Source organism: Bombina bombina, chromosome 2 (genome assembly GCF_027579735.1).
Source record: "Bombina bombina isolate aBomBom1 chromosome 2, aBomBom1.pri, whole genome shotgun sequence".
Classification (NCBI taxonomy): Eukaryota; Metazoa; Chordata; class Amphibia; order Anura; family Bombinatoridae; genus Bombina; species Bombina bombina.
This window is the reverse complement of record NC_069500.1, coordinates 197885277-197957365: the sequence shown is the minus strand read 5'-3', so window position 1 is coordinate 197957365 and position 72089 is coordinate 197885277.

The following is a 72089-nucleotide window of genomic DNA, read 5'->3' as shown; positions in this document are numbered from 1 at the left end:
TCTCTCTCCCTCTCTCCCCTCTCTCTTTCTCTCTCCCTCTCTCTTTCTCTCTCCCCTCCCTCTCTCTTTCTCTCTCCCCTCTCTCTCTCACTCATAATCTAGCCTTAAATTGGAATGAACAGGATATTGAGTAAAACAGATTGGCAATTAATCATATGTTAATTGTTGGTTTTATGATAGGCAAAGAGAAAATTGAAATAAAAATGGTTACCTGTTCTAAAATCTTCTGATTATACATAAAACTCAATCTTGTGTATAATTAGATATTACTAGAGTAACATTGGGTATCTACAATTTTTCTATGTTCCTCATCTCATAAATATTGCTTGAACTGTAAATATTACTCTTATCCTTCCAACCCTTTTAACACCTGTATTATGGTAACTATATTTTAAAAAAGTGCATGTATAGGTTTAAATTCAACATAAAATATGAGTTTGGTACAAAATCTTTAGTCACATGTAGTTCAATTATATTTTTATACATTCTTTGAGAATTTTTTCTATTTTCTATACTTTTTAACGCTATTTACAAATATATTTACCATTAAGATAACCCTAGGGTAGAATATAATAAGCTTAGTATTCTTTTTGTCTTATTTACTGTGTCAGTTTTGTTCTATTCCAGAAAATATACATTTCAGGGAACAGCTGGTAGCGTTCTATATTTGCTTGATGGCATGGTAGATTTCTATGTCTGTTTTAAGTTTTTTTTTCCATTAGCTGTTCCCATAATAGTAGTGTCCCACATGGTAAATGAGTACCAGTTTACTAAACATTGCAATCCTGGATTTTGATAAATTGATTCTTCAGATGCTTGATCATATGGTCCCATTAAGGTTAACAAGCTCATTAAGTAATCAAAAAACAACTGCTTGTAGCAAAACTCTCTGTATATGTGTTTTATCAACATATATGAATTGGTTTCCAAATAGTTTTGATAAACTTAAGATCTCAATTTCCCTTTTGAAATTAATGTTAATGACTATGTAAATTTCTTCTGACATCCTTAATGAAGAGTTGCTTGCAGTACAAAGTCATATACTAGTTCAATGAAATTGCTTGGTGTCATATCAAAATCCCTCCATAAGTAATACCTAGTTTCTCAACAGGGTGATAAACACAAGCCTTGTTTAAAAAGGTAGATTGAAAAAAAAACCCAGATGGGTGTACTGCAAGAAAATTTAAATTGCAAGAAGCTTATAAATTATTTAACCCATACTAAAATATTTCACATCTTAAAAAATCTATTTAATATTGTGGGTTAACTAACTTATAAAACAAATCTTAGGAAAGTATCTGTCCCCATTATTGTATTCAATAATTTCAGACTGACTGACACAATTCCATATGAAATTATAGTATTTATTATTACTTTATTTGTTTAAAAATATGTTATTTTGTTTTAATGTTTTCAAATGTTGGGAGATATAGTTTGGATTTTAATTGCACAAATTATACATTTCTGCACAATATATTATTAAAGTGAATATATATTAAATTTTCATTTAAAGCCATGCTTTTACTAATTACTATTATTATTATTATTATTATTATTATTATTATTATTATTATTATGTGTTAACATTTTTATATTTATTTTATTTGTTTCTACCTAGTACTATCTTCCATTCATTTTCTGCTGTATGTCTACCAAGATGAGCGAATCTTATCATAAACAGAAACATTTAAAATTCAGTTCCCCTCCACTCCTTCTTTATTCACCATTAAAGTATATGGGGATTTTTGCAGATACATAATTATTAACAAAATGTGATTAAACCCTATGGGTTTTTTACCTCCGCAATCTGGTTTTCCAGTGGGTCAGTAACTTTATAACTCTGCTCTTGAGACAATTCAATAGTGGTATTCCAATGCACTAAAAAAATTGCACTTTTCCATTAACGGACCGCAAGTGATTTAAAGACCGCCAGGCATGGAAAAGTACTGAAAAAACTTTTCCAGGAAGATTTTCATAGGATTTTGTTTTTATCTATTTCAACAGCTTTCACCTCTTGAAACTTATTTTCACCTGTTTTGAAGAGCATGGGGGTATATTTATCAAAGTGTCAACTGGAAATACGCTTGAATCCCGAGTTGTATTTGTCACGAGATTGATCCGCTGTAGTTATCAAAGCATCAAGATCGGCAAATGTTGAAATTTGTGACGTAATATACGTAATACACGATCCCGCAATCTCAATCCAACGCAGATTGATGCTTGCGTCATTACAGATGTTTCGAATTCAGATTCGACTAAATTTCCCAATTTATCAAACATTTAACAGATACGCTCGTGTGTATTCCGATGCAGCGTACCTATTTTTCAATCCACCACCCTTGAGGGAGTCTGAAAAGCAGAAAGCTTATGTTCGATGCTGCAAGAGAATTAAGTATATTACATAATAGAAGTTAATTAGAAATTCTATTAAAATTATATACCCTTTCTAAATTAAACAATATTATTGCTCCACATTTGGTGCACTAGTAGATATAGGGATAAAATTGAAAAAACATTACTACTTATGGATTATGCTACAAATGTGTCTCTCATTACAAAGCAAGGGGACAATATTATTATTTCTACAAATTTGTTAAAATGTTTTGCCCCAAACTTGTCACACTAATAGATATAGAGATAAAAATGAAATAAATACACAACATAATATAGCTAACTTCCTTTTTATTTTTTGTGAAAAATCTATGTGCACCATGTTTAAGCCAAGAGTCACACTGTCTCCACTTAGCACCAATTTTGACTCAAAACTTTTCACACCAATTATGAAGCAAACTCCAAAACAACGCACACACTAGTGAATTTTTCAACCACTTTTGATTGGAATATACATAATCACATGATTTATGACATCAGCCAATCTGATTCAAATATACATTTTAAATTATCACTAACGAATCAAATTGCTCGATACTTGTGTCATTGATCACTCATCAGAACTTGTAAGTGCCATTTGTTACATTGTGTATTATACTTTGAAAGTATGTATATGTGAAATTAGTATTAAAGATACACATTGATGCTGAAATTAGGACACACAGTGTAATATTTTTTACATAGATTTTAAAATTCAAATTGATGTTTGCATCAATATAACCTTAAGCTGATAGCTCAAAGGGATAGCCCACCTAACATTAAACTGTCATGATTCAGATACACCAGAAATTAAAATCACCTCTTTACTGTCATGCTATTTTCAGTGTACTTCTTGTGTCTCTTGAATTTCTTTTTCAGTAAGAAATGTCATCTTATATTCCAGCCTATTTTAAAACACCTGTCAAGGGGTGGTTTTTAAAACTAGATTGCAATCAGGAGGGGTTACACAGGTACAGAGAGAAAACTGGCCCAGCTCTTAAAATATCCATTGATTGCAAATAAATACATATGATACTCTGATTACATGTTATATTCGCAATTATTCCTGCTCAAAATAATAATAAATTTACACTATATACATATAGTGGTATAACTAAACACAGAGATATGAAAGACAACATTGTTTAGAATAAAAAAAGGAATTCAGGAACATGTAAATATGTTTGCAAAAGATTTCTGACAACACACACATATATACTGTATATATACTGTATATATATATATACATATATATATATATATATATACAGTATATATATATATATATATATATATATATATATATATATATATATATACAAGTATGTGCAACGATATATGTAAAATTCTAGCATTAATAAACATTTATATAAAAAAAACATGAGATAAACGCATATCATGACTTCTAGAAATACAAATACACATTAATTTATGTGAAAATATCATATAACAGATTTTTTGGTATAACAAATAAATATAAAAATAACTTTCTATGAGATATTGTTTGAGGTATAATTGTAGCTATTTCTTGGACATTAACAGATGAAAAATAAAAGATTAGTTTTAGAGAAATGTGCCTGTTCATGAACAGTAATGAAATGGTATAAATAAAGTTGGGATAAACCAGAATAACCGCGACATTGATGACTGTTTGTTAACAACAGTCTGATGCTCATCGCACCGTACTTGACGCAAGTGTTTTTGAAGTTTTTTTTATAAATAAGGGTATCGCATGCAGATCCGCGGCAGTGATGTCTGGCGAGTGTATTGACGCTGGCAAATGCACTGAGATTGACGCTTTGATAAATATACCCCCATATCTTAGCTGTCTTCTCAACTTGCTATAAGTTTTTTTGTACGTTTATTCAAATGTTAGTAAACATAATTATTTCCTGATTTAACGAAAAGTTAAAAAAACAAGTGAGAAATATGTACACAAAAATGTTAATTATGTAATTTATATATTACTACAGTTTTTTTATTGCTTATAGCATGGTTTTAAGATTAATATTTTCAGTTTTCTTTTGTATTATAAATTCAGCTTTTCATACATTAATTTGTCTTGTAACCACTATAAGTTTTCTAACCTGGTCAAATAAAACCAGTTAAGTTCTACCCCATAAAGACTGGTGTATATAGGGTTGCCACCCATCCCTTAAAATACGGAATCGTCCCGTATTTGAGAAAAAAATATTGAGTCCCGTTTTGAATCAATATGGGACGGGGTTTGTCCCATATTTTAGTAGTGATAGGTAGGAGTCATGGAACTTAAAAGTGCTCTGGGGATCTGCGTTATTTCAGGCACAATAGAGATAACTCCCACTTCTAAATTCAGGATCTGATGTAACTTCAGCCCTACTGAAGCACACTTTGATAATTTTCTGGCGGCGCTCTGCACATTGCCGCACTCATTGGTTCCCAGGGGAAACAGATGATCTGCACTTCGCTATCTCTGTGCTTGTGGCAACTCTATGGTGGTGTTCCTATAACTGTGCCCGTGCCCTGCTCTATCCCTATGTGCACTATCAGTCAAGTGGTTGCTGCCTCTTTAAAGACACGCTTACTGCAGGTTGGGCGTTCACGTGAGTCTAGTCTAGTCTCACACGGTTACTCTCACTCAGCGCAAGCTCTGGGGCATTAAGGAGTGAGTGGGTAAGTGAGGTGAGTATTAGTACTAAGCAGTATGTCAGGTATAACTTGTCACAAATAACCATTTCCATGCTTCCAAGCACCTCTCTTCTCTGAAGTATCAGTACTGGAGTATTACATGACAGGTGGGAGTAGTATTTGGGGTAGTATAATAAATAGTTCCCGACAATCCATGTTACTATAAGTATTAATCTGTATTTCAGGGGCTTTTAGCACCGCCCCTAATTCTGGAGTATGGGTGTTGTGTTACTATAGAAGTATTATTGTGTCAGGACTTCATGTTACTTGTGTCGGTACATCATGATACTATAGGAATACTATTTGTGTTATGCTACTTTAGGGGTATTATTTGTATTATTGTGTCAGGACATCATGTTACTATAGGGGTATTATTTGTATATTTGTGTCAGGACATCATGTTACTATAGAAGTATTGTTTGGGTTATGTGTCAGAAGTTTGTGTTACTATATGAGTATTGTTTGGGTTATGTGTCAGGCAGCCAATGGCTGTGTGGAATATGAGAAGGGTTGCCAGTCTTTAAGGGGTTTTCATTGGGTAAGCTTGGCACGTCATCGGGCCTGTGGTCATCGAGGCCCCCGCTGCGGCAGGCGTCCCTTATTTTTCTGTATTGAAGGTGGCAACCCTAGGTGTATAGTTTTATCTTTATGGTCATGTGTAAAACATAATTTTTCATGTCTAAATATTACTACAGAACAGAATGGACTGACTTCAAATTCACAGGGATTGTACTGACTGACAGTCCAAGGCAAAACTGCCAAAGTTCAAGTAAATTTATTAGGCCAATTTTTCTTTACAGAGTTATAAGTATTTGAAAAGTTGACTTTAACATAGAATGGTCATTTAAACAAACCATGGTTGCCTCTTGGTTATTTAATGTAATGGGTGCTTTCAATAAATGGTCAGTGTAACGGAACATGAAAAGCTGAATTAATCTTTCATTGTTCAGATATTGCACAATTAAAAAAAATAAGTCATATGTAGTTATTCTATCAAATTTACCTTTTTATCTTGGCCTTCTTTGATACCTATGACACTATTTATGTTGCCTCAGGAGTGTCTTAAGAACTATATGGCCCCTGTGTTTGTAGCAAAGTATTGGTGGAACCCCCTGGAAAAACATTTGGTAACCAGGATTTCTGAAAGGTTGGATAGCACTGAATTTGAAAACCCTTCAAAAAGCTATGAAAAGTTCATACGCTCGTTATAAATTATTGGAGTACACCTTTATGTCATATGCAACACATTTTCAAAATCTCTAGCAAGCACACATTAAAGGGCCATAATACCTAAATGTTTAAACACTTGAAAGTGATGCAGTATAGCTGTAAAAAGCTGACTAGAAAATATCACCTGAACATCTCTATGTAAAAAAGAGAGATATTTTACCTCAAAAGTTTCTCAGTAGCCACATCCCATTGTAAAGGATTTATTAGCAGAATATGAGTATGTCTGTCCTGGGACAGCCAAAGGGATGAGCCTCGTGCACTCTCATGTTATTTCCCTATTCAGTGTAAGGAAGTTTAAATGAAATCTCATGAGAGTTAAGTCATGAGATCACAGTAAAAGAGTTCATGACCTCTGCACTGCTGATGCTGATTAGTTGCTGTTCCATTTCTTCATTTTTTTTTATTTTTTTTACCTGCAGCTGGGAGCAGCTGAGTATAACTTTTTACACAGAACTTACTCTGCTGAGCTAAGGAAATTGTGAGGTAAAATATCTTCCTTTTTTACATAGAGATGTTCAGGTGATATTTTCCTGTCAGCTTTTGAGAGTTATACTGCACCAGTTTCAAGTGATTTAGCATATGAGTATTATGTCCCTTTAATATTTAAAAGCAAAACTGAGAGAATTAGTAGCATTTGGCACCAAGTGGTTTAAGCCCAGGATCACGTCAAGTTCTCTCCCATCCTGAGACCCTAACCTGTAGCAGTGACACAATGCATTCTTTCAAACAAACAAACTAAGAATCAGCCAGGGTGACACATACCTTTGTAATTTTCCTAGGCACTTACAAAAAAACAGAAATGGACTGCACTTTCAGACCGGACTGGGCACAGATCCTAAGTCCCTGTAAAACCCACAGCCCTGAATACTTACAGATAGCTGTACATTTTCCAGCAACTCAGGCAGTTAACCCTCGACCGGCCTGGGTGACTAGCCCATCGGGAAATTTACAAAAAATTATCAACACAACACCCAGAAAACCTGGCACTCTCTAGCAAGCACACAGTGATACTTAAAAGCAAAACTGGGAGAGTTAGTTGAATTTGGCGCCAAACGGTTTAAGCCCAGGACCACACACACACATATACTTATATTAATCGGCATAAAACTTATGTTAATGCCTAGAAGTTCTTAATCAAATGTTAAAAAGCAAGGAAATTCCCAACTTAAACTGCCTCCCACCCTTGGTGCTTTGCATGACATCATTAATGACATCACTGATTATATTACATATGACATTGTTGATGAAATCATCAATGACATCACCTTTGACACCATCAATGGCATCAGTAATGGAATAACCTATGACATCATCCTACAGATCAGAGAAATTATATTTTTTTTAATTCATCAATGACATCACTAGTGACATCTCCTATGACATCATCAATGGCATCATTAGTGACATAATCTTTAAAATCAAATGGCATCACTAGTAACATTATCTATATCATCATCAATGCAATCACTAGTTATATAACCCATAATATCATCCTACACAAAGAAATTATAATTTCTAAATCATCAGTTATTACTAGTGACATCAATGATGTCAGTAAAGACATAACCCATCACATCATTCTTCAAATCAGAAAGATTCTATTTTCTAAAAGTATAATTTACTAACAGCCACCACAACACACAACAATATCTTTCTGCTTTTTTAACCCTATTTTCCTCACCCTAGCCCATGTCCTCATTTGTACACACAGCATCTCCTCATTTCTCCATCTCATTTCTTTTCCCCCACACACAGCCTTACCTTTTGTATTGTTCCATCTATCAACCACGTCTACATCACACCAGCACTTCATGACTCTAACCCCTACTTCCTTTTCTCATATAGAGTCCTTCTCATTCTTTCCATTAATCCTGCTGTCTTTCTCATCCTCTTATCTTTCTCTCCTATGCAAATCAGTCTTCTAATCCTTTACCTTTTATTACCCTAATTTCTCAGGACATGCAGCCTCTTCTGTCCCTTGATTTTTCTTGTACAACATTCCTTGCTTAGCTTTCTCAGACGCACCTTACCTCCTACAGCATTTTTCTCCTTTTCCCTAACACAGAGCATCTTCCTAACCCTTTTTCACCTATCATACATAATCCATCCTTACCCTCTTAGGTCACAGTTAACAAAATGCATACAATAAATTAAGTCAATACAAACAACATACTAAATATCTCACTACATAGTTTTTTTGTCTAATGAAAACATTCATACATTTGTACACATTGCTGTATATGGTGGTACCATTAACTACATCAAACGTGATGTCATAAACAATATTGCACAATATAATCTTAGATACATCGTAATACATTTTTCCACTTTTCTCTGATGTGTAGAAAATTTTCATGGGTTATGTCTCTACTGATGCCCTTGATGATGTCATAAGGGATGTCACTAGTGATGTCATTGATGATGTCATAGGTGATGTCACTAGTTATGTCGTTGATGATGTCATAGGCGATGTCACTAGTGATGTCATTGAAGATTACCATACAACAATAAGTCTGAGATGCTGAGCTGTGCACAACATACAGTGATTGATTACTATACAAAACTATACAATAAGTCTGACACACTAAGCTGTGCACCACACACAGTGATTGATTACTTTACAACAATATACAATAAGTCTGACATGCTGGCTGAGCTGTGCACCACACACAGTGATTGATTATTATACAATACTATGCAATAAGTCTGACCCGCTGAGCTGTGCACATACACACAGTGATTGTTTACCATACAACATTATACAATAAGTCTGACATGCTGAGATGTGCACCACGCACAGTAAATGATTACTATACAACACTATACAATAAGTCTGACAGGCTGAGCTGTGCACCACACATAGTCATTGATTATTATACATTAAATGATACTTTGGAACAAAATAGAATATGACAGTCCATACCATTAACTGGGTTATGTTTAGAGGATATCAGGAAAAAAACTGGATAATATTAAGGTAAATAAAACTCCAGGCTCAGATGGAATACACCCAAGGGTGTTAAGGGAACTTAGCACTGTTATAGACAAACCACTACTCTTAATTTTTCAAGACTCATTATCCTCAGGCATGGTACCACAGGATTGGCGTAAAGCTGATGTGGTGTCACTCTTCAAAAAGGGAAGCAGGGATGATCCAGGAAGCTATAGACTAGTTAGTCTGACATCAATAGTGGGGAAAATATTTGAAGGGATTATAAGTAAATATATTGATGATCATATTTGTGTAAACAAGATTATTAGTTCTTATCAGCATGGTTTTGATACAGTGCCACATGAGAGATTAATGCACAAAATTAAGGGTCTGGGAATAGCTGAAAATGTTAGCTCATGGATAAATAACTGGATAAAAGATAGGGAGCAACGAGTAGTAGTAAATGGATCAAACTCAGATTGGACAAAGGTAATCAGTGGAGTTCCCCAAGGATCAGTATTGGACCCTGTCCTTCTTAATATTTTTATAAATGACTTGGAGCAAGGATTAAATAGCGACATCTATATTTTGGCAGATGATATTAAGTTAAGAAGGGTCATTAGGTCAGAGCAGGATGAACTTTCATTACAAAGGGATCTGCAAAAATTAGAAGTATTGGCAAGTAAATGGAAAATGCAAGGTTCTACATTTTGGAAGTAAAAATAAGCAGGCAACTTATATTTTAAATGGGACAAGACTTAGCCAAACAGAGGAGGAAAGGGATTTGGGATTAGTAATTGATAACAAGCTAAAGATGGGTGCACAATGCAGGGCAGCGGCTTCAAAGGCTAATAAGATACTAGCATGTATTAAAAGAGGCATTGATTCAAGGGAGGAAAGCATAATACTGTCACTATATAAAGGCCTGGTAAGACCTCACCTTGAGTATGGAGTGCAGTTCTGGGGACCGATCACAAAAAATGATATTGCAGAACTAGAAAAAGTTCAGAGAAGGGCCACAAAGCCAATAAGGGGATTGGATAATTTAACCTATGAGGAGAGGCTAGCCAAACTGGGTCTGTTTTCTTTAGAAAAAAGGCGCTTGAGAGGTGACGTGATTAATTTATATAAATATATTCAAGGGCCATATACAGAGATGGCAGAAGCTCTGTTTATTCCAAGAAAACTGTTTCTGACAAGAGGTCACAATTTAAGGTTGGAGGACAGGAGATTTAATCTCCTGCAACGGAAACATTTTTTCTCTGTAAGAGCAATAAAATTGTGAAACTCATTACCAAAGGAGGTAGTGAATGCCAATACCATAGATACATTTAAAAATAGTCTGGATACATTTCTGTATATAAACAAAATTCATGGATATGATTGCTAATATTAAATGGATCACATTTTAGAGGGGTTATTTAAGCTTAACTGGAGCTTTTTGTAAGTATTTTAGATTTGTATAGGTTGAACTCAATGGACTTCAGTCTTTTTTCAACCTTATCTACTATGTTACTATGTTACTATGTTATTATACAATATGTTTGACATGATGAGCTGTGCACCACACACAGTGATTGATTACTATAAAACACTATAGAATAAGTCTGGCACACTGAGCTGTGCACACACACACACACAGTGATTGGTTACCATACAAGACATCTGACACGCTGAACTGTGCACCACACACAGTGATTGATTACTATACAACACTTTTCAATAAGTCTGACACTCTGAGCTGTGCACATGCACACAGTAATTGATTACTATACAACACTATACAATTCGTCTGACAATCTGAGCTCTGCACCACACACAGTCATTGATTACTATACAACACCATACAATATGTCTGATATGCTGAGCTGTGCACACACATACACACAGTGATTGATTACTATACAACACTATACAATAAGTCTGACAATCTGAGCTGTGCACCACACACAGTCATTGATTACTATACAACACCATACAATATGTCTGATATGCTGAGCTGTGCACACACATACACACAGTGATTGATTACTATACAACACTATACAATAAGTCTGACAAGCTGAGCTGTGCACATACACATGAGAGGGGGAAGGGTGGATCAGCCATCATGACTATGTAAGTAATTTATGATAAATAATTTAAAATACTTGTCAGCAATTTTTAAACATTTTTCAATGCAAACTACTTTTACTATTAATTTTTAAGAGCTTCAGACTGAGATTTCTAAATGTTTTATACAACTTTAAGTCTATTGGATTTTCAACTCATAACCAATCTCAAATATCTCAAAAGCTACTTAACCAAATCACTTGAGCAAAAATATGCTTATTGAACCATCTTCGAAAATATCTAAAAAAAAAATACAAATCAGACAAATTTTCACCCACAATAATGGCAGATCCTCACAACACAATTTAATCAAATACCAACCTTAGGACACATCTATGCAGCCGATTCTTAGTTAAACTTTTCAGATTCTCCACTGTTAAGACTATGGCATTTTCCACTCATATCCATCAATATCAAATACCTCAAAAACTACTAAACCTAATCCCAGTCTTGATCTAACCGCCAAATTTCAGCAAAATATGTAATTCCACTCCAAAGATATAAGCATTTGAAAAATGTTCTCAACTTAAACTACGGTAACACGATCACGTTCCTATAATATACATACACACACACACACATATATATATATATATATATATATATATATATATATATATTATTTAGTGCTTTATTTATTTGATCTGTTTAATTATACAGTTATAAAGAGGAAAAACATAATCAAAATTAAACACAAAAGAAGCAATATAAGTTATTCTATACATTTAAAGCATAAAACTGCTAGCAGTACTTTACTTAAAATATGCAAAATAAGCATTCTTCTATTTGTACTATTGCCAAAACATTTAACAAAATATTCCAGTATGTGAATAAGAGTACTCTGCACAGAAAGTGTTAACTCAGAGCACATTGCTATTAATTAATTAAAGAGATAACTTATTCTTTCATGGCTCATAGCACCCACGTAGGAGGGGTTGTGACCTCATGCAAAAACTTTCTGCCTTCCAGGAAGCTCACTCCCCACCACTTTACAATGCATGCTGGGAATTAAAGTCCAGAACTGCAGTGGAACTATATTGAGAGGGAAACAGTGAACTATAAATTCCAGAATGCTATGTAACTCCTAGAATAATGTGCTTCTTCCTTTTAAATAAAGCTACATTCGGAGGAATTAAAAAAGGGCATTCAAATGTCTTTTTTTCTGCAGTTGGTACTCCAGGTGGGGGAAAAATTCGGGGAGGGTAGATGCCCCCCCATGTGGACACCCATGGGTGAAACAATAACATGATAATAGAACAAAGCAACATAAGCAAGATTTATTATAACTTGCTTTTTTGAGAATAAAAATCAGTAGTGGTGAAAGATTTTCTCTAAGTACATAGATAATAGAGAGATAGCTAAATAAAGACAAGTCAGGAAGATTGTTTTTATATAGTAGTAATCAGCACTTTTATGGACACAATTCCAATTTATAATTAAATTTAAGTACAAAGAGTCAGTAGTTATATTTGTTAATGCTGTGTATAATAGAAATCCAGAAGCATATGTATCACTTTCCCTTCATGACTACAACCTAGGATGTTTTTCCTTTTTCACCAAACCAAGCATCTTCTAAAGGGACACAAGCTACATCTTTTTGTCAGTTCACTATACAGGTATTTCTTATGTTTTACTAGACCGCCTAGTAATACATTTATAAATAAATATTCATAGCAATCTATTTTGTATCTTTCTTTGTTTCTTTCCCTTGGGAGATCTTCCTTTCTTTATATGTTTAGTAAGACAACTAAGTACCAAACATTGGGGGCTTCATCTAGCAGTGTATAGTAAGTGCTTGGGTACAAGGGATATAGAAAGAAACAGCAGGGTGCTCTTTGCTTATTCAGCAATGGACAAAGAGAGCTGAGTACTAGTATAGCAACAAGGTGAATCAGAATAGTGTCTACTGAACAGTTTGTTTGTTTTTTAATCGTTATCTGCCATATTACATACACCAAGATACCATGGGGCCCAGTTATCAAGCTCCGTATGGACTCTGTATCAGACTCGCCAGAAACACCAGTTTTGAAGCAGCGGTCTAAAGACCGCTACTCCATAACCTGTTTGACTGCTCTGCTCGAATACGATCGGGTTGATTGATACCCCCTGCTAGCGGCCGCAAATTGGCCGCAAATCTGCAGGGGCGGTGTTGCACCAGCAGTTCACAAGAGTTGCTGGTGCAATGCTGAATGTGAAGAGCGTATTGCATGTTCATGTTGGACAGACATTTGTTAAATAGGCCCCCATATGTATTGTTTCTATACATTTCAACATTTAAAGGGACATGAAACTAAATGTTCTATTTCATGATTCAAATAGAGAATAAAATTTTCCAAATTACTTCAAGTATCAAATTTGCTTCGTTCTCATGTTATTCTTCGTTGAAGAGAAATCTAAATGGGTACCGTGCACATGTCTGGAGCACTACATGACTGGAAATAGCGCTCCTATCTAGTGCTTTTGCTTAAGTATAACATTGTTGCAAAACTGCTGCCATAGAGTGCTGCAGTCATGTGCACGGTACCTATTTAGATTTCTCTTCAACAAAGAATAACATGAGAACGAAGCAAATTTGATACTTGAAGTCATTTGGAAAATTGTATTCTCTATCTATCTGAACTTATCTCCTGCTTTTCAACAAATGATAACAAGAAAATGAAGAACATTTGATAATAGAAGTACATGTTCTAACTCTATCATGAAAGAAAAGTTTTGGGTTTCATATCCCTTTAAAGATAAATTGTATGCTTTTGTTATCAACACTGAAATATATTTTGTATATTTTTATACAGACACATGTTTTGATCTTGAATATAATTTGGGCTACTATAAAAAAGATATGTGTGATGTTATAAAATGTTGGGAACGATATTGCTAGGCCATTTTTATTGGATATTATTAAACCAACATTGCTTGATTGTTACATTAACTGAATGCCTGAACCATATTAAAACTACATATAATAGGTCTGGGAAGGAATCCAGATCATTTTTCTGATCAGCTTCTCTGGCAATAGTGGTGCTAGTCTGTATCACTAATGGGCTCGATCCCATCAGAGGTTTAACTATGTTTAAGTTGCCCTCTGACCTGACCTTGCCCTAAACAATAGCTTTCTGGGTGCGCTAAATGGCCACAACTTGCCAGTTGCTGCCAAATTAATGAGCCCATGTCATTTTTAGTTTACAGTTCACTCATAGAGCGATCAAGTGGAAAATTAGTCTGAGTTTGTTAAAGAAACTTGAACACATTTTTAAAGATTATGTTCCTTGTCCTTTACAACCCTCTAATCATCTACCAATGTCTTCTTTAAAGTCTATGGGGATCATTCACAAACATTTAAAAGTCAAGCGCATGTTGTTTGAGTTTGTCAAACATAATTCACTAATGCCTTACCAGCCATATTTCACATAAAAATAGGGCTATAGGTTATTAAATGTATATAAGCATATCATGAATAACCTTCATAATAACAACTGTGCTAAAGAAGTAACACAAGTTACAATAAAACATTTATTGGTTTAACTAGATATACATGCGGTGTAAGTTTTCAATACTTCCCTCTTCCAGGCTTTTAGTAATTTACAAAATTGATATTGCATGGTTTTCATACAGTTTTGGTACAAATATTTGTTACTGTCTAGTAGCATCTGCATATTGAAGTATAAGACTTTTTGTGTAGTAAAATGTCTAGATTTCAATATGTGACAACTGCTAACTATGGCCCAAATACCACATCTGGCCCTCAACGTATTTTTGTGTCACTGATCAGAAAACAGACATCCGTAATTTGCTATTGTAAAAAATGTCCCAAACATCTGATTAGGGCCCTGATGATAGAGGGATCATCAGACCTATTAGAAATGGCCGTTTTTGTCCCGCCATCTCACAATCCTTTTGCCTGGCGATATTTTATGAAAAAACAGGCTGACTCTCTCTTTCCTGTGGCGATGTACCTTCTATAGGAAATAATAGAGATCGCTGACTGTTCAGCAATATGATAATTTGATATCTACTTTTTGAAACGTATACCAGATTATAAAAAAGGATCAACATAGTATGCCTTCACAGATCATTCAAAACAACAGAATAAAAATATGGTAATAATTATAATAGTTATGAATCGCTAAGGGGGAGGTATGCCATTTTAAAGCACAGTTATTTTTGTTTATTTCATTGCAAGCAACACACAAAAAGGAGCTAAAATTCTTTATATAAAAACCATGCACTAGATTACAAATGGCCTGCTATTTAGGACTCCTGCTCGAGCGTAAACTTTGCTAGAAGAAATCTTTTTGTGCGCACGGGTTAGCACACGTATTACAAGTTGAAAGTAAAAGTTTTGCATGAGAACGAAACCCAATGTGCGCTAACTTCAGGACTTCAGATATCGTGACCACGCTAAAACATTTACCCCATAGCCTTCAATGGAGAGCATAGAATAAGAAAAATAACACTTATTGCTCGCACACTAACACAAGAGGTTAATATTTAACATTCCAATGTTCTTCACATACGGGAATATGTTATTTTTATTGTAAACACATATTTCTATATATATCTTTATAAACCTATACCTGTGTATATATTTATATATATATTCTTTTACATATAGGTATAGATATATATTATACATTAACATTATCAGATAAATATATCTGATAATTAAAGGGACACTGAACCCAAATTTTTTCTTTCATGATTCAGAAAGAGCATGACATTATAAACAACTTTCTAATTTACTCCTATTATCAATTTTTCTTCGTTCTCTTGCTATCTTTATTTTAAAAGCAGGAATGTAAATCTTAGCAGCCAGCCTATTTTAGGTTCAGCACCATGGATAGCGCTTGCTTATTGAAGGCTTACATTTATCCACCAATAAGCAAGCATAACCCAGGTTCTCAACCAAAAATGGGCCGACTCCTATACATCACATTCCTGCTTTTTAAATAAAGATAGCAAGAGAACGAAGAAAAATTGATAATAGGAGTAAATTAGAAAGTTGCTTAAAATTGCATGCTCTATCTGAATCATGAAAGAAAAAAAAATTGGGTTTAGTGTCCGTTTAAAGAAGATCACAAGTGTCTCCACTACTACAGTGTGTAAACACTGAAACAGACTCATATAGTAAAACAATCTCCTTTATCTAATCTTTTATAAAATCATATACACAACTCTAGCGCAGGTACTAAAAGCAAAAGTCCATGCATGCAATGGGGCAAGAGCTACAAAACTACTTAATCACTGCTTGATCACTGCTACTCATAGCCATCACCTGTGCCAATATATAAACAATTTAAAGACACAGTTTATAAAACATTTTGCAACAGAATATAATAATGCATTCTTACTATAAACGCATATTATCATAACACACAAAATGCTATAATTTTCCTGAACTGTTGCACAACTGTATTCATCATTATTTTTTTAATTTCTTCAATCAATATCAATAGATACATTGGGGCCGAATTATCCGGCTCGCTGGAAACATAACTTATGAAGCAACGGTCTAAAGACCTCTGCTTCATAACTGGTCCACCTACTCTAAGGCCGCGGACATCAATCCGCCCGATCCTATACGATCGGGCTGATTGACACCCCCTGCTAGCGGCCCCATCGTGTTAGTCACTCACTTAAACATGAATATATCAAGAAGCAATAAAACATTTTTCATCCTTATATTCATTGCAGATCTTTATGTAATCATATTATACAAATAAATTTACATCAGATTCCACATTTAATCCTTTAGGGAGATTAGTGCATATATAGAAGAAAAAAAGAAGATCCAATAAATTTCCTGCTGGCTTAAAGGGACACTGAACCCAAATTTTTTTCTTTTGTGAATCAGATAGAGCATGCAATTTTAAGCAATTTTCTAATTTACTCCTATTAGCAATTTTTCTTTGTTCTCTTGCTATCTTTATTTGACAAAGAAGGCATCTAAGTTTTTTGTTTGTTTCAGTACTCTGGACAGCACTTTTTTTATTGGTGGATGAATTTATCCACCAATCAGCAAGGACAACCCAGGTTGTTCACCAAAAATGGGCCGGCATCTAAACTTACATTCTTGCAGTTCAAATAAAGATACTGAGAGAATGAAGAAAATTTGATAATAGGAGTAAATTAGAAAGTTGCTTAAAATGTCATGCTCTATCTGAATCACAAAAGAAAAAATTTGGGTACAGTGTCCCTTTAACATATCCTATCTAATGCACCTCCTCTTTTATGTATGGGTATCAAATCAATACCTTATGTACCATTTCTAAGCATGGACAGTTTATTTTATGAGATAAGTGAACTAAATAGGAAAAATATAAGACTTGGAGGCCTATTTATCAAAGGTCACTTCATATAGTGAAGCATAGGTTGCAGAGGCTATGAGACAGCTTTCAGACCAAGAGGTTTTTCTTAAAACACGTAATGGTGTGTTTAGTAATTTGGTCACATATGCAAGACATCATGGTTTGATAAAAGAGCAAATTCAAGAACATACAGTCATACTGCTGTTTCACTATCTACCCAAAATATGTAAAGATCTCAAACAACCTAAGTGTTGCTCAATTGTGGCAGGGATTAATTCCCTTAATAAGCCAATTTCAGAATTTGCAAGACAAATTCAGTACAAGACTGAAAAAAGAATGTACTTGAGAAGCACTCAACAACACAAATTTATGTACAATCACTTAACATAGGTAGACAGAAACATATATATACTGATGGAGGTGTCTGCTTGGAGGCATATAAAACGTAACTTTTATTTCACAAAAATAAAAAGAGATTATATCTATACACACGATTAAAAACACTGTAACGGTGAAAAACCCCCAGGATATATAAAATACATATATAGAAAAGCTCCTAAATTGTGTATTGCTATTGCCTGGCAGATTATAAGGTCATAACCCACACGAGTTTTATACAGGTATCTCTGTGTAAAATAGGCCACATTCAGTTATATAATCACATAGGCTGGAGAATACAAAAATAATTCGAGCCCACTTTGCTGTAACAAACTGGGTAGTGGGGTAGCCTGCAAATATCGATTCTTCCACAATGGTAGCCCACCACTCTTTATACTGTATTAAGAGACCCACTTATATTTATTTTTGTGGCCCCCCTGCTTCTCAAGTACATTCTTTTTTCAGTCTTGTACTGAATTTGTCTTGCATATCTATTCCTATATATGTACAGCACCCGCCCTGCAGTTCATTGAACATGTTGTCTCCTATTGGAGGTTAAAATGTAATTCATTTAGGGCAACAAAATTTGTAGTGCCATCGTTATTTTTCTTTCTCTTGCTTCTCAATTTCAGAATTTGTTGACTCATTTTTCAACCCTTGGGGGCCGAATTATTAATGTGCTGTTGGCATTTATCATTGCACAAGGATTTCACTAGAAATGCTTGTGAAATGCTGCCCTCTGCATATTCGCGGCCAATCGGCAGCTAGCAGGGGGTGTCAATCAACCCGATCAAGCTGATTGCCGTCCGCCAGAGGTGGGGGACGAGTTAAGGACCATCCTGTTTCAGGCAAGCTTCAAAGCTCGCACGGAAACAGGTCAATACGGGGCTTAATAAATCGTCCCCTTGGTCTTGAATTTGTTAAGTTATTTGCAGGATACTACTGATTTACTTAAAAAAGTTGAGAGCATTAAATGGGATTTCACATACAGATTTTTAACAGTTGATACTTCCTCTCTATATACATCAATTAAACACACTAAATGGTTGCCTGTTATACATTTATTTCTTGAGCATTGCTCTAAATTTATTGATGTCTATTGAATATCTTTTGACTCACAATTTTATAGGGCAACCTCTTCATGGGTTAATGGGAGCTGTTCCATGTCGATGCAGATGGAAATCCCTTTAGAAGTCACATAATGCATTATAATCGTTATTTAAACAATTTGAGCTTCATTTGGAAAGGAGATGAGATTTCAGTGCAATCTTTTGTAGATTATCTCAATGTCAATTATTGTGATTTGAGGTTTGTAGGGGTACATCATGACAAAGGAATACATTTTGTCAATATAACTTTAAGGGTCGATTTGGCTACAAATAAAATTCATATTGTACTCTACTGCAATAGTTTGCAGTACGAATATATTTCTAATATAGTGAGTGGAGATTTACCAATTCTGTATTTAAATTCTATAAAAAAAGGAAATGATACAAGTAGGTTGTAAATTTATATATAAGAAAGGAAATACCATAGGTAACTATGTGTAACCTTCAATGTTACCAAATCAACTGAAAGGGAGTTAGCTTACTGAGAAAATTATTCTTTAAGGCCTAGATTTAGAGTTCGGCGGTAGCCGTCAAAACCAGCGTTAGAGGCTCCTAACGCTGGTTTTGGGCGCCCGCTGGTATTTGGAGTCAGTGATTAAAGGGTCTAACGCTCACTTTACAGCCGCGACTTTTCCATACCGCAGATCCCCCTACGCCATTTGCGTAGCCTATCTTTTCAATGGGATCTTTCTAACGCCGGTATTTAGAGTCGTTTCTGCAGTGAGCGTTAGAGCTCTAACGACAAGATTCCAGCCGCCTGAAAAAAGCAGGAGTTAAGAGCTTTCTGGCTAACGCCGGTTTATAAAGCTCTTAACTACTGTACCCTAAAGTACACTAACACCCATAAACTACCTATGTACCCCTAAACCGAGGTCCCCCCACATCGCCGCCACTCGATTAAAATTTTTAACCCCTAATCTGCCGACCGCCACCTACGTTATACTTATGTACCCCTAATCTGCTGCCCCTAACCCCGCCGACCCCTATATTATATTTATTAACCCCTAACTTGCCCCCCACAACGTCGCCGCAAGCTACTTAAAATAATTAACCCCTAATCTTCCGACCGCAAATCGCCGCCACCTACGTTATCCCTATGTACCCCTAATCTGCTGCCCCTAACATCGCCGACCCCTATGTTATATTTATTAACCCCTAATCTGCCCCCCACAACGTCGCCGACACCTGCCTACACTTATTAACCCCTAATCTGCCGAGCGGACCTGAGCGCTACTATAATAAAGTTATTAACCCCTAATCCGCCTCACTAACCCGATCATAAATAGTATTAACCCCTAATCTGCCCTCCCTAACATCGCCGACACCTACCTTCAATTATTAACCCCTAATCTGCCGACCGGAGCTCACCGCTATTCTAATAAATGTATTAACCCCTAAAGCTAAGTCTAACCCTAACACTAACACCCCCCTAAGTTAAATATAATTTTTATCTAACGAAATAAATTAACTCTTATTAAATAAATGATTCCTATTTAAAGCTAAATACTTACCTGTAAAATAAATCCTAATATAGCTACAATATAAATTACATTTATATTATAGCTATTTTAGGATTAATATTTATTTTACAGGCAACTTTGTAATTATTTTAACCAGGTACAATAGCTATTAAATAGTTAAGAACTATTTAATAGTTACCTAGTTAAAATAATAACAAATTTACCTGTAAAATAAATCCTAACCTAAGATATAATTAAACCTAACACTACCCTATCAATAAAATAATTAAATAAACTACCTACAATTACCTACAATTAACCTAACACTACACTATCAATAAATTAATTAAACACAATTCCTACAAATAAATACAATTAAATAAACTATCTAAAGTACAAAAAATAAAAAAGAACTAAGTTACAGAAAATAAAAAAATATTTACAAACATAAGAAAAATATTACAACAATTTTAAACTAATTACACCTACTCTAAGCCCCCTAATAAAATAACAAAGACCCCCAAAATAAAAAATTCCCTACCCTATTCTAAAATACAAAAATTACAAGCTCTTTTACCTTACCAGCCCTGAACAGGGCCCTTTGCGGGGCATGCCCCAAGAATTTCAGCTCTTTTGCCTGTAAAAAAAAACATACAATACCCCCCCCCCAACATTACAACCCACCACCCACATACCCCTAATCTAACCCAAACCCCCTTAAATAAACCTAACACTAATCCCCTGAAGATCTTCCTACCTTGTCTTCACCATCCAGGTATCACCGATCCGTCCTGGCTCCAAGATCTTCATCCAACCCAAGCGGGGGTTGGCGATCCATAATCCGGTGCTCCAAAGTCTTCCTCCTATCCGGCAAGAAGAGGACATCCGGACCGGCAAACATCTTCTCCAAGCGGCATCTTCTATGTTCTTCCATCCGATGACGACCGGCTCCATCTTGAAGACCTCCAGCGCGGATCCATCCTCTTCTTCCGACGACTAGACGACGAATGACGGTTCCTTTAAGGGACGTCATCCAAGATGGCGTCCCTCGAATTCCGATTGGCTGATAGGATTCTATCAGCCAATCGGAATTAAGGTAGGAATTTTCTGATTGGCTGATGGAATCAGCCAATCAGAATCAAGTTCAATCCGATTGGCTGATCCAATCAGCCAATCAGATTGAGCTCGCATTCTATTGGCTGTTCCGATCAGCCAATAGAATGCGAGCTCAATCTGATTGGCTGATTGGATCAGCCAATCGGATTGAACTTGATTCTGATTGGCTGATTCCATCAGCCAATCAGAATATTCCTACCTTAATTCCGATTGGCTGATAGAATCCTATCAGCCAATCGGAATTCGAGGGACGCCATCTTGGATGACGTCCCTTAAAGGAACCGTCATTCGTCGTCTAGTCGTCGGAAGAAGAGGATGGATCCGCGCTGGAGGTCTTCAAGATGGAGCCGGTCGTCATCGGATGGAAGAACATAGAAGATGCCGCTTGGAGAAGATGTTTGCCGGTCCGGATGTCCTCTTCTTGCCGGATAGGAGGAAGACTTTGGAGCACCGGATTATGGATCGCCAACCCCCGCTTGGGTTGGATGAAGATCTTGGAGCCAGGACGGATCGGTGATACCTGGATGGTGAAGACAAGGTAGGAAGATCTTCAGGGGATTAGTGTTAGGTTTATTTAAGGGGGTTTGGGTTAGATTAGGGGTATGTGGGTGGTGGGTTGTAATGTTGGGGGGGGGGTATTGTATGTTTTTTTTTACAGGCAAAAGAGCTGAAATTCTTGGGGCATGCCCCGCAAAGGGCCCTGTTCAGGGCTGGTAAGGTAAAAGAGCTTGTAATTTTTGTATTTTAGAATAGGGTAGGGAATTTTTTATTTTGGGGGTCTTTGTTATTTTATTAGGGGGCTTAGAGTAGGTGTAATTAGTTTAAAATTGTTGTAATATTTTTCTTATGTTTGTAAATATTTTTTTATTTTCTGTAACTTAGTTCTTTTTTATTTTTTGTACTTTAGATAGTTTATTTAATTGTATTTATTTGTAGGAATTGTGTTTAATTAATTTATTGATAGTGTAGTGTTAGGTTAATTGTAGGTAATTGTAGGTAGTTTATTTAATTATTTTATTGATAGGGTAGTGTTAGGTTTAATTATATCTTAGGTTAGGATTTATTTTACAGGTAAATTTGTTATTATTTTAACTAGGTAACTATTAAATAGTTCTTAACTATTTAATAGCTATTGTACCTGGTTAAAATAATTACAAAGTTGCCTGTAAAATAAATATTAATCCTAAAATAGCTATAATATAAATGTAATTTATATTGTAGCTATATTAGGATTTATTTTACAGGTAAGTATTTAGCTTTAAATAGGAATCATTTATTTAATAAGAGTTAATTTATTTCGTTAGATAAAAATTATATTTAACTTAGGGGGGTGTTAGTGTTAGGGTTAGACTTAGCTTTAGGGGTTAATACATTTATTAGAATAGCGGTGAGCTCCGGTCGGCAGATTAGGGGTTAATAATTGAAGGTAGGTGTCGGCGATGTTAGGGAGGGCAGATTAGGGGTTAATACTATTTATGATAGGGTTAGTGAGGCGGATTAGGGGTTAATACATTTATTATAGTAGCGCTCAGGTCCGCTCGGCAGATTAGGGGTTAATAAGTGTAGGTAGGTGTCGGCGACGTTGTGGGGGGCAGATTAGGGGTTAATAAATATAACATAGGGGTCGGCGATGTTAGGGCAGCAGATTAGGGGTACATAGGGATAACGTAGGTGGCGGCGGTTTACGGAGCGGCAGATTAGGGGTTAAAAGTGTAATGCAGGGGTCAGCGATAGCGGGGGCGGCAGATTAGAGGTTAATAAGTGTAAGGCTAGGGGTGTTTAGACTCGGGGTACATGTTAGAGTGTTAGGTGCAGACGTAGGAAGTGTTTCCCCATAGGAAACAATGGGGCTGCGTTAGGAGCTGAACGCTGCTTTTTTGCAGGTGTTAGGTTTTTTTTCAGCTCAAACAGCCCCATTGTTTCCTATGGGAGAATCGTGCACGAGCACGTTTTTGAGGCCGGCCGCGTCCGTAAGCAACTCTGGTATCGAGAGTTGCATTTGCGGTAAATATGCTCTACGCTCCTTTTTTGGAGCCTAACGCAGCATTTGTTTGAACTCTCGATACCAGAGTTAAATTTATGGTGCGGCCAGAAAAAAACCCGCGGAGCGTTAACAGCCCTTTTACCGCCGAACTCTAAATCTAGGCCTAAGTGTTTTGGTAGGAGATGCAAGATGTGATTTTGTGAGAGAGGGGTGACAGTTTAGATCAGAGGTCATGGGGACACAATTTGATATTGGATTAGATACATTTAAAAATAGTGTGAATACATTTCTGGCTAGACACAGAATTCATGGATATGATTGCTGGTGTTAAATGGGTCACCTTTTTAATGTGATACATTTAAGATCAACTAGATTTTTTATTGTAGATAAATTAAGATTTGTATAGTATAGTTATATGTTTCCTTGATAAAGCTGCTAAGCGAAACGTACGTCGGATTTGGAAGTTTTAAAACTTTTATCTCACCACACATCTTTCTCTTGCCTATAACGCTGGAGGTAGAGCTATTCCTTACTGATATCAGTTTGAAGATGGTTAGCGGTTAATCTTCTGCCTTCCATCTGCATACATCCAGCCTATAGGTCTGCTCCTTAGAGCGATAATAATTGTATTGTCACTCACCAGTCCTCAATATATGGTGTTGGTTGTGCATTTGTGATGTACGTTTTTAAATAAATTATACTTTTATATATCTTTGTCTGAGACACTGTTTACCTACCAGTATAAAGTAGGTGTACGCATTACCCTGAGCTTAGATTGGCTCCACCAAATGTGAGTAATCACTCGTTAACAAATTTATCAGTCACTTCAAGTGTGTCACAGAATTACGCTATGTTGTGCTCTTTTTCTCATTTCTTCTGAGAATAAAGTGGAAGACATCGATTGCAGAAGATTCTCTGGGAAGTGAATATATCCTTCTAACTAACTTACGAACTGTTAGTTCACTATTTATCACTATTATTCACATTTATTTTACTTTAACTTTTCTTCTTTGTGATTTACTTGGTACATTTATCTGAAGATTTGTATAGGTTGAACTTGATAGGCTTCTGTGTTTTTTTACAACCTCATCTACCATGGTCTATGTTCTTTTTATTCACTATTCTCCCTAGAGGATTAAATTACGGAATCTGATGTAAATGTATTTGTATAATCTGACTACATAAAGATCTGTAATGAATATACGGATACAAAATGTTTTATGCACCTTCCCACGGAGGTGATTAGCATCTATATATGTAGTCATTTGCTCTGATTTTGTGTCACTGCTGCTGCTCTGTTTTATTTTGTTGAAAATTATATGTACAATTGCATTCTCTGTACTTCTGTTTTAAAAAATGTAATAAAAACAGTTGAATATTAAAAAAAAAGTTTTATGCTTCTTGATATATTCATGTTTATGTGAGTGATTTACACAAAATTTATATTTATACTGATTGAAAGAATTAGGAAAATACTGATGTATATTTTTATGATTGAAATCATAAATGTTTAACTGTTCAGGAACATTATTACATTCTGCTGGGCATGTGTGTTAAGAATCTATTATGATATTCTGTTGTAAAATGTTTTATAAACTGTGTCTTTAAATAGTTTTAGAAATTGGCATAGGTGATGGCTCTTCATAGCAGTGATCAAGTGCACATGCGCACAAAACATGTTTTTGTTTGTAGCTCTTGCCCTGTTGCATGCATGGACTTTTGGTTTTAGTACCTGCACGAGAGTTGTGTATATGATTTATGATTGTTTTACTATATGAGTCTATTTCAGTGTTTACACACTGTGGTAGCGGAGACACTATGGATAGTGTTGTTTGCTGGCTTTGGTCAAGGACGTTGTCTTCTGCTTCAGTAGTTACCTCCCCTACAGACGTAAGTGCTGGTGTGTCAGACACACTGGAAGGGCAGAAGAGGTAAAAGCGCTACATGATTTAGGAATGTTTACTGAATTGAAGAGCATGATTACTCTAGTGGTTCAAATTGAGAGAAGACTTTGAGAGAGACAATAAGAGAGACTTGCTTTATAGTTTCTTTCTTCTTCTTAGGTAGTTTCTTCTCTAGCACTTATTTTTGCACCTGAGACTATTCCTCAAGATGATCCTATGGAGATTGGATCTATCAGGGTACACATTTCTTCTATGGACACATCATGCAAAAACGTATCACTTCTTATGTTCCTGACCTCTGAGGTAAATCAAGGAAGTTAACACTGTTCCTGCCATTGTTATTTTTAATATTTCATTATTATTATTTCCTGTTGTTTCGTATTTAACCTTTACCATTTCTTTACAGCAGCCCACAAGACAGTAAAGATTGAAGCGATAATTGATTCTTGGATAAGTACTGGTTTTCTTTACTCTGTCTTGGAAGCCAACACCAGGATACACTCCTATTTAGCTCTTTTTGGCTGATGGCAATCCAATGCAATCTTGTCCGGGTTATTAAATAGAAAGATCCTGTTGGTATTACTGAATACTGTGAGTTCTGTACAAAAAGAGACTTTATAGTATGATATTTTAGCCATTTGTTTCCATTAATTTTGGTCCTACCATGGTATAGGCTGCACAATCCCATAATAAATTAGAGCACTGACAGATTCAATTTTGCTTCTGTTTTATGTCAAATCTCCTGTCTCAAACAGTTTGCTGTGTTAAGTTACTTCATTCTGTTCCTGAGGAGTATCTGGATTCTTGTGATGTTTTGAAAAATAAAGGGGGATTAGTTTAATTGAAGATGTTTTTTATTATTGTCCCATTGATTTTGTTATAGGTGCACTAATTTCTTTTTGAAGAATGTTTCCGTTGTCATGTCCCAAATTGAAATACTTTAAAGGATATATTGAAGAAAATTTAGCCAAGGGATTTATTCGCTCATCAACAACTCCATCTAGATAGAGGATATATTTTGTAGAGAAGAAGGATGGCAGTGTGAGACCCTTCAGGTTCATCAGGAGAACACATTTTTTGCAGATGTCTCATTGTTTTGCTCTATGATGGTCTATGTCTTTGGGTCACCTCTGCTAACTTAAGCTGGCCTGCCTATCTAGGAAACTGGGTCCTCATTTAAAATGACCAAAATTGTAAATTTACAAAATGGGATATTTGAACTGTTTAGACTCTATACCAGATAAAGCCTCCCTTACTAGTGGAGTCTCTCACAGTTGACTAAACAGAGTTTTATAAATAAAAACTTTATAAGAATTTATTAATAAGAACTTAAAGTTCATTAAAAATTATTTTAAGTCAGAATAATTTTAATAGTGAAAATATAACTTCTGATATTCGAGATTGAAAACTTGTCCCCAATTGAACAAAATATATTATCAGAACAATAAGAACTAAAAAATCCAGATTGCCTTTGGTGTCCCCTTGTTAACCCATTTTTTCTTATTTACAAAATTGTAAATTTCCCTACTGCTGTATGTCTGGATCTAGATGAAAGCCATAATTAAACTAAATAATTCATGCAATGTGCAATATATATATATATATATATATATATATATATATATATATATATATATATATATATATACAATCATATGCAAAAGTTTAGGCACCTCTGACAATTTCCATGAGTTTAATTTATAAAAAAAATGGGTGTTTAGATCAGCAATTTCATGTTGATCTATCAAATAACTGAAGGAAACAGTAATATTTCAGTAGTGAAATGAGGTTTATTGGATTAACAGAAAATGTGCAATATGCATAAAAACGAAATTAGACAGGTGCATAAATTTAACTACCTAGCACTGATTAATTTGGTGAGCCCATTAAGCCTTGAACTTCATAGACAGGTGCATCCACTCATGAGAAAAGGTAGTTAAGGTGGCCAATTGCAAGTTGTTGTTCTCTTTAACTCTCCTCTGAAGAGTGGCAACATGGAGGCCTCAAAGCAACTCTCAAATGACCTTCAACATTATGGTTTAGGGGAAGGCTACACAAAGCTATCACAGAGATTTAAGCTGTCAGTGTCTACTGTGAGGAACATAGTGAGGAAATGGAAGACCACAGGTACAATTCTTGTTAAGGCCAGAAGTGGCAGGTCAAGTAAAATATCGGAGAAGCAAAGAATGGTGAGAACTATCAAAAACAGCCCACAGACCACCTCCAAAGACCTACAACATCATCTTGCTGCAGAAGGTGTCACTGTGCATCGTTCAACAATTCAGCACACTTTGCACAAGGAGAAGCTGTATGGGAGAGTGATGCGGAAGAAGCCTTTTCTGCATGCACGCCACAAACAGAGTCGCTTGAGGTATGCAAACGCACATTTAGACAAGCCAGATTCATTTTGGAAGAAGGTGCTGTGGACTGATGAATCAAAAATTTGGTTATAACAAGGTGCATTATGCATGGCAGCAAAAGAACACAGCGTTCCAAGACAAACACTTGCTACCCACAGTAAAATTTGGTAGATGTTCCATCATGCTGTGGGGCTGTGTGGCCAGTGCCGGTACTTGGAATCTTGGTAAAGTTGAGGGTCGCATGGATTCCACTCAATAACAGCAGATACTTGAGAATAATGTTGAGGAATCAGTCACAAAGTTGAAGTTATGCCGGGGCTTGATATTTCAACAAGACAACAACCCAAAACACTGCTCAAAATCTGCTCTGGCATTTATGCAGAGGAACAAGTACAATGTTATGGAATGGCTATCCCAGTCCCCAGACCTGAATATCATTGAAAATCTGTGGGGTGATTTGAAGCGGGCTGTCCATGCTCGGCAACCATCAAACCTAACTGAACTGGAGATGTTTTGCAAGGAGGAATTGTCCAAAATACCTTCATCCAGAATCCAGACACTTATTACAGGCTACAGGAAGCGTCTAGAAGCTGTTATTTCTGCTAAAGGAAGCTCTACTAAATATTGATGTGATATTTCTGTTGGGGTGCCCAAATTTATGTACCTGTCTAATTTCGTTTCGATGCATATTGCACATTTTCTGTTAATCCAATAAACCTAATTTCACTACTGAAATATTACTGTGTCCTTCAGTTATTTGATAGATCAAAATGAAATTGCTGATCCAAACACCCAATTATTTATAAATCAAAATCATGGAAATTGTCAGGGGTGCCTAAACTTTTACATATGATTGTATATATATATACTCTCCTTGGTTAAGGCTAACCCCATTTCTATGAAAGCTTATTGAAATAGGCTCAGAAGCATGCACAAGTCTTGAGTACTGTGTGGCAGCAGTGAGTGGTTGTAATGTTATAAAACAACAAGTAGAAGTAGGCTACAGCAGCCAGTTCTGAGTGACAGCAGATAACACTCAAATTTCTGCCTTCACATACTATTACTTGCACACATTTCTTGTGTGCCTCATTTCTAAGGTATATGCACTCTTAGGGGTAGATATAACAACAGTCAATCGGACATGATTTGCTGTAGTGAATCATATCCTCTTGACCTCGCAAAATGTCGACAGCACAGCATACGGTGTCGGCATTTAACATTGCACAAGCATTTCTGGTGAAATGCTTGTGCAAAGTTTCCCCCAGCTCACTGGCAGCCAATCGGTCACTAGCGGGGGGTGTCAATCATCCCAATCAGATCGGGATGATTTCAATCTGCCACCTAAAAGGTGACCGAGAAGTTAAGGAGCAGCGGTCTTACGACAGCTGCTTCTTAACTTCCGTTTCCGGCAGACCTGAAACAATGGTGCTCAGAAGCAGCATCCGCTACTTAATAAATGGAGTCCTTAGTCTTTTTTTTATTAAACTGTGCTTTTAGCTATGCATTGGTCACATTCATTGGCTTTGTTTACCTTAGACTGGATGAAGCTACTGCACTCTAAAGCCTCCTATAGGTTGTATGCATAATATTACTACAACTATTGCTGCCAAATACTGCTTAAGACACACCCTGGAGCCTACTTCAGTATACCAAGGGGGAGATTTATCAAGCACCCAATGCTGTTTGCTCCGTCAGAGGTTTCAGGTCCGTCTGAAATCTAAGTTTAGAAGCAGCGGTCGTAGCCAGCTCCTTCACTTGCCTACCACCTTTTAGGTACGATGAGGATGATTGACACCCAAGATTGGCCGTGGATGTGCAGGGGAAGGTGTTGCACAAGCATTTCTTGTGCAATGTTAAATGCCAACAGCGCATTTAACGATGCAGGGAAAAAAAATTTGAATTTTTCTAAAATTGTACACTCTATCTAAATCACAAGCAAAATGTCCATACAAAAATAATTTTCCATTGATTTCAATTTTACCGAGTTAAAAATTCATTTCTTGCTTTGTTCATAGGAATTAGCAGATATATATTATTATAATACTCCTATTTAGTTATGTTCTGAGATCCACCCAATCCAACAAACATTTGTATTTTGCAGCTTTGAACTGGATTTCATTCAAATAAATGTCTATAAAACGTTTATGCATTGCTGTCGCAGTATTTATTTATCTGTATAGATATCTGTATTTTATATTTTCCGGAAACTTCTTGCAACAAGTATTAAACTATATAACATACTTAGAGTCGTTTCAGTGATACATTTCTACTTCATGGATAGTTACATATATTTTACTGTTATTTCAGCTTGAAAAGTGAGGTCTTACCACACAGTGAGTGATAACTGTGATGAAAGAGTTTGACATTCACAGCATTTGAAGAGTGTAACTGACAGACAGGCAAATTCTTTGAAGAAATCTGAATTCAGGCCTTTTTTTTTTTTGTACAGAGAAACTACTTCTCAGACCTATGACACAGTTGCATTTTGGTAATATCCTTTCAATATAAAGACATAAATATGTTTTGCGAACGAGGCCCTTAATTATCAGAGGGATTACAAATAATGCCACATAAGCAAGTTGATCTAATTTTTTATTTTTTTTTCACATCCCTGGAGTAGCTGCTGAATGATATGAGCCAGTTCCTATCATAAATCTGCAAAAATAAATACACCAAACTAATCCAGCATTGTTCTACACGCTCACTTGATTGATTACAACATATTTATTTTCTGCCTCCAAAAAATTTCCAGTACTTTTAAAAGATTTATGGATACGTCTTTTTCTAAGTTTCTACAAGGAACAAATACTCCTACGCTTTTTCCCTATTTTAAAAAAACAGAAACTGGCCGTATTTCTTTATTCCTTATATCAAAATACATTGTGGTTCATAAACATATTTTTATCCAATGATCCAATAAAAAACACTTTATGGGGCATAATTATCAAGCTCCGTATGCCTCTAAAGACCACTGCTCCATAACTTGTCCGCCTGCTCTGAGGTCGGCAGACAGAAATCAACCCGATCGAATACGATTTGGGTTGATTGACACCCCTGCTAGCGGCTGATTGGCCGCCAATCTGCAGGGGGCGGTATTGCACCAGCAGTTCACAAGAACTGCTGATGCAATGATAAATGCCGACAGCGTATGCTGCCAGCATTTATCGATGTGATGCGGACATGATCCGCTATATCGGATCATGTCCGTTCGCACATTAATAGATTGACCCCTCAGTATGTGGTTTCTATACCTGGTTGTATGCTTGCTAAACATCAATATGTTATATCTAAGCTTTAAATAAAAAATAAAAAAATACAGTCATTAATTTTTTTCATTTTTTCATTTGAGCATTCAAAACATTTTACAGGAAGAAATGATAACAATAATTTGATAAACTGCTACATTTGTTAGTCTGCACCATTTTCAACAGTTGCTTTCCTTTTAATATGTGTTATTTAAAGGGATATAAAAACCCAAAATGTTTATTTTGTGATTTAGATAGAGCATAAACTGTTCTAATTTATTTCTGTTATAACATTTTATTCTTTCTATTGAAAAGCAGTCTTTTCTCTGGAGCACTATAGGGCAGCAGTTTTGCAAGAATGCTATTTTATTTTCAAGAGCACTATTTTCTGCCATAAAGTGCTGCAGACACCTAGGCCTAGATTTAGAGTTGGGCGGTAGCCGTGAAAACCAGCGTTAGAGGCTCCTAACGCTGGTTTTAGGCTACCGCCGGTATTTGGAGTCAGTCAGGAAAGGGTCTAACGCTCACTTTGCAGCCGCGACTTATCCATACCGCAGATCCCCCTACGCCATTTGCGTATCCTATCTTTTCAATGGGATCTTTCTAACGCCGGTATTTAGAGTCGTGGCTGAAGTGAGCATTAGAAATCTAACGACAAAACTCCAGCCGCAGAAAAAAGTCAGTAGTTAAGAGCTTTCTGGGCTAACGCCGGTTTATAAAGCTCTTAACTACTGTGCTCTAAAGTACACTAACACCCATAAACTACCTATGTACCCCTAAACCGAGGCCCCCCACATCGGCGCCACTCTACAAAATTTTTTTAACCCCTAATCTTCCGCTCCGTACACTGCCGCCAACTACGTTATCCCTATGTACCCCTAATCTGCTGCCCCTAACACCGCCGACCCCTATATTATATTTATTAACCCCTAATCTGCCCCCCACAACGTCGCCTCCACCTGCCTACACTTATTAACCCCTAATCTGTCGTCCGCATGCCGCCGCCAGCTACATTATAGCTATGTACCCCTAATCTGCTGCCCCTAACACCGCCGACCCCTATATTATATTTATTAACCCCTAATCTGCCCCCCACAACATCGCCTCCACCTGCCTACACTTATTAACCCCTAATCTGCCAAGCGGACCGCACCGCTATTATAATAAAGTTATTAACCCCTAATCCGCCTCACTCCCACCTCAATAACCCTATAATAAATAGTATTAACCCCTAATCTGTCCTCCCTAACATCACCGACACCTAACTTCAAGTATTAACCCCTAATCTGCCGATCGGAGCTCACCGCTACTCTAATAAATTTTTTAACCCCTAAAGCTAATTTTAACCCTAACCCTAACACCCCCCTAAGTTAAATATAATTTTATTCTAACAAAATAAATTAACTCTTATTAAATAAATGATTCCTATTTAAATCTAAATACTTACCTGTAAAATAAATCCTAATATAGCTACAATATAAATTATAATTATATTATAGCTATTTTAGGATTTATATTTATTTTACAGGCAACTTTGTATTTATTTTAACCAGGTACAATAGCTATTAAATAGTTAAGAACTATTTAATAGCTAAAATAGTTAAAATAATTACAAAATTACCTGTAAAATAAATCCTAACCTAAGTTACAATTAAACCTAACACTACACTATCAATAAATTAATTAAATACAATACCTACAATTATCTACAATTAAGCCTAACACTACACTATCAATAAATTATTTAAATAAAATATCTACAAATAAATACAATGAAATAAACTAACTAAAGTACGAAAAATAAAAAAGAACTAAGTTACAAAAAATAAAAAAATATTTACAAACATTAGAAAAATATTACAACAATTTTAAACTAATTACACCTACTCTAAGCCCCCTCATAAAATAACAAAGCCCCCCAAAATAAAAAATGCCCTACCCTATTCTAAATTAAAAAAGTTCAAAGCTCTTTTACCTTACCAGCCCTGAACAGGGCCCTTTGCGGGGCATGCCCCAAAGAATTCAGCTCTTTTGCCTGTAAAAAAAAAAACATACAATACCCCCCCCAACATTACAACCCACCACCCACATACCCCTAATCTAACCCAAACCCCCCTTAAATAAACCTAACACTAAGCCCCTGAAGATCTTCCTACCTTATCTTCACCTCACCGGGTCCCGATCTGTCCAGAAGAGCCTCCGATGTCTTGATCCAAGCCCAAGTGGGGGGCTGAAGAGTGACGTCCATCCTCGGGCTGAAGTCTGGATCCAAGCGGCGGCTGAAGAAATCCATCATCGGCTGAAGACGGAAGTCCATCATCGGGATGAAGTCTTCTATCAAGCCGCATCTTCAATCTTCTTTCTTCTGGAGCGGAGCCATCTTCTTTCCAACCGACGCGGATCCAACCTCTTCAACCGACGCCTACTCGCCGAATGACGGTTCCTTTAAATGACATCATCCAAGATGACGTCCCTCGAATTCTGATTGGCTGATAGGATTCTATCAGCCAATCGGAATTAAGGTAGGAATATTCTGATTGGCTGATGGAATCAGCCAATCAGAATCAAGTTCAATCCGATTGGCTGATCCAATCAGCCAATCAGATTGAGCTTGCATTCTATTGGCTGTTCCAATGATGGACTTCCGACTTCAGCCGATGATGGATTTCTTCAGCCGCCGCTTGGATCCAGACTTCAGCCCGAGGATGGACGTCACTCTTCAGCCCCACGCTTGGGCTTGGATCAAGACATCGGAGGCTCTTCTGGACAGATCGGGACCCGGTGAGGTGAAGATAAGGTAGGAAGATCTTCAGGGGATTAGTGTTAGGTTTATTTAAGGGGGGTTTGGGTTAGATTAGGGGTATGTGGGTGGTGGGTTGTAATGTTGGGGGGGGGTATTGTATGTTTTTTTTTTACAGGCAAAAGAGCTGAATTCTTTGGGGCATGCCCCGCAAAGGGCCCTGTTCAGGGCTGGTAAGGTAAAAGAGCTTTGAACTTTTTTTAATTTAGAATAGGGTAGGGCATTTTTTATTTTGGGGGGCTTTGTTATTTTATTAGGGGGCTTAGAGTTGGTTTAATTAGTTTAAAATTGTTGTAATATTTTTCTAATGTTTGTAAATATTTTTTATTTTTTGTAACTTAGTTCTTTTTTATTTTTCGTACTTTAGTTAGTTTATTTAATTGTATTTATTTGTAGATATTTTATTTAAATAATTTATTGATAGTGTAGTGTTAGGTTTAATTGTAGATAATTGTAGATATTGTATTTAATTAATTTATTGATAGTGTAGTGTTAGGTTTAATTGTAGATAATTGTAGGTATTGTATTTAATTAATTTATTGATAGTGTAGTGTTTAATTGTAACTTAGGTTAGGATTTATTTTACAGTTAATTTTGTAATTGTTTTAACTATTTTAGCTATTAAATAGTTCTTAACTATTTAATAGCTATTGTACCTGGTTAAAATAAATACAAAGTTGCCTGTAAAATAAATATTAATCCTAAAATAGCTATAATATAATTATAATTTATATTGTAGCTATATTAGGATTTATTTTACAGGTAAGTATTTAGATTTAAATAGGAATAATGTATTTAATAAGAGTTAATTTATTTCGTTAGAATAAAATTATATTTAATTTAGGGGGTGTTAGGGTTAGGGTTAAAATTAGCTTTAGGGGTTAAAAAATTTATTAGAGTAGCGGTGAGCTCCGATCGGCAGATTAGGGGTTAATACTTGAAGTTAGGTGTCGGCGATGTTAGGGAGGGCAGATTAGGGGTTAATACTATTTATTATAGGGTTATTGAGGCGGGAGTGAGGCGGATTAGGGGTTAATAACTTTATTATAATAGCGGTGCGGTCCGCTCGGCAGATTAGGGGTTAATAAGTGTAGGCAGGTGGAGGCGACGTTGTGGGGGGCAGATTAGGGGTTAATAAATATAATATAGGGGTCGGCGGTGTTAGGGGCAGCAGATTAGGGGTACATAGCTATAATGTAGCTGGCGGCGGCGGGCGGTCGACAGATTAGGGGTTAATAAGTGTAGGCAGGTGGAGGCGACGTTGTGGGGGGCAGATTAGGGGTTAATTAATATAATATAGGGGTCGGCGGTGTTAGGGGCAGCAGATTAGGGGTACATAGGGATAATGAAAGTAGCGGCGGTTTACGGAGCGGCAGATTAGGGGTTAAAAAAAATATGCAGGTGTCAGCGATAGCGGGGGCGGCAGATTAGGGGTTAATAAGTGTAAGGTTAGGGGTGTTTAGACTCGGGGTACATGTTAGAGTGTTAGGTGCAGACGTAGGAAGTGTTTCCCCATAGTAAACAATGGGGCTGCGTTAGGAGCTGAACGCGGCTTTTTTGCAGGTGTTAGGTTTTTTTTCAGCTCAAATGGCCCCATTGTTTTCTATGGGGGAATCGTGCACGAGCACGTTTTTGAAGCTGGCCGCTTCCGTAAGCACCGCTGGTATCGAGAGTTGCAGTGGCGTTAAATTATGCTCTATGCTCCCTTTTTGGAGCCTAACGCACTGAAAACCCAGCCAATCTGTGAACTCTAAATACCAGCGGTTTTTAAAAGGTGCGTGGGAAAAAAAGCACGCGTAGCTAACGCACCCCTTTGGCCGCAGAACTCTAAATCTAGGCGCTAGTGTACCTAGGTATCTCTTGAAAAAAATACCATGGGAACGGAGCAAATTTTTTTTAATAGAAGTAAATTTGATTTTTTTTTTAATGTTATGCTTTGTCTGAATCACAAAAGAAAAACTTTGACCTAGATTTAGAGTTTGGCGTTAGCCGTGAAAACCAGCGTTAGAGGCTCCTAACGCTGGTTTTAGGCTACCGCCGGTATTTGGAGTCACTCAAATGGAATCAGCCAATCAGAATCAAGTTCAATCCGATTGGCTGATCCAATCAGCCAATCAGATTGAGCTCGCATTCTATTGGCTGATCGGAACAGCCAATAGATTGCGAGCTCAATCTGATTGGCTGATTGAATCAGCCAATCGGATTGAACTTGATTCTGATTGGCTGATTCCATCAGCTAATCAGAATTTTCCTACCTTAATTCCGATTGGCTGATAGAATCCTATCAGCCAATCGGAATTCGAGGGACACCATCTTGGATGACGTCCCTTAAAGGAACCGTCATTCGTCGTTAGTCCGTCGGGCCAGCAGGATGTTCCGCGTCGGAGGTCTGCAAGATGGATCCGGAAGAAAGAAGATTGAAGATGCCGTTGATAGAAGACTTCATCCGGATCATGGACCTCTTCAGCTCCCGCTTGGATGAAGACTTCATCCGGATCATGGACCTCTTCAGCTCCCGCTTGGATGAAGACTTCAGCCGGATCATGGACCTCTTCAGCCCCCGCTTGGGCTTGGATTAGGACATCGGAGGAGCTCTCCAGGACGGATCGGTGAACCTGGTATGGTGAAGACAAGGTAGGAAGATCTTCAGGGGCTTAGTGTTAGGTTTATTTAAGGGGGGTTTGGGTTAGATTAGGGGTATGTGGGTGGTGGGTTGTAATGTTGGGGGGGGGTATTGTATGTTTTTTTTACAGGCAAAAGAGCTGAACTTCTTGGGGCATGCCCCGCAAAGGGCCCTGTTCAGGGCTGGTAAGGTAAAAGAGCCTTGAACTTTAGTTATTTAGAATAGGGTAGGGCATTTTGTTATTTTGGGGGGCTTTGTTATTTTATTAGGGGGCTTAGAGTAGGTGTAATTAGTTTAAAATTGTTGTAATATTTTTCTTATGTTTGTAAATATTTTTTTATTTTTTGTAACTTAGTTCTTTTTTATTTTTTGTACTTTAGCAAGTTTATTTAATTGTATTTATTTGTAGGAATTGTATTTAATTAATTTATTGATAGTGTAGTGTTAGGTTAATTGTAGATAATTGTAGGTAGTTTATTTAATTAATTTATTGATAGTATAGTGTTAGTTTTAATTGTAACTTAGGTTAGGATTTCTTTTACAGGTAAATTTGTAATTATTTTAACTATTTTAGCTATTAAATAGTTCTTAACTATTTAATAGCTATTGTACCTGGTTAAAATAAATACAAAGTTACCTGTAAAATAAATATTAATCCTAAAATAGCTATAATATAATTATAATTTATATTGTAGCTATATTAGGATTTATTTTACAGGTAAGTATTTAGCTTTAAATAGGAATAATTTTTTTAATAAGAGATAATTAATTTCGTTAGATTAAAATTATATTTAATTTAGGGGGGTGTTAGTGTTAGGGTTAGACTTAGCTTTAGGGGTTAATACATTTATTAGAATAGCGGTGAGCTCCGGTCGGCAGATTAGGGGTTAATAATTGAAGTTAGGTGTCGGCGATGTTAGGGAGGGCAGATTAGGGGTTAATACTATTTATTATAGGGTTAGTGAGGCGGATTAGGGGTTAATAACTTTATTATAGTAGCACTCAGGTCCGCTCGGCAGATTAGGGGTTAATAAGTGTAGGCAGGTGGAGGAGACGTTGTGGGGGGCAGATTAGGGGTTAATAAATATAATATAGGGGTCGGCGATGTTAGGGAACCAGATTTGGGGTACATAGGGATAATGTAAGTAGCGGTGGTTTACGGAGCGGCAGATTAAGGGTTAATAATAATATGCAGGGGTCAGCGATAGCGGGGGCGGCATATTAGGGGTTAATAAGTGTAAGGTTAGGGGTGTTTAGACTCGGGGTACATGTTAGAGTGTTAAGTGCAGACGTAGGAAGGGTTACCGCATAGCAAACAATGGGGCTGCGTTAGGAGCTGAACGCGGCTTTTTTGCAGGTGTTAGGTTTTTTTTCAGCTCAAACAGCCCCATTGTTTCCTATGGGGGAATCGTGCACGAGCACGTTTTTGAGGCTGGCCGCGTCCGTAAGCAACTCTGGTATCGAGAGTTGAAGCTGCGTTAAAAATGCTCTACGCTCCTTTTTTGGAGCCTAACGCAGCCATTCTGTGGACTCTCAATACCAGAGTTATTTTTATGGTGCGGCCAGAAAAAAGCCGGCGTTAGTTTTTCGGGTCGTTACCGACCAAACTCCAAATCTAGCCGTTTGGGTTTTATATCCATTTAAATTACATGAAAATAATGCAAAAATTGAATGGTGCCCAAAAGCTAAATTGTGAAATATATTTTTTATTGACCTTGCAGACATAATTATGTTTTTGTCTGTAAACATTTGCTCATAATTATTGTGTGTGTTTTTGTGTGTGTGTTTTTGTGTGTGTGTTTGTGCGTGTATTTGTATGTGTGTATGTGTGTTTGTATTTGTATGTTTGTGTTTGTATTTGTATGTGTGTTTGTATTTGTATGTGTGTTTGTATTTGTATGTGTGTTTGTGTGTTTGTATTTGTATGTGTGTTTGAATTTGTATGTGTATGTGTGTTTATATTTGTATGTGTGTGTGTGTTTGTATTTGTATGTGTGTGTGTGTTTGTATTTGTATGTGTGTTTGTATTTGTATGTGTGTATGGGTGTGTGTTTGTATGTTTGTGTGTGTGTTTGTATGTATCTATGTATGTACGTATTAGACATGTGTACCCATGAAAAAATCAGTTCACAACAATATCTATTGTTATTCGTTTTATGTTAAACAAAACAAATACTGAATATTCATAGAACATTTACTTTAGTTTTTATTAAACAAATATACATTTTCCAAAGCTACAGGTCAAAAAGTTAACCTGTAGCTTTATTCTTACCATAAGCGCACTGGAGAGCCGGACTAACCTGGTCCTCTTCTTCGCAGAGTCCCAGCCGCGCTAATAGGAGACTTAGTATGGCGGCTCCCAGGGCCAGCAGTAAAATCCTTCTCCTTTAGCGCAGACCTTAGGGCTCTGTGAAGAAGAGGACCGAGTTAGAACTTCTCTCCAGTGCGCTAAAGGTCTCTATAACTGTTGATAACTCCATCATTACCCCAACCTCACATGTCCGATGTTTCAGGGTCACACTTGACTCAGATCTTTCTTTCACTCCTCACATTCAGTCCTTGGCCAAAACCTGCCGCTTCCATCTTAAAAACATTGCTAAAATCAGACATTTCCTTACACAAGACACAACTAAGATTTTAATCCACTCTCTCATTCTTTCCCGCCTTGACTTGGCTACTGCAACTCCATCCTCTCTGGTCTCCCTAGCTGCCGCCTAGCTCCTTTACAATCCATAATGAATGCCTCTGCCAGGCTCATCTTCCTTACACGTCGCTCTTCATCTGCCGCACCTCTCTGCCAATCCCTTCACTGGCTTCCTCTTGCCTCCAGGATTAAACACAAAATTCTCACTCTGACTTATAAAGCCCTCAATTGCATTGCTCCCCCCTACATCTCAGACCTTGTCTCCAGATACTATCTCTCCAGACCCCTTTGCTCTGCTCATGATCTCCTACTATCCTCCTCTCTTGTTACCTCCTCACATTCCTGTTTACAAGATTTCTCCAGACTGGCTCCCATCTTATGGAACTCTCTGCCTCGCTCCACAAGACTCTCCCTTAGTTTTAAAAGCTTCAAGTGCTCACTTAAGACTCTACTATTCAGGGACGCATACAACCTACACTAACTTTCCTATCTCCACTGCTATCCCCTTAAACCCCATAGCATGTAAGCCTATGAGCCCAGCTGTTTGTAGTTCACCTTCATAAGAACCGGCTACAACAGTGCAACTCACGGCAAGACCCTCTACCCATTTGATCCCTGTAATTATTTTTATATACCACCTATGTTCATAGCGCTGCGCAACCTGTTAGCGCTCTAAAAATACCTGATAATCGACTACATTACGAGTTTTGCGGTATGAGTGAAAAAGCAGTGTTAAGGCTCTTTTTCACTACCGCTGGTATTACGAGTCTTGCAGGTTTAGGTGTACCACACACTTTTTTTGGCCGTAACACAACGTAACTACTGCAGCTTTCCAAAATTCCTTTTTCAATGGGACTTCCATAGCACCGGTATTACGAGTCTGCCTGGGAGGCCAAAAAGTTAGCGGTACACCCTATACCGTCAAGATCCATACCGTAAACTGAAAGTCAGTAGTTATGAGTTTTACGTTACAACGCCGTAACATAAATGTCATAACTTAAGTTCTAAAAAGTACACTAACACCCATAAACTACCTATTAACCCCTAAACCGAGGCCCTACCGCATCGCAAACACTAAAATAAAATTATTAACCCCTAAACTTCCGCTCCGGACATTGCCGCCACTATAATAAACATATTAACTGCTAAACCGCCACACTTCAGCATCGTAAATACTAGTTAAATATTATTAACCCCTAATCTGCTGTCCCTAACATCGCCGCAACCTACATTACTGTTATTAACCCCTAATCTGCTGCCCCCAAAATCGCCGCCACTATACTAAAGTTATAAACCCCTAAACCTAACCCTAACACCCACTAACTTTAATATAATTAAAATAAATCTAAATAAAACCTACTATTAATAACTAAATAATTCCTATTTAAAACTAAATACTTACCTGTGAAATAAAACCTAAGCTAGCTACAATATAACTAATAGTTACATTGTAGCTATCTTAGATTTTATTTATTTTTTCACAGCTAAGTTTGTATTTATTTTAACTAGGTAGACTAGTTAGAAAATAGTTATTAACTATTTACTAGCTACCTAGCTAAAATAAATACAAGTTTACCTGTAAAATAAAACCTAACCTGAGTTACACTAACACCTAACCTTACACTACAATTAAATAAATTACATTTATTCAATACAATTAACTAAATTACAAAAAACAAACAAACACTAAATTACACAAAATAAAAAAGTAATTATCAAATATTTAAACTAATTACACCTAATCTAATAGCCCTATCAAAATAAAAAAGCCCCCCCAAAATAAAAAAAACCCTAGCCTGAACTAAACTGCCAATAGCCCTTAAAAGGGCCTTTTGCAGGGCATTGCCCCAAAGAAATCAGCTCTTTTACCTGTAAAAAAAATACAGACAACCCCCAACAGTAAAACCCACTACCCACAAAACCAAACCTCCCAAATAAAAACCTAAAAATCTAAAAAACCTAAGCTTCTCATTGCCCTGAAAAGGGCATTTGGATAGGCATTGCCCTTAAAAGGGTATTTAGCTCCTTTTCAGCCCAAATCCTAATCTAAAAATAAAACACACCCAATAAACCCTTAAAAAAACCTAACACTAACCCCCTGAAGATCCACTTACAGTTTTTGAAGACCGGACATCCATCCTCAACGAAGCGGCAGAAGTCTTCATCCAAGCGGCAAGAAGTCCTCAATGAAGCAAGGAGAAGTCTTCATCCAAGCGGGCCAAATTCTTCATCCAAAGACGACAGAAGTCTTCATCCAGATGGCATCTTCTATCTTCATCCATCCGGGGTGGAGTGGCTCCATATGTAAGACATCCGACGCGGAGCATCCTCTTCTTTCCACTGCGACTGAAGAATGAAGGTTCCTGGGACCGTATGAAGAGGATGCTCTGCACCGGATGTCTTGAAGATGGAGCCGCTCTGCGTCAGAAGGATGAAGATAGAAGATGCCGTCTGGATGAAGACTTCTGCCCGTCTGGAGGATGACTTCTTGCCGCTTGGATGAAGACTTCTACCGGCTTCGTTGAGGATGGATGTCTGGTCTTCAAAAGCTGTAAGTGAATCTTTGGGGGTTAGTGTAAGGTTTTTTTAAGGGTTTATTGGGATGGTTTTATTTTTAGATTAGGGTTTGGGCTAAAAAAGAACTAAATGCCCTTTTAAGGGCATTGCCCATCCAAATACCCTTTTCAGGGCAATGGGGAGCTTAGGTTTTTTAGATAGGTTTTTATTTGGGGGTTTGGTTGTGTGGGTGGTGGGTTTTACTGTTGGGGGGTTGTTTGTAATTTTTTTTACAGGTAAAAGAGCTGATTTCTTTGGGGCAATGCCCTGCAAAAGGCCCTTTTAAGAGGTATTGGCAGTTTAGTTAAGGCTAGGGGTTTTTTTTATTTTGGGGGGGCTTTTTTATTTTGATAGGGCTATTAGATTAGGTGTCATTAGTTTAAATATTTGATAATTTCTTTTTTATTTTGTGTAATTTAGTGTTTTTTTGTTGTAATTTAGTTATTTGTATTTAATTAATGTAATTTATTTAATTGTAGTGTAAGGTTAGGTGTTAGTATAATTTAAGTTAGGTTTTATTTTACAGGTAAATTTGTATTTATTTTAACTAGGTAGCTAGTAAATAGTTAATAACTATTTACTATTTCTACCTAGTTAAAATAAATGCAAACTTGACTGTGAAATAAAAATAAAACCTAAGCTAGCTACAATGTAACTATTAGTTATATTGTAGCTAGCTTAGGGTTTATTTTTTAGGTAAGTATTTAGTTTTAAATAGGAATAATTTAGTTAATGATAGTAATTTTATTTAGATTTATTTTCATTATATTCAAGTTAGTGGTGTTAGGGTTAGAGTTAGACTTAGGGTTAGGGGTTAAAAACTTTAGTATAGTGGTGGCGACGTTGGGGGCGGAAGATTAGTGGTTAATAACTGTAATGTAGGTGGTGGCGATGTCGGGGGCGGCAGATTAGGGGTTAATAAGTGTAATGTAGGTGTCGGCGATGTCGGGGGCAGCAGATTAGGGGTGTTTAGACTCAGGGTTTATGTTAGGATGTTAGGTGTAAACATAACTTTTGTTTCCCCATAGGAATCAATGGGGCTGCGTTACGGAGCTTTACGCTCCTTTATTGCAGGTGTTAGGTTTTTTTTCAGCTGGCTCTCCTCATTGATGTCTATGGGGAAATCGTGCACGAGCACGTAAAACCAGCTCAAAGCAGCGCTGGTATTCGAGTGCGGTATGGAGCTCAATTTTGCTCAACACTCACATATTGCCTGCTAACGCCGGGTTTTTGCAAACCTGTAATAGCAGTGCTATAGGGAGGTGAGCAGTGACAATAACTTGCAAGTTAGCATCAAGCAGCTCATAAGGCAAAACTTGTAATCTAGCCGAATAATAATAATAATATGTAAATGTAAACAAATTAATACTGACGAATTTCATCAGTATTTATTTGTCTTTTTTAAATTAACGGTTGCATTGGTCCAGATATTAATTACGTGGAATGCACATGTCTATTATGTATATACTGATACCATGTAAATTCAAAACAAAACAAGTCTTATTAATCACTGAATTAAACGTTAAAAAGAAGTGTATGCAAAGTATGGGCAATTAACATGCAATGGAAACTGAAGCATGACATTACAAACACACTTTCAATATGTCAACCAATGAATAAATAAGTCTCATTTATTAATGTTTTACTTGAATGAAATAATACTAGTTCACGCTGTAGAAACCAATTCACCCAGGCTTTTTGTGTTGGGTTTAAAGGAGTCTAGTAAACCTTTTCTAAGTTCTATCCCACACCAATTTAAAGAAGTCTTCAAATGTTTTTTAGTCCTTTTGCCCTTCTAACATGTAACCTAACAAATCCTATTACATCCTTCAGAAAATGTTTTACATATGTGATGGCATAACATTTCTAAATATATTTTGAAGATGTTTGACCTGTTTGAAAAACATGTTGACCATCAAAGTCTGGTACATCTGTGCTTTCATGTGTCGTTTTGGACTATAGTCAGTATTGGTCAGCAGGATACCATGACAGGAATGACCATCAGGTTCACATGACTAATGGAAACATATGCTATTGTGGTCAGCAGGTACACAAGCAGCAAGAGTATACAGACAATTGGGAATATTTGCAGTAATAGCCAGGGGAAAAATAACCAATCATCAGATAGATGCTAAAGCAGTTCTTACCTGGCATTAGCAATGTGTCAAATAAATGCTGCAATGCTGGGCAGTGCTCCTAGTAGCATTCTGTTAAGACTATAGAGTTAGAGGTTAGCAATAGATGAGTCTTCGGATGAGTGTGCATCTGCTGGACAGGATGGTGACCCTGGCAGGTGTGAAGACAACAGTAAGTACAGCATGCTGTAACATAGCCCCTTAAGAGAATGGAAATGGAGATAGGCAGCAAGAACTTAAAAACTTAAAATTTCAGTTTACTTCAATTATCTAAAATGCTTTGTTTTCTTGTTATCTCTTGTTGAAAATAATCATTTGCTCAGCAATGGACTAATGGGAGCTAACTGGTAATATATGTCTATTTTCATTGGCCATCAAATGTGCTTATCTGGCATACAGTTCTGCATTGATGCTCTGAAACCGACTTGATCACAATCTATCAGCTATTTGCTCCCATAATGGTGTTTTGCTTTCTAGCTGAATCAGTCATCTTGCTCTTCCAGTGATCACAAAATGGATTTGTGCATTACAAGCCCACAGACATGAACGTGTTTCCACTAAAAGAAGTTTTTGAAAATATATTTTTGTGTTAACTACTTGTTATCAGGATAGAATCTGGGAAGCCACTTAATACTGACATACAATGGCCCTTTCCTGCCTCTTAATGTTACAATAAAGTTTTTTTTAACTAACCCCTTTGTTCAGTGTGTAAGAGAAATGCTCATTTGCATGTGTGAGATTAACTAATAGCAATCTGAATCCATCCTGGTCACTGCAAAACAATTTGAATGCAATTTGTATATACTATAGTCGTGATGAACATACTGTGCATGCCTGTTCAATTACTACATTGACTCTTGTAGGACCAGATTATGAGTGGAGCGCAAATGTTTGCACCTGAGCAATAAGGGGTTTACTGCGGGGTTTGTGCTCGTCAGGCTTACCGCTGGTTTTACGAGTTGAAAGTAAAAGGGATTTACTCTACAATAATTACTGCAACTTCAGAGCTTTAGTTAACTGTTTTGCTAAACTAAAAAGTTGCACAAAACTCATAAAAATGCATTACAAAGTATAGTTACACTCATAATAACACTATCTAATAAAAATTATTCACAAAAAATATTGCACAAAAAAGTTATAAGGGCTCAAAGATATGAAGTCTCGGGTGTTATATATATATATATATATATGTATTTACAGATATACACATATATACACATATAAACACATAAATACATACAGTATGTACACACATATAGACATATATATATATGTAAGTGCATTGGAGCCCTTTGCCATTGGAGCCCTTTGCCGTTAAGTAGATAAAAATATGTAAAAGCATATTTAATAATGTTTTATGCTGTGTATTTACTGTAAATATTTCACTTTCCAATGTTATGTGCATAGCAGAATAAATATTTTTAATATTCCTATATATCTCTATATATCTATACCTATATATAATCATATATATATATATATATATATATATATATATATATATGTATTTACAGACATATATACACATATAAACACAAAAATACATACAGTATGTACACACTTATAGACTTATATATATAAGTGCATTGGAGCCCTTTGCCGTTAAGTAGATAAAAACATGTAAAAGCATATTTAATAAAGTTTTATGCTGTGTATTTACTGTAAATATTTCACTTTCCAATGTTATGTGCATAGCAGAATAAATATTTTTAATATATATATATATATTGTACCAAGAAAGCATCAGATATATGTACAAATATGTATTTATAAATAAATAAAAAATATTCGGCTATGTGAAGAACATTGTAATGTGAAATATTCATATTTTCATGTCATGTTAGCGCACATGAGAATATACAATCAGGTTTGCGCTAAAATGGGGTGTTTTTTTCTCATTGAAAATAACGCAGACACTGCACAGAGGATGATTAGAAAAAAGTGTTTGAGACAGATAAATCTAAGTTTGAGGTGTTCGGATCACAAAGAAGAACATTTTTGAGACAAAGACCAAATTAAAAGATGATGGAGGAGTGCTTGGTGCCATCTTTCAAGCATAGTGAAGGCAAAATGATGGTCTTGAGGTGCTGTGGGAGATTTATACAGGTTAAAACGGACCTAGAAGAAAGAAGGCTATCACTCAATTTTGCAATGCCATACCTTGTGGATAGTGCTTGATTGGAGCCAATTTCCTCCTACAACAGGACAATGACCCAAACTATGCAAGAACTATTTAGGGAAGAAGCATAAAGCTGGTATTCTGTTCCTAATATAATGGTCAGCACAGTCACCAGAGTTTACCCTCATTGTGCTGTTGTGGGAGCAGTATGGTACTTAAGAAGTGCCCATCAAGTCAATCCATCTTGTGGGAGGAGCTTTAAGAAGCATGGGGGGAAATCTCTTTAGATTACCTCAACAAATTGACAACTAGAATGCCTCAAGGCTGTAATAGCTGCACATGGAGGATTATTTGAGGAAAGCAAAGTTTGAAGGACACATTTATTATTTAACTTAAAATTAATGATTTCTAACCTTGTGAATTACTATATTTCCTATTCAAACTAATTTCATGTATTTTTTCATGGAAAATAAGGAAATGTCTAAGTGACCCAAATGCCAGTGTGTGCATGTATGTATATATAAGACTCACTGGGTCTTTAAATGAACAATTATTTATTAAAGCTGTAATGTTTCAGGGTTACCCCCGACTTCAGACAAGATTACAATAAAAATAGTGTACATTTACTTACTTTATACCCGCCACCTGGATCCAGATCTCGCCGTTGCCGTTGGCATTCCGGAAATTATGTCACGGCTTGAGTAAGTGAGTAAGTAGTCATGGTTTCCCGGGATGCCAAACGCACAATCAGCTGTCTGGATCATAAAATACAGTGTAGTTAAAAACAAAAAAAGATTATGATTGTGATTTAGCACCCACCAATTGGAGATTGGATCTTTTTATCCTCACACTGGTTGATTTTTATACAAGCAGAAGCAGACTTGGGGGAACATTTATTTGAAGACTATTACAATATAGTGTTGCATAACAAAAGCTGCCACTGTGACCTCTTGGGATTACAAGTATACAAAGGCATATATTTTGACATTAAAAGACTCTAGAGGAATATTTAAAACCTCCTATACCTTAATTAAATCTAAATAATTTCTTTTGACCACATTAAAGTGAAGAGAATATGACAATGGAGCAATCAGAGGCAAACATAGAGGAGGATGATATTAAAGGCGCTGAGGAATTTTTCTTTACAGAAGCGGATGCTGCGCAAATAAGATTTGCAATTAAAAATTTACCAATAATTGGAAGAAACAATCCCGACTTTTGCACCAAAGGTGTAATATATTGAATAAATGTTCTCTAGATCTCTCTTAGTAATAGAGGAAGCAAGCAGATTGCTGATCATTACTAAAAATGACAGACACCTTGGAGCAAGCCAACGTAAACAAATTCAACCTAGATACGGAAAAGGAATGTCTGAAACAAATGAAAGAGGACATAAAAAAGTATGAAGACAAATTAATTGTTTTCAAGAACAAAAAACTGGAAGTAGTGTCAAATGACTACAAGGATAAAACAGTTTATAAATGGTGCTTAACACCTGAAGCAAGATCTACCTTTAGGTATAATAGAAATTAGAGACAAAAACAATACAGCTACCAGGGGCCAGATGGACCAATATCAAGGAGTTACCACCCGATCAAAAAACGGGACAGGAAGAGGACACACCTACGGAGGAGGGGATACAAAAAGACCCCCTCGTCCACCACGGAGGGAGATACAAATGAGGAACTAATTATTCTTATTTTTTTAATTCTTTAATTAAGCCAGTTCACAAGACATAAGAGTGAAAATCATATACATTTCATGTCCATAAAACAGATGACAAATTATGATATGTTAATACAGAAACAATAAGTAAATACATAAACCACTGAAAAATAAGACTAAACCACATGTCTGCCAAGAATTAATCTCAATTTGAAAAGTTTACCCAGATTTCAAAGTTTCCAACACAAGTACAGGGCAATTCCTGTATATATTATCCCAATGTCTTTTGGTAGTATCATGCCTGTGAACCATACAAATTTTACTTTTATCCCCCCAAAAACATAAAATAGACAAAAAAACACACAACATAACCATAAATAATAAATAAATCACTCCATCCCTCTATGACATTACTTGCTTTAATACAGGCTTCAAATTATTATGTACTGATGAAGCTGGTATCCAGGAAAGAGGAAACAGCCCAGTTTAAGTAAATTATATAAATGGTTTGGTGTTGAATAATGGAGATAATAACTGTTTTTGAATCACCAATATTTGAGCTCTGATCAATGGTAACCATTTATCCAAAAATTCCTGGGTCTTATTATCATTTAATAAATTAATATTCTGAATCTCAAACGTAATATGTTGTAGAAGGATAGTTATAAAAATAGTAAAACTAGGTGGAGAAGTATCCTTCCACTTCTTCAATATCATGTATCGCATTATCATTATCATTGTACAATAGGTATGGTAGTAGTTCGGTCTAATAATTGCCGAATCCATCAGAAAAAAATATATCTACCATTAATCTTGCAATTATCTGAAAAAAGTTTGTTGTACAAATTTTTTTATTTGGACCATAATTGTGATATTTTTGGACTTTTTCAGAATATATGTAGAATATCTGCTTTATCTAGATGGCATTTAGAACAGTAAAAATCATTTGGAAAGAATTTTGCCAATTTAGAGGGAGAGAAATAGACATTGTGAATCAGTTTGACATGTGATTCTTTCCAACCAATGGGAATTGTAAGTTTTTTCATTAACATAAAACTGTGTCTAATATTAATAGAGTCTACTGCTGGAAAATGCAATACCCAGAAAGCTTGAGTTTTATTTAAATATAACTGACCCTGTTTAGAAAGCAAGATATCATACAATAACGATATAGAACATTTGCCACAGAAAATTTCCTGATGGATAGATTGATCTCGGACCATCGACACAGTAGCTCAATTTTCCAACTTTTAGAATTAATAAAATTACGTATCTGAAATTATGCGAACAAGTCATTCCTAGATATTTTGAACATGCGAATAAGGTTATTAAAGGATAATAAATGTCCGGTAGAAGAAAGCAATTGATGCAGATATATCAACCCCTTCTGGGACCATGATTTAAAAACTGCTTATTGGATTCCTGGTATTAATTCTGGATTCCCACATATTGGAAGAAGGGAAGAGCATTTAAAATCTATTCCCAGGTTGAAACAAATCTTCTGCCATGCAATGATAACATTCTTAAAAGTTATTACATTTGTTAGAATACTAGGGAGATTCCCTATTGAACAATGCAAAATCGGTGAGATTGGTGAGATGGTGAGATTATTTCTGTGGTGAGATTATTTCTGTTTCAAGTTCATTAGAGGTGAATTTACTAAGATTCGTTAGCCAGTCCATAGCAGTCCTGGCTAACGTTACAAAATTGTACAGTTTAATATCTGGAAACGCTAGCCCAGCATTCTCTTTTTTTTTGAGTAAGTTTTGCTATTGATATACGGGCTTTTTGCTTTTTCCATAAAAATTGTGAACAAATTGAATAGAATTTATTTGTTTGCTGTTTAAAAATAAGAGGTACATTCTGTAACAAATACAGAATTCGTGGAATATAATTGTTTTAATCAAGGTGATTCTGGCTGACAAAGAAATGGGAAGATCCATCCAGTTTTTAAGATCTGAGATAGATTTACTAAAAACCTGCAGAAAATTCAGCTCATACCAAAATTTTGGATTCTTATGAAGTTGTATCCCCAAATATTTTATATAATTTGTTGTTTTAAAAGGATGATGTAAATAGCTATCTGGCTTCTTCATGATCCACATCAATTCACTTTTTCCCAGATTGATCTTATAGCCTGAAATTGAGCTAAAGATAGTGAGCATGTCTAATAATATAGATTTTTTTGAGTTTTCCAAGAAAACCAGTAAATCGTCAGCATACAATAATATTTTAATCTTCTCAGTTCCAAATTTCAGCCCTATCAATTCAGACCAAAGCCATATAGCGAGGGATTCTATAGATGTATTGAACAATAACGGGGAAAGGGAAAATGAGGAACTAATTGTTAACCTCAGTGAGCACCCACTCACCCAACTTGAAAGTAAAGTTCTTAAAAAAGGATTATATTTTGTGCCCACACCCAGCAGGGATGAATTTCAGAGATATGTGGATGCACAGAAATTCGGAAGAACGTTGAGATTAAGGGGCCCATTTATCAAGCTCCAAATGGAGCTTGTGGGCCCCTGTTTCTGGCGAGTCTTCAGACGATAAGTACTTAGCTAAGCACATAATTCCAAGAGGTCTGAGAGTAAGACTATTTCCATCTTTCAGCTTCCACATAGAAAGTTATAGGGGAAGATGGGAACAAGCCCTAATATCATCTTCAGAAGTACTTGTTGCAATATTATCAGATTATGAGACTGAAATCGTAGAAGAATTAGGTACAGAAATATCTGAAATAACAACCAAATTGGCAAAATTTGAATCATTAGACAATTTCAAAAAGGCATACAAAAGTTTAAGGGAAGATCTAGACTCAAAGGAGAAAGAAATAATAAAAACAAAATGTGATAAACTAAGCAGAGACATAAAAGACTTCGAAAAAGGGAGAGTATTTACATGGGACGAACAGAACCCAAGACGGAGGAGGAATTTTCTTCCACCCAAAGGAGATAAAGATGATGTCTCCACTTCTGAATATGAATCATCAGCAGCAGAAGATGCAGAAGAATTAACCTCCAACAGAAGATTACTAGTCTCTAGCGCCAATGAAAGACTGGCTATATTATCACAAACAGAGTCAAAAAACGAGACAAGTACCAAACCAAAAACAAAAGAAAAAGGAGGGGAGGGAAAACCAGAGCGCAACCTCAGGAACAGGTCGAGATGGGGGTATGGGAACGATCGGAACAAGGAGGATTGGTCAAAGAGACCGAGGTGGTGAAGACCACAGACCTACAAATTATAAATCTATCTAATAAAGTACTATCCCAAGAACATATCGATGTCCTGAAAAAAGGCCTTTCCTTTTCCCCAACAAACAATATAGACTACTTTGAAATCATAAAAGATATACATCTCTTCACTAGAAAAATGGCATTAAACAAAATATTTGCCAAACATGAAGACACTGATTGTGACACACAAGCAATTATGGATTTGATATCCCTGTTGGAAGATAATGAAAATGAAGACACTAACAGCAATGATTGGAGAAAGGAACTGGTAAAAAAATCGACATATATGCCTCAAATCTGTCAGTTCTCTGAAATAGACACCTATCAAAAAGTAGTGATCAGAAATATCCTGAAACTTCGAGAGGGCAAATCAAGTAATATAAGTGAGAGGGAATCACGAGCTTTAAAAGAAATCCAGAAGTGGGAGGATGTGGTAATTAAATCCTCTGACAAGGGAGGAAATATTGTGATCTGGCCTACTGAACTATACCAAATAGAAGCAAAAAAACAACTAGGAGACAAAAACTGTTACAAACCACTCTGGGGAAACCCTACTCAAGAATTCCTAACCAACTACAATACTCTTATTGAAACAGCAAAAAAGGATGAACTGATAGATACAAGAGAATACAAATTTCTAAGTGTTAACAATCCTAAAGTAGCTACACTTTATCTGTTACCAAAAGTGCACAAAAACCAAAAAATACCACCTGGCAGACCAATTGTGTCAGGCATTGGAAGTCTATGCGAACAGGCATCACGATATATTGATCAAAGACTAAGAGATATAGTTCTTTCCCTCCCCTCATACATCAGGGACACTATGGACGTCTTAAACAAAATTGAGGGTATGACCCTAGACTCAAACACCTGGCTGGCAACATGCGATGTTGAGTCCCTATACACATCAATAGAACACAAGTGGGGAAGTCATGCCGTGGGTTATTTCCTAGAAATGGAACCAAGCGCAAATACACTTAAAAATGAATTTATACTGAAACTTCTAAAATTCGTCCTGAGCCATAATTATTTTGTGTTCAACGACAAATTCTTTCTCCAGGTACGTGGCACTGCCATGGGCACAGCATGTGCCCCTACATATGCAAATATCTATCTTGGATGGTGGGAGCACGAACACGTATTTGGGGAGAGAATGGAACAATATATGGACAACATACTGTTATGGCTCAGGTACATAGATGATATCCTCATTCTATGGAAAGGGGACGAATTGAGATTCAAACAGTTCATACAGGAACTTAACTGCAATGATCTCAATCTGAAACTAACCTATGAAATCAGTAACTCAACAGTAACCTTCCTTGACCTAACAATATCAAGGGACATGTTTGGACAGGTACAATCCAGCATACATAGAAAGAAAACAGCTACGAATTCTATACTATCTTTCGACAGTGCACATCACCCCTCCACTAAAAAAGCCATTCCATATGGCGAATTTTTGAGAATACGCAGAAATTGCTCAGAGATTGATAATTTTAAAAAAGAATCAAAGGAATTAAAAATCAGATTAAAAAGTAGAGGATATCCCAACAGCATTCTCAAAAAGGCATACCACAAAGCACTTCATATGAACAGAAATGATCTGCTCTTCCCAAAACAAAAACAGACTAAGGATACTAGAATCCGTTTTGTGGGCACATATAACATGGCACACAAAGAAATAACTAGCATTCTGAACAAACATGTTCATATACTACATACTGATAGAGACCTAGCCAAAAATGTGGGAAACAAAGTTGCAATTAGCTGGAAAAGGGCTCCAACAATCAGAGATAAAGTCATGAAGAGTCACTTTTCAAGAAGACCTAGTGTCAGAAAAGATGGTCTAAATGGCACATATCCATGTGGTACCTGCAAATTCTGTATCTATATGAAGAATATCAAAGAAATATCTATTTTCCCAGAAGGGGTGAAAAGAATTAATGGTCTATTCAACTGCAAGACGTGCAACATAATATACTGTTTGGAATGCAGTTGCAACAAAAAATATGTGGGAATGTCCACTAGGGAACTCAGGAGAAGACTAGGTGAACACCTGGGAAATATAAAAAACGCCAAAAAAGATCTGGAGAAAGGAAAAAAACTGACATCAGTTGCAAAACACTTTTTAGACTGCCATAATAGTAAACCAGATTTGAAATGTTGGGTCCTACAAAAACTCAACCTGGGTATTAGAGGAGGTAATATGGAAAATACCCTCTTAAAGGCAGAATCAAAATGGATTTTCTGGTTACAGAGTATAGCACCCAACGGACTAAACGAAATGATACAATATAGTGCCTTTCTGAACTGACAAGAGACAAATCCTATTGATTACATTTTTTTCACTCTCTCAACATATAAGATAATAACTGACCAATGGAATAATTTACTGATAACCAGTATTCACTGGGTGTCCTACCAAGATTTAAATTACTATGAACTAGAGGTGTTCTCATTAGACAAGAACTTAAAAAGTCATGTATTCCAGTCCTATGTAACATATATAAGTATATAGAAAATTTAATGGAAGTCCACCACTATATATGTAAAATAAAAAACTTAATTCGAAAGAATTCACACTTCAGTTAGAAGTATCTAAGGGATATCAATAGCATCAGCACTATGAGTAATCACCCCATGTTTTTCCAACTATCTGTTTATATAATTTTCAAATAATAAATTAAGTGGTTTGATAATACTAGACCTAAACCCATGAAAATTTCTTTCAAAAGTGCTAAACAATGATTGTGACAACATAATATACCTCAGATAATGGGAAACAAAGTACAAACATTCATACAGAGGAATTACTGGTTACTTAATACAGAAAGAGCGAAGCCTTGTGCAGTATATGTGTGATAAACATAACCATGTCAAATACTGAATATACAAGATATAAATGATCGACATAATAGTAGAAACAGCACACAGTGAATCCATTGGCCTAAGTGAGCAGATACACCTTGTTCGCAAATATTAAATAACCAGCTGAAAATTCTTATCAGAATCATTATGCTAAAATGTAAACCGCAATTAGAATAAGCAAAACCGCATAATACCATCTGCGGAAATAAGTACACAATGATCATTTATTTGGCTATAGTGGGAAACATAGCACAAATATTAACACAGAATCATATATGGAATCCTTTGTGATTTAACTTAGATACAGCTTTGCACAATATATGTGATCAAAAATAACCGAATATGATTGTCAAATATACAAGATAGAAAGGAACGACATGCAAATGTAAACACTACACAGGAAATCTATTGGCTACTGAGCAGACACACCTCCCTACCCAATAGGTCACAGCTGATTATGACGCCCTCTAGTCATCCTTACACTGAAAAGTGTAAGATGACTGCTGATAGGTTGACAGAACTTGGAAAAATGGAATCGGCCATGTGATTGGCTGATGATCCTTTATAATCCGTGTGTGGCGGTCGGACCGGACGCCTCTGAAAAAGCAGTTGCGAAACGCGCGTCAGGCGTTTGCACTGCTCCTCTCTCACAAGTCCGGTTGTTTATAGCTTTAATTGTTGGCCTCTTTTAGGCACCTTATCCTTCACCTTAAAAAACTTAGAAACTTAAACTATTGTTAAACCTAAATAATTTTAGCCTAGAAAATTACTTACTTAGGCTGTTTTCAGCCCTACTCTGTTGCTGCGATATGCTCAGACTTAGGCTATTATTATAGTTAAAACTCTCGTGGTACCACTTAATCTGGAAACTATTCCATTACAATATTATTAGTGTATGCCTGAAAAAGCGAATGTTGGCATAATATTACTTGATTGATTTAGACTACGGGTAGTCTTATGATAGTGGAATACAACAGGCAGGCTTACCGTTGCTTATATTCTTTTATAAATTCAGACCTAATGCAGACCTAACATAACCAGAGTCACATATTCCCTCAGTCTTACCCTTATTTCTTTAATTTGGGGGAACACCCTACAACATAATTAATGGTAAATCTGGGCTATTGGGAAACTCTAAGTGGAATAGTATAAAGATAAATATATCCTTCTTTACTTCAAACACCCTGAACATATATATCTATATTGTATTGTGTGGCATACATCCACATACAAATGAACCAACAGATATAATACTCTATTAATCGTATATAAAATCAACAAACAAGAATGAAGTAATATATTTATTAATACCACTGATGATAATGGTACTCTAAATATAAGTTTAATCATATAGGTGAGGACACTGATAATTATTGTTCAAGCTATACACCGGACTCTGTGATACAGACTGATCACTGTATCACACCTGAGAGGAGCTCTTGTGTACCGAGTATCACTCGGACACATCTTTTATTTGTTTGTCATTTTATTCTTACTGGTGGATAACTCCACTCTTTTTTTACAAAATATATTTGAAGTAAAAGTTAAGTTTTAAACCAATACACGACACACCACACTACTCACAGCATTGGTTTTGACCCCCAACAAAGTGTGCCCAATATGCTTCACTTTCTCTGTCCTTCTTCTTAATAACATTTTGCACTATTTGGCATAAGGCACTACCTATTGTTAACACCTAGGTTTGTATCAATAGGTTATCTAGGGTCAATCCCATTTTCCCCCCCCTCTCTCCCTAGAGGCCATAGGGAATCCATAAATAGAGTCTTCAGACTCGCCAGAAACAAAAATTATGAGGCAGCGGTCTAAAGGCCGCTGCTCCATAACCCTGTCCGGCTGCTCTGAGCAGGCGGACAGGAATCGCCGGAAATCAACCCGATCGAGTACGATCGGGTTGATTGACACCCCCCCTGCTGGCGGCCGATTGGCCGTGAGTCAGCAGGGGGTGGTGTGAGTCAGCTTGTGAGCTGCTGGTGCAATGTTAAATGCGGAGAGCGTATTGCTCTCCGCATTTAGCGAGGTGTTGCGGACCTGATCCGCACTGTCGGATCAGGTCCGCAACACCTTTGATAAATAGGGGCCTATAAGAGTACTTTGGTTCACAGCAAGGGGAATATAATACCCTAAGAAAAAGAAGTACATTTGATCCCAACAGTACCAATCCAAGTACAAAGATATTCACAAGAATGTTGACTAAGGATCTGCTGAGCAGGGATATGACAAATACAACCTACAACAGATCTAACTTTACTAAAAATAAATGGGAAGCTCTTAAAAGTTTAAAAGAGGACAACAGTATCATTATTCGTGAAGCGGACAAAGGTGGAGCTCTAGTAATAATGAACTATAATGACTACCAAAATAAAATCTTACAACAACTGAATGACTCAAGTACCTACAAACTCCTCCCCAGTAACCCTACTTGGGTGTTTAAACAACAAATTGATCATACATTGGAAATGGCAAAAGAGGAAAACTATATCTCAGAAGAACTGGAAATATTTAACAACTGAACATCTCAGAATACCCGTATTATATACGGTGCCAAAGATTCATAAAAATCTAGAATCTCCACCTGGGCTGGCCAATAGTGTCGGCCATAGGCTCAATACTCCAGCCATTCACAATTTTTCGGGACACCATACTACAGCCAATGGTCTACAACATGGATACCTTCACATTGGATTCTTCTACTATGATAAAACTATTGAACAACATAAATGTTGATGAGGATATATGGCTGGTAACTTTAGACATTACTAGCCTATATACTGTCATCCCACATAGAGAGGGAATGAACTCTATATAAAGACAGCTGAGGAAATATCCATATATAGAGCCACCAGAGGAAATGATCTTGGAACTACTACGCATGTGCCTGGAGTTCAATTATTTTCGATTTGAACAAAAAGATTACTTACAAAAATCCAGAATGGCCATGGGGTTGAATGTGGCCCCCGGCATATGCAAACTTGTACATGGCTGATTTCGAGACTAATGGCACTCAAGCCTTCAATGACAGTAGGGTCATAGTGTACAGAAGATACAATGGAGAAAAGTAAAAAAAAATATGTTTTATTTTGATTTGAGAATCTATAAAAATGATGGAAAATTAATGACTACACTATACCATAAGAGTACTGATTAAAATTCCTTACTACATGCAGATAGATGTCATCCACAAGTCCTAAAAAAAGCATTGCCTATATCACAGATGAAAAGGGTCATCCAGAACAACACGGACCCGGAGAACAAGGAGAAACAACTCCAGGAATTAGAATATCAATTCAGTGCAAGAGGATATAGCAAAAAAAATGCTAAAGGAAAATAGAAACAAAGTCAAGGAAGATTCTCAGAAATCCCTCTTAATGAATAAGAAGATGGAAAAAATTGAGGAGGACTTTCTAACTATGACCTTAATTTACACTCAAGGAGATGAAAGAACAGCAGCTACTATATTGGAGACTTATAAAAACCTACCCTTCAAAGGCGAAAGACCACCAAGACTGGGATATAAAATAGCTAAATCCCTGAGAGTCCATCTGATCTTCACAGATCCACAACCTTGTTATTCAACCACCACTTGGCTACATCAACTTAAAGGTTGTTATAGATGCTTGGGATGTGTCACATGCAATTGCTTGACCACAGGAAAATACTTCAATCACCAATACAAAAACAAAAAGTATTATTTAAAACACAGGGTCTCCTGTACTACTACCCCACATAGTCTATATGCTTCATTGCCCGTGTGGGAAATTTTATGTAGGGAAAACGGTGGATACCCTCAGAACTCGAGTTGCGAATCATAGAACGGCCATAAGAACAGCCTTAGATAGAAAGGAGTCGGAACAGCCAGTGGCCTGGCATTTTCTGGAGGCGGGTCATAAAGTGAATGATCTACTTTATACAATCATTGACCACTTTCCAGCACCACATAGAGAAGGGGATCGAGCCAAAATGCTGTTACAATCTGAATCTAGATGGATATTCACACTGGGGACATTAATCCCCAGTGGATTGAACACTAGCCTGGAGTGGCACTGTTTTAAATAATACGTAATATCTGGGCAATGGGATTACCACTGTATGTAGGATTGCCCATATATTATTACAAGTACAGATACGTATATATAGAAACAGTTTACCATAAGGAAATCCACAAGTACCATAGAATTATCCATATTTCTCATAGATTATATAGACCATAGTTAGTCTAGAGGTCCCTCTCGTATGTCACCTAGCTTCTATCTAACTACTACTCAAACAATTAGTCTTAAATATACCATATACACCCAAAAGGATTTTATAACTATCCCATCCCTGAGAATAGTGGATATCCCAATTTGCTAATATATTGTTAAAATTACAAAGATATATACAGTAAGTGTATTGCCCCCAGTTTACAATATATAATTGGATAAAACATTTACAAATAACTGTGATAACTGTGATAACCGCTTTACTGCTTCTCTTTTTGGTTTTAACTAGCACTGTATTTTATGATCCAGACATCTGATTGCGTGTGTGGCGTCCCGGGAACCATGACTACTTACTCATGCCGGCCAGTACACACGTGGGCGGTAAAGCTGTGACATCAATTTCGGAACGCCAACGGCAAGATCTGGATCCAGGGTGGCGGATATAAAGTAAGTAAATGTACACTATTTGTATTGTAATCTTGTCTGAGGACAAGGATAACCCCGAAACGTTACAGCTTTAATAAATAATTGTTCATTTAAAGACCCAGTGAGTGCTGCTACTACATGGATTCTCATATTTTTATCTTTACTCGGTATGCACCCTTGGCAAGAAACTAACTGCATTACGGCAGAGGAATTAGCAGTGCTATATCTTTTCTACGAAAAAAAAAAAATATATATATATATATATAATGTCAACTAATATGATAATATGGCAACATTTGAGTATGTGTACATATTGGGTAGAAATACATTTACTGTTGATGACTCAAAATATACACTTAGTTTAGTTTTATTAATATGCAAACATCATTGCATACACAAAATCATTCCCATTAATTGATACCATTTCCACATTTATAGCTAAACTAAAACATTCTCTAGCAATGATTTATAGTTTAAGTTAAATTATAGTAGGACATTTAATATTTGTAAGTCCATACTGTACATACAGCATTACCCTTAAATATTTTGGAAGTAATGATTCTGTGTAATAAATTAATAATAAGAAGCAGACACTTGGATTTTGTAACAGAAAAAATATAGCATTGGTTTTATATTTGGAAAATTTCAGACGATGTGTTCCAAATTCAGGAAAAAAACCTCCACACCTATTTGATGAATAGTTCAATTACATAAATGGAGTAGTAAATTAAAAAGTCCCCAGTCTGCCTAAAAATACAGAAATATGAATTAATTTGTGCCTAAAATGTTTTGTAAATCTTCAGGCTCCTGACTGTTTAGTGGTATAGCGGAACAGTTTCTAAAAACCTTCTCATAAATGGGGATACAAACTTTCCCAGTTCACTGTAAACAGCTTCTCCAATAGGAGCTTTAATGAATCAATACCATGTATGTTAATAAACCTCTAGAATGTCCCCGTGGCCATTACATATGTGCAAGATAATAGGCTGCTTAAAATAGTTGTGAAATAGTAGTAAAGCTGTTCAAAATGCCCTTTCAAGTACTTGTCAAGTGCCTAGAAGTGCTGAATTTGAAAAGTCAAAACTGGGATGAAGAAGCTGCTGAAAAGTGACTCAAAAACATATTGTGGTCACCAAGAACTTTTTGGCTCTATTACTAAGGAACCAAAAACAATATATATGCTTTCCTGATCAATTAATTTATTTCATGGTGGTGAGAGTCTACAAGCCGTTATTCTTGGGATTCAACTCCTAGCCACTAGGAGTAGGCAAAAATTCCCAAAGCTCTAAGAGCACTTAAAGGGACATGAAACCCAAAGTGTTCTTTCATGATTCAGATAAAGAATAACATTTTTAAAAGTTTCCAATTTACTTCTATTATAACATTTGCTTTGCTCTCATGTTATTCTTTGATGAAGAGATATCTAGATAGGTAGCGTGCACATGCCTGATACACTATATGACAGGAAATAGTGCTGCCAACTAGTGTTCTTGCTAATGTACAACATTGTTGCAAAACTGCTGTCATGTAGTGCTGCAGACACATGCACTCTCCAGAGTTTACTTTACTGCTTTTCAACAAAGGATAACAAGAAAATGAAGATACTTTGATAATAGAAGTAAATTGGGAAGTTGTTTAAAATTGTATATTCTATCTGAATCATGAAATAAACTTTTTGCTTTTTATGTCCCTTTGATCCCTCCCACCTCTCTGGTATTCTAGTCGCATAGCCATGAAAGGAGAAGTAGAACGGTAGTAAAGGAAAAGGAAGGGAAAATTAGGGGGGTTTATTAAAAAAAATTATCTGAAAAAAAATTGCAAACCAAGTTCTACAGGGGCTGACTGGAACAGTCAGATTAATGACAAATGTTCTATTCAATTTGAACTATGACTCTTGGAAACAGAAGTCATCAGGTCCAACTCTGGGAGACCCCATTGTTCCGCAATCTAGTAGAAAATCTACTTGAAGGAAAAAACATTCCTGTGGAAGGGATTACCTACTAAGGAAATCTGCTTCCCATATTTCTTTTCTTGGATGCGAAATATGGAAAAAGTTTCTGTGTCCAATCAAAAAGCCTTAAGACTTCCTGAATTATTTCTAAGAAACTGCATGTTTTCCCTTGATGATGGATATAAGCTACATCTGTAACATTGTCTGAATTAAAACTCAGATATGAAACCCAATAATTATTGGTAACCTACCAAATTCATTGTGCTCTCCTGGACCACCAGACTGAACCTCAATCCCAGAGAATGGTATCTGCAGACATCATTTTCCAAGTTTGGCAAATAAAGGACACCAACAGAGAAAAAGTTTGGAAAATGTTCCATAGGGGCATAGATTGCCTCACTGAAGAATCCCATAGGATTCTATGATATAGTTGAGTAACATTTTTGCACCATTGTCAAAGCATGCAAAGTCTGATATGGAACCATTCAAAAGGAAGAACATATGATGATGCAATCATAAGAACTAACACTTCCATACATTGAGCTGGGTTGGGATGGGTTGGAAATTTAGTGTAGTTGTGAGCAAACTGACTGTAACTTTGATTCCTGATCTGTTAGAGAAAGCTGCTTTGTCACTAAGTCTATAAAGACTCCTAGAAAAGAGACTCTAATTAAATGAGAAAGAAAACTCTTTTAAAACAACCATGTCTGTGAAAAAACAACAGTAGACTGTTGGTATGAAATATAGCTGAAGGAAAAAAATTTGTCTGAACCAATATGTTGTCCAGTTATAGAGCCACTAAATTATATGCGTTTTCATTACAGACAAGAGAGTTCCTAGAACCTTTAAAACAATATTGGGAGCTGTATAGACCAAACAGAAGAGCCAGAAATTGAAAAAAAAAATTATCCTTAAAGGGCCACTAAACCCAAAATCTTTCTTTCATGATTCAGATAGAGAATAGAAATTTAAACAACATTACAATTTACTTCTATTATTTATTTTGCTTCATTTTTTAGATATCCTTAGTTGAAGAAAAAGCATTGCAAATGGTGAGCTAATCATACAAGGCTTGTATGTGCAGCAACCAATCAGCAGCTACTGAGCATATCTAGATATGCTTTTCAGCAAAGAATATCAAGAGAATAAAACAAATTAGATAATAGAAGTAAATTAGAAAGATGTTTAAAATTGCATTCTCTTTCTAAATCATGAAAGAAAATATGTGGGTATCATGTCCCTTTAAAGGAAAATCTTAGAAACTGTACATGGTTTAATGAATAGGAAGGAAGGCATCCTTCAAATTAAAAGGTTACATAAAATTACCCTGTTGAATAAGAGGTAGAATAGTCCAGATTATTACTATTTTAAAAATAGGAACTCTGTGAGTTTTTATTACAGACAAGAGAGTTCCTAGAAGCTTTGAAAAAAATTCTGGGAGCTGTAGATAGACCAAACAGAAGAGCCACAAACTGAAAATATGTTCTGAAAAGCAAATCTTAGAAACTGCACATATCTAGGAATAGGAAGAAAGAAATCCTCCAAATTAAAAGGTTACATAAATTGACTATGTTGAATAAGGGGTAGAATTGTCCATATTATTACTATTTTAAAAATAGGAACTCTTAGAAATTTGTTTGAAGTCAATCCCGAATTGATCCCAAAATTCCCTCTTTCTTGAGAATAATGAAAAGGATAAAATAAAATCCTAGGCTTCGTTCCAAAACCTAAACTACAGCTAAAAAAATTTTAAAAGTCTTTTGGAACATGAGACACCTTCCTTGACTTGATTTAAAAACCTATTTAGTAATCCTGAGAAACTATGTATAGTACCCAGACATCTTGGACAGACTGGGAAAGTCCTTCTAAAAATGGCGTAAACTTCTACCAGAAAAGAATCTGGATTCGGGCCATAACTTCATGATAATTTGAAAAAGGAAGAAGGTTTATAAAATGCCTTGGACTTGTTCCAAGTAGATTAAACTTCCAGTAAGATATGGAAGATTGAGGTCATTGTAAGGAGGAGGAAGATTTTTGATTCCTAGACTGACAAAAGGAAAGAAAAAGGACTATCCTTTCTATTTTTAGACTTTTTGTCCTGAGGAAGACAAGTCCCTTGAAAAGGAGAAATAAAAGTCTATCTTTGAACACCCTGTTTGCTGATTACTTAAACTATAATGCCCTTCTGGTCAGCACTGCTAAAATCATATACTTAGTATAAAATAGAATTTTATCATCAATGGGACAACAAATTAGTGCATTAGTTGGCTTTAGAAGTTTTTAACAATTTAGAAAAACTTCATCCACAGAGTCTTCTGAGATTAGTTCAGACAAATTGTCCCACCAAATTGCAGACACAACTGCTACAGAAGCAATGCTTGCTGAAAAAGGCCTTTCAATGAAAGGTTACCATTTTCATGTCCAAATGGTTCATGAAAAATGTACTATACTCAAATGGAATAGTAGTGCATTATGCTGAAGCAAATGGCACCATCCACAACTGGAAAATTTTCCCAAAGCTTTACATTAGAAACATCCTATTAAATTTAGAGGCCAGATTTAAAGGAGAAGACCAGCCTTCGCTCACTCTCTGAAAATTATTAGATTTACAGCTTCAGTAACAGGAAAAACCTCTTGTGGCTTGGTGGAAGATTTAAAAATCAAATCCAGTTGTCTGGAAGGGTTTTCCTCAGATGATTTAGAGTCTTGGATGCCTAAAGTACATACAACCTTTTAAAAAAGGACTAAAATGTTTAATATTCAAACATGAACTCTGAGTCCTGATCAGTAAAAAACAACAAAAAAACTCCTGATCATCATAAAAAAAACTCACCATCAGAAAACAACCTGAGGTGTCTGATTATGAAAACAAAAAGGGCATCCTAAGGTATTATATTCTCTGATGATGAAAGAGAACCAGATAATGTAACTTTAGGGTAACTTTCTGGGGCATATTTATCAAGCTCTGTATGGAGCTTGAGGACCCTTGTTTCCGGCAAGCCTTCAGTCTAAAGACCACTGCTTCATTACTTGTCCGCCTGCTCTGAGGCAGCGGACAGAAATCAACCCGATCGAATACGATCGGGTTGATTGACACACCCTGCTAGCGGCCGATTGTCCGCAAATCTGCAGAGGGCAGCATTGCACCAGCAGTTCACAAGAACTGCTGGTGCAATGATAAATACCGACAACGTATGCTGCCAGAATTTATCGATGTGCAGTGGACATGATACGCTACTTCGTATCATGTCCGCTCGCACATTGATAAATATACCCCTCATAAGTAGAACTTTTGTACATACTTCTAGGAGCCATAGCTGCCACATCGACAGAGCACATAAACCTTTAAATCCTGGCGCAAAATCTTAAGCACTCCCTTGTACTGAGGAAAAAAAAGGAGGACAGATTCCTTTAGAGGAAGAGAAGCATTAGACTGTTAGAATGCCTTATGCGATCCATTCAAGGACTGCAAAGCTGAACTGGTAGCAATCCAACAAAATATATATAAAATTGCTAGCAGTAGATCTACCCTCTAAAGATAACATAAGGTAGTGGGGACTCATTTCAGTATAACCCATGAAAGAACACACAAACAGACACATAAAATAAATAAAGACGACCACTTATTTTTTACTGTAGATACAATAACATATTTGGAAACAATGTAACTGAGATCTTGTAGAATAAAGTCTGAGGCATATGAGACAGACAACTTTGGGCAATAATTATTAAAGGGAAATCCTCCTTGTGCAATAATAGTAAATAATAATAATAATGCACTGTATAAAAATCTAGCCCAGCATAATAGAGACAAACTCCTCACTGGGTGTAATGTGCCACTGTGCAATACTCCAATATCTCCTCTGTCTCTCAGTAGCAGCTCTCTGAAGGGAAAATTGGCATCAAATTGGTCCGAGGACTCCCCTCAACAAAGAATCTAGAGTACCTCAATTTATCACCTTCCTCCTGTAGAGGCAAAGAAACAACTAGAATACCAGAGGTGGGAGGGATTAAGTGCTCTTAGAGCTTTGGGAGTCTTTGCCTTCTCCTAGTGGCCAGGAGTTAAATCCCTGGAGTAATGGCTTGTGGACTCTCACCATCTTATGAAAGAAAACCCATTGGCGAATGCGGGAAGGAGCTGAAACGTGCTAATGTGATCGCACCAAATCAAAAAGTAGCCTTTTTGGCCTGAAAAAAGGCCAAGAAAGCCGCTTCTGATAAATTATGATTGAGGCCAAAGTTAGGAAAATAAAGAGAAAATTAAAAAGTATATTTAGAATTTAAATGTGTTCTTGGTCAGTTAAGAAGTCAGTTTGTCTACACTGGTGTAACAGGGGTTTAATACACCTGCACAATAATCTATTTATTAATGGCTTGTGCAGACTGTCAAAGATCCACCAAACATTTTTAGAAATCATGGCTCTGTTTATGTAGCTCATGTAACAATTTAATTGGAGTTTACACAGCTGTTAAATACATAAATAGGGCCACCTCCAGAGCTGTCTTTAAAATTACTCTCTAAATTGCTTAAGCAGTCTCAGTCTCCGAAAATGGTGATGTAAGGGCTAGATAAAATGAAATGGTGCACATATTTTTTCTTAGAAGAAAAATAATTTCTTTGCATCCTATTTCAATTTGTATAGAGTTTGCAGCAGAAGGTTATTCATTACATAGCAGTGTAGTGCACTGGAACGTGGAACTCTCCGTACACCAACAACATTCTAGTTGTTTTTATTGTATTATATGCCCAGTCTATGATGGTTCGCTAGAAAGAAAATGCTTCCAAGTACACAGGGCTTTTCATAAATTACAAATGTGACCTTTTGTTTTCTCAGAATCAATACCAAATCACAACTGCTGCCTGAGGATTTATATTACTAATTTAAACATCTTAAAATTTTAAATAAAATTGAAGTATACTTTAATTGTTGTGATACTGTGTAACTAACAATTTTGCTGTAAAAAATAATGTATTCATTATTGTGTCAGTTCCTTGGTAATATCAGCCGCATTTTATATACAAATGAACTGAGCATTGTTTAACCCCCTTGGATGTCAGAGAACATGCAACACATTGCATTTTAATAGTTTGCAACCCCTTCTGACAGTTAAGGGGTTAAAGCTTATAAAAGCTTTCCCACTAAGATGTTACAGGACCGGAAAAAAAATATTTTGGCTTCAAAGCGAATGCTTGTAAATTAATATTTGTTTCTTTTTCCAGTCAAAAGCTGAAAAGTGCTTTAAAAATATGCATTTTCTGTGAAACTATATCATAAATGTATTGCATCAAAAATTATGGAGGTTTTAGCCTTTGAAGAAAGACAAGAGAAATTAGCTATCTTTTGTGTAATGTTTATATGAGGTCCATATAATATATACATCTGCTAGTAATTTTGCATAGTGTATAGCAGAGCTTTCCAAACTTTTCATGTTGGTGACACACTTTTTAGACCTACATCGTTTCGTGACACAGTAATTCAGTTGTACCAGCAAACAGGAGGTTAAATTAACTTGTTTTAAGAGATACACACACATACATAAATTATATAATAGCGAAATGTATTTACAAGTAACAGTATGTATGTGCAAGAATTATTTTTTTTTTAATAACACCAATAGCTACTTACTATTTCAATGGGAAGTATGAAGTTGATGGGATGAACACCGTTTCTGAATATTTAGTGGAATATTAGATAAAGACACTCGCATTTCATCATCAAGCATTTTTAAGCTTCCACTTCCTATCCATATATCAAGAGCAGGAGCAGCAATGCACTACTAGGATCTAGCTGCAAAAAAAAACCCCACTTTGACTTCAGCTCAGCGTTTAAGCTGCTGCCCTCAGAGCTCTGCGAGTCCGACTGACTACTGCTGTCCCACTCACTGACTACATGTGCAGTCAAGAGCCGATTGAGGAGACTACACGTGCAGTCAGAAGCCAATGTGCCGTCAATAGAAATAGTTTCAGTTCCTGCTAAGCTGCGCCAATTGGTTAAGATGATCTGTGACCCTCTAGGTATCAATCACATGTCAACCACGTGATATGCCTAGCAGGCAGGTGGAAAGTCGGAAAACAAAAAAAAAAATTGAAATTCAAAAAAATTTGGGATGAAGCATGGACACACCTACACACTGCCGCCGACACACTAATGTGTCACGACACACAGTTTGGAAAGCACTGGTGTATAGACAGCATTTATCTTCCTCTGAACATGCCCTAGTTCAATTTCTACTCACACAGGGCGAGTGGAAATTTTGTGCCTTGGTCTGGCCTACCTATCTCCCTGGCAAGTTAAGTAAATTGTCATATTTCCAAAACTTTTTATCTAACCAAAACATACCTCTACCTTTACAGAAACCGGAACAAAAATAATCCAAGGCTGAGTGTGAAGAAAGTTAGACTATCAAAGTAGCAAGAAGGGATAAACCTTCAAGATTTTGAACTGTATGCTCAAGTGGCACTAGCAAAGTTTGTACTTGACAGGGTTGGTAAAGTGACTATTATACAATATTTAATTTGGAGCAAGCATAGCTTATCAATTTTCATTGAATGCATTAATTTTTATTCAGGGGAAGGATTTACCTCCATTGATAAAAAGTGTGTGTCTTTAAGGAACCTATAAAAGCCAGGCAGGATATACACAGAATATGCTGAAAATAATATTTTATCTCAGATCACTATCTAATACAGGATAACCCACATTTTATTGTAGGATTTACAACAAAACCTTTCAAAATTTGAAATAAATTAGGTTTGGAATATTAAAGGGACAGTCTACCCCTAAATATTTAATGTCAGTAGTATTTAAAAGGTAAGTTTGTTTTAAGATATAAATATAGTAAAATTCCTCAAGATATATCAGTTCTGACACTTTTTCCTCCAGATGCCCACTGAAGAAGCCTCCTTATCCTTCCAATTTTTGCTATAAGATAACGGGCACCATTCATCATGATCTGGAATAACTTTTTAGATGGGAGAGAGGACAATTTGGGCAATTTGTTTAAAATCCAGATTAGGGGATAAAGAAGGTTTGTTACAGTAAGTGCCATTTGTACTTCTGTAATAACATTTATGTTAAAATATTTTTTATTAAACATTATCATAAATTGAAATATCTTCAAAAAATGCAGCAGCACCACTTCTCATATAAAAAGTTCCTTTATTAAACACATAGTAGGAGCAGGTAAAATAGAACGACGTTTCGGGTGGTTATCCCTTAGTCATGTTCACATAATGTTTGTTAGACTTAATCACCTTTAAATAGTCATCAGTCAGGTGAGACCACACCTTTCACCTTAATTACTTAGATATACATTTTTCTTAGCCTCTATTGCCATCTAGTGGTCTAACCCATATCAAACATACAATTTTATTATACAAAAACATATTTTTTTTAAAAAAGAGAACAATCACATTTGTTGAAGAGCAGATATCAAAAATGTCAAAATATAAAATTATAAAATTAAATGCCAGAAAAGGAATTGTATAAAGATAAAAATATTTTACTTTACAGGAATACACTTAAATCAAGTTCCCTATTCATACCATTGGGGATTAAGCAATCTAATTTATTGATCCAAAATGCCTCACGTTTTTTGAGAAGCAGTTCTCTATTGCCGCCACGCCTAGGGCTCTGTATATGGTCTATTATTTGAAATCTTAGTTGTGCAATAGAGTGACCTTTACTCAAAAAATGGTGGGCAACTGGGGCCTTTAAATCTCCTGTCCTAATATTGGATTTATGTTGAATTATTCTATCTCTCACCCTCTGGGTCGTCTCTCCGATATAAATTAACCCACACGGACATTTAATTAGATATATAACAAAATTAGCATTACAATTGTAGTAGCCCTTTATTTTAAATTTCTGTCCCGTAAGGGGGTGGATGAATATATCAGATTTTATCATGTTATTGCAACTAGAGCAATTAAGACAAGGGAAACAGCCATTTCTTTCTGAAGTAATGTACCCCAATTTGGATTTCTTACTAGAACCCACGTCAGCCTTAACAATTTTGTCTTTTAAACTAGGAAGTCTAGTATAGGCTGGCATAGGTGGTTGGCGGAATGCTAGTACCTCAGGATTACACTCACTCAAAACATGCCAGTGTTTCCTAATGATCCTTTGTATTTCTGAACTGCAAGAATTGTATTCAGACACAAATACCATCCTGTCAGGGTCCTTTCTCTTAGTATTTCCAGTATTAACCCTTTCGTCAGGTAGTTGTATCACCTTATCAATAGTCTCCTGAATCAAATCAGGGGGATAACCACGCTGCACAAATCTAAAGCCCATCTCCTGTAGTCTCTGCAAAGCCAGGGCTTTGTCTTTCACTATTCGCTTAACTCTTAACATTTGACTGTAAGGCAAAGATTTCACCAAAGCAGGTGAATGGGCACTAGAGAAGTGTAGGAGGCTATTCCTATCAGTATCCTTTCTAAATATATCTGTTTTTAGAAGGGAACCATCTTTATAGATTTTAGTATCAAGGAAGTTAATAGATTCTTCACTCCAAGACATTGTAAATTTAATACATCCTGATGCCCTGTTCAATTCACTCACAAATTGTTGTAGGGATCCAACGTCACCCCACCAAATGCCAAATATATCATCTATGTAACGCCACCAGGTGGCGCCACATAGAATGAAGAGCTCATTTTCATATACAAATTTCTCCTCAAAAATATTCATAAAAATATTGGCATAGGTGGGGGCGACGTTGGACCCCATAGCAGTTCCTTGTTTTTGTAAGAAATAAGAATCCTCAAAAAGGAAATAATTACAGTGCAGAATAATTTCCATTAACTCTATAATAAATTGCTGTTGCATAGCAGTGAACCTATTACTTTTGCCAATAGCATACCTGATAGAATCTAACCCACTGCTATGTGGTATGGACGTGTAGAGGCTAACAATGTCCAAGCTATACAAGATACATTTATCCATATTTCCTGGCAGACCCTCAATCTTAGATAAAAAGTCATTAGTGTCTTTAATAAAAGACATAGCCTGAGCTACAAATGGTCTCAACAGTCTGTCAAGGTATATGGATATATTTGTAAAAATAGAGTCAGAACCCGCCACTATGGGACGTCCAGGGGGGGTCCCTAGATTCTTATGAACCTTTGGGAGAGTGTAAAGTACTGGTATAGTGTATTCCTCTTTAATAAGATAATTTTTGGTTTCATTATCAATAATTCCATTCTGGAATGCTCTCTGGATGCATCTTTTTATGTCTACTGCAATTTTAGATGTGAATCTAGGGACCCCCCCTGGACGTCCCATAGTGGCGGGTTCTGACTCTATTTTTACAAATATATCCACTTTTTATATGAGAAGTGGTGCTGCTGCATTTTTTGAAGATTTTGGATACTGTTTGGATCCTTGCAGTGATCCTGTGCTAGCTTGCACACACCTTGGGTCTGAGTGCTGGATTTCTATCTTATTTTCATAAATTGAAATATGACATATGATATTCAGAAAACAGCAAACAAATGGAACAAGACATAAGTCAAATATATATATTTTTCTGATCTTTCTAGCAGTCCATAGGTATATGTCCTCTGATACGTTAGACCACTAATACATCCCTTAACATTTACATCAAAGTCCAAAGATTAGAAAAGAAACCAAAGAGCAAAATGTCAAGCCCAATATTACAGTCTTTTGGTTCAGTCCCATTGAACCTTGTATGGTTCTTTTTCTTTAATGTGTACCGTAGTTCTTTTCACCATATAAAAAGTATATAGAGGTATTTAAATTTCTGAATAACAACACAACCTAATAAGATAAACATTTTTGTTTTCTTTAAACAAGTAAAACAAACAAAATTGTCATTACATTCTTTTCTTATTTTCCTAATATATTTATAATAATCTTATGTACATTCTATATATGATTATTAATCCCACCTAACTCCCTGTTTAAATGTGAAGTCTGCATGGGTGAACTCTTCTCTACAATTTCCTGAGCATGACTATTGTATATTCTGGAGTCTATTAAGGGCGATTGATCCTTATTGCCATTAAGAATCCAGTAATACCAAACCTGGAGAAATCGGTCAGTCTTGTTTTGAATGTGTGCTGCTGATTCATGCATTGTATAAGTGTGTTCACATTTTTTTAATATTTCGGTCTACGTTGGGACACCTGTCTTCCAATATTTTGAAATATATTTTCTAGTAATAGTGCACAGAATTTTAATGAAGGTGTTGATGTGGGTGTTAAATTTGAGCATTCTCTCATTCAGGAGGGCTTGTGCTATGGTAAGAAGAATTGGTTATTTCAAGAGAGTCTCAGCCAAATTGACCTAACTTCTGGGCATTTCCACCACATATGTAGATACGTCACAATTTCTCCACACCCCCTATAACAAACCCTAGTTCCTCCTTTGATCATATGTGCTGGTTTCAGGGGGGTTAGGTACCATCGGAAAGATGTATTTATACAATGTTCTCTCAGGTCTGCACTAAGCAGGCCTTTGCAAGAGTTGAATAATATCTTATCCCATATACCCATATCTTTCTCTCCTACACCATCAGTTTCCCACCTGAGTACTATGGGTGATTACAATTTAAGTTTTGCTGATTGGATACTAAGATATAAATTAGAAATCATGTGTTTTTATCTATCTGAGGAACAACAAATGCACTCTGTAGATATAGGAACCATTTTAATGGTAGGGGATCAATTTTCTGTTTCAGTTGGTTGAAAGTTAAAGGGGATCTGTTGCTAATGAGGTCCGCCACCTTATAAATCCCTTTGTTTTCCCACATGTCTATCATAATTCTGTAATCTTTGGGTATCAAATATTTGAGAGGTATATTCTGGGACTTGGCAGGTAAGATAAGTTCATTTTTAATTTAATTATTTTCATTGAAGTATGGAGAGTTTGGTCAATTAGGGTCCTTTAATTAGATTGTCTCTATTTAAATCTCTATTCCAAAAAATAGAGTAAAGTAAAAGTTTCCCATCCCTGACTCCAATATGGGCCATACTGTATCTGATTTTTTCTTGCTGCACAGGGAGATTCTAGAAGCATGGTAATAATCCATCAAGTTTGGTACCCCCCCCCCCCAATTGTCAATGTTGGGTGAGGGTCTGGTAAGGAATTCTAGCATGTTATTTACCCCATAGATAGCTGTTAATAGCTGATTTAAGTGATTCTATGGGGTACGATTATCATAGTGCGAGTGGACATGATACAATGTAGCGTATCATGCCCGCTGCACATCGATAAATGCAGACAGCATATGCTGTCAGCATTTATCATTGCACCAGCAGTTCTTGTGAACTGCTGGTGCAATGCCACAGATTCACTGCCAATCGGCCGCTAGTGGGGGGTGTTAATCAACCAGATCGTATTCGATCGGGTTGATTTCTGTCTGCAGCCTAAGAGCAGGCAGACAAGTTATGGAGCAGTGGTCTTTGATAAATTAGCCCCTATATCAGGTTTGTGTATTTTTATTGGCAACACTCTAAATAAGTACATTATTCTGGGGAGGATATTCATTTGTATGGCTGATAGTTTCCCATACCACAGGAAATTATATTTTTGCCATTTCCTATGGCCCAATCTAATTATTTTGTATAATGGAGTATAATTTATTTTGTATAAATTTGTTGAGTGGGTTGTTAACTTTATTCCTAGATACTTAATACCTTCCT